The 72,089-nt window shown below is 42.9% G+C and overlaps 1 long non-coding RNA gene across 1 annotated transcript; it reads left to right on the top strand.

Moving 5' to 3' along the window:
* Positions 1 to 42,099: 42,099 nt before the first annotated feature.
* Positions 42,100 to 67,941, top strand: LOC144584470 (uncharacterized). Its single transcript, XR_013538735.1, has 2 exons — positions 42,100 to 61,533; positions 65,397 to 67,941. It is a non-coding gene; the product is annotated as an uncharacterized LOC144584470 (long non-coding RNA).
* The last annotated feature ends 4,148 nt before the right edge of the window (positions 67,942 to 72,089 follow it).

Below are 72,089 nucleotides of genomic sequence, written 5' to 3'. Positions count from 1 at the left end.
TGGAAGGCAGTTCTCAAGTCAAAAAGTTCTCAGGTCAAATCTGCATTTCCCATAGGAATGCATTGAGAACCATTTGATCCGTATCTGCTCTTTTCCGTCCTGAGAAACTAATGGGAAGCTGCTATTCCGCCTTCGACCACTAGTGGGGGATATTTTGTTTCTTTTTTTCTTAGGTCAAGAAAGGTTCAGGGAAGGCAGGGAAAATACAGTCCAGGCAGTACAGTACCAGGCAGTCCGAAGACTGTCTCCCAATCCACTCTCTAAACCCTGGGAGGAGTGAGGAAGCAGACAGGCACCCTTTTCACTGGCCAACAGTTAACTGAAAGTTCACATTTTGCACTTTCCCTGCCTCCCACATGGGTTTTTTTCAGTTTGTAACTCAAATCTAAGTACTTAAGTCAAGTCAATATTTTCCTATGAGAGCGGTTCTTAAGTCAAAATGTTCTTAACTCGGGCCGTTCTTAAGTCAAGACCCCACTGTAGTTAATATCTTTCTTTTCAATAAATGCACAAAATGCATGCCTATTTGCAAACCACTAGGCAATTTCACTAGCTGAAATTTTCAAGGTAAAGCACGTGGGAAAGAAATTGGTGAAAGAGGACTTGTCAGCTGAAGAAGATGGTTTAGATTCCACACAAAATCACTGTTAAAGTTGAAGCATCCAAATCTATGATAGTCATAGCGAAGTCCAATCTCAAGTAGGAAAGGAAGCATAACAAGCTGGATTATTTCATATGTTCTTATATTCTGATAAAGACAGTCATATAATTCAAATTAGGACTATCACTACCCTATGCTATGAAGGTTTAAAGGGACTGCCACCTTCAAAGCGCGCAAACATCTTTATACCACTCCTGTCCTGCTTGTAAGCTACTTATGTAAATCTTGTTGGCCACTGTCATTCTTTGGAACAAGATGGCTATAATTTCAATAAAATAAATATTTCAGATGCTTACATAGCAGATGAACTCCTGTTGTATAGCTGAAATGATGTCAGCAGCAGCAGCAGCAAATTGCCACTGATTAAAGGTTTCCTTTACTGATTTTGGGGAGTACATGACTCATATACAATGCAACAAAGTAACCCGTTCACCCAAATCACCAAAGGAAGTTTTTATGCATAGTAATTGGCATGAGGAGCTCTGCATATGAAATCAGCTCTCTACTTTACAAATTATTCAAAGTAATTCACAAGAACAGAATCATACAAATTTTACAATCCCACCTGTATAAAGCTGTTTATTAACATTAGCATGGGAAATAACCAGTTCATCCAAAAGCCTGTTGGAAGAGAAAATAGTGGCCAGAATTCTAATGAGGTTTGTATAACACTTGTGCAACTTTCCATGATTAAATTGCAGCCATTTCATGAGGTTGTTAGGGTGCCTCTTGATCATTGTTTGGGTAACTGAGGTGTAACTCAAAAAATAGTTCCTCTTGGCCTGCGTTGTCTCTAGAAACATATTCTGTATTTAGGCCTCTGATGATTGTGAAGCCATCTGCTCTTCGGGGTTCTAAAGACACATGTTTCACTTTCAGCATTAACAAACCATCTTGAAGAGTCTCGTATAGTTTCACGTACAGCACCATGCAGTAGTCTTTCTTTGTCCAATAAGCAACTAAACCAATCAAAATGACAGAAGGTATATATTAGACAATGGTTCTGCCACTGAGGGAAAGCTATTGAACTAACAAGATCCAGCTGTTGGACCAAACTGATGCTTATCTTCATTTGAAATCTCCAAATGGTGTCTGATACGTTGTGTTTCATATAAAATGATTGCTTAATTTGCAAAATGCTTGCTTTTCTAGCAATATGATTGGAGGGGGAGGGCTATGAGCACCTGTGAAGAAAACCTGTTTTTCAAATCACGGAAATGACATCTGTGTTGTGTCAGAGAAATATAAAACTCATTATGAACATGACAAATACTTATCTTTGGAGTTGTACTATTCACCCCTCCTTCTTTCAGAAAAGTACTGGAAAGAGAGCTAAATAGATTGATGACTATTGTAAATGTTTGTTAATTTGAGTAAGTGAACAAATAAGAAAGTGGCTAGCTCTCTCAAGCTAGCCGCTTGCTTGGCGTGCTCTGGTCTATGGGGGCACGAAGAGTCATGTCAGGTTTCTTAGCGGAAAAATCACGATTTAGCACAGTATTTGGTGGTTCAGGCAGTCCAGGAATAATTCACATGCAGTCCAGCAGCATTTCTTTCAGCATAGTGTATTTACATCAATATATACAGCAGTCTGGCAGCATAGCAGGCATTGCCACCCCAACCCCGGAATAAAGACACGAGACATCAGTTTGGGTTAATGGGGGCCACACTTTTATTCAACTTAGTAATTCAAATAACCTGCCTTTCGGCCAACCAAATATATGGGGGCCTGCTGTAGTGCGGAAAACCGTTAAACTGGGGTATAATCATACCCCTAGATGATCAAATGGGCGAGTCCCCGGCCGCCAAGCTCCTTCGGTCGAATAACCGTCGGATCCTGTCTGGCCGCTAATAAACACCCCAGACCTCAAGACATCTTTAACTGATGCCTGTTGGTCTGTGAGTGGCCCAGCGCATCCTCCCCCCACAGGCACCGTGATCGCACGATCCGCAATGCCGGAAGGTCAGATGTGCTGTTAGCTTACTAGATTTATCCATTGGGACACTCCGAAATACCGGTTATTTCCGCACTACCCGCCACAGCATGCGCACTAGCTCAGCTATGTCGCATGCCCGCCACAGAGCCCCTGGAGCTCACGAAGCAGGCCCCCTTTTATATCATCCAAGAACAACTCCAAACCCGCGTCCGATAGGTGTACCCCATCACTGCGGAATAATTCCAAACGTGACACCTGGATACGCTGATGCTGTATCACTGCTCCGAGGCCGCCGCCGCAGACACCTCTACGCACTTCCTTATTCACGCCCCGCCGGGCCTTATTTATCGCATCAGTCCTCCCTGAGCCTTGCCAGGCCAACCGAGGAGTGATATTAGACCATAAAATCCGCAGTGACGGATACTTGCTCTTCAGCCACCTCAGGTCCCGCAGAATATCTAATATCAATGCCTTACCGGCAACTCTGGCTAAATCATTGCCGCCTAGATGCACCACCAATACATCCGGCGGTGAAGTGCTGAAGGCCGTCGTCCTGTTAAATTGTATCCACTGCATTCCGCGGATTCCTCTCCAAGTAACTTGCGCCCGGGCGCTTAAACCTAAATCTCTCCCCCACGAGGAGGCGGCAGCATACCGTTCTGCCCAATAAATGTAACTATTACCGATGATCCAAACGTCCTTCCGCCGGCCATGAACTGTAACACCTGCAAAATACAAACACACCCTACCTATGCATTAGACAAGCTCCTAACGTAATTCCGGTAACTATTTGACGACCAGCGGCCCAGGCGCTTAATCTCCTCAGGGCTGTAACCCAAGGCCGCAGCCGTAGAGGCCGCCCCAATCCGAAATGAATGCGTGCCAAAGCGTAATCCTTGCACTCCCACATTTCGCAGCGCCAAGTCCGTCATCCTCCAAAATTGGTACTTCGTTAAAGGTGAGTTATCGACATGCATCAGGAAGTACCCCTCCTCTTGTCCACGCTGCTCCATGTACACCTGTGCAGCTCTTACAGGGCAAAGATTTTCTACGCTGCATCGCCTCAAAACCAAACGTCTTCCTTTACCCACCTGGTCGGTTTTTGAACGCCTAATAAACACTTCCAGGCTATCCTCTCCTAGAAAGACATCCCTTCGTTGCAGGGCCACCCTTGACTTGTCCTCCTTACCTGTTGCCACCAACTCGCTAACACGAAGGGCACCAAAGAATGCCAGTAACGATGCCACCTTAAACAAAGCCCACTCATATTCACTTCTGCACAAACTCGCCCATTGCTCGCTTAACTGCTGCAGTAGCGCCGGAGAAATGGGCGACCTAGAATCCTGCACCTTCCCTCTCTTCCTTGTCCACCCCTCGAGCATCTTCCTAATCCTATAATCCTTTGAATAGTCCCTATACCCTTGAACTCTCGAATAAAAGGCCAATGCGGACAATTTTCCCTGAATGGTCCCTGGCATCAACCCTTTCCTATGCAAATGAACCATAAATTGCTGCAAGTGTTCCACTGGCAGGGGCCAAACTTGCTCCAGGTTTACCTTATGTCTAAAATCTACGAATTCTTTACTCACAGCCACGTACCCCTTCCGTGTCCTCTCCGCCAAAGCCAAACCTATCGCTTCAGCTGCGTCATGACGCCAATTTGCCAAACCTCTTGGGGCAGACTCTCTGGCAACTCCCTGGCCTCCGATGCCAATTGCCGGAACCGATCCATCTGCCGACGTGATAAAGCATCGGCAATGCTGTTGTCCAGACCTGGGATGTGCTTAGCATGTACTAATATGTTGTACTGGAGCGCCCTTAATGTAAATGCCCTGACTAACCTCATGACGCGCTCTGATTGTGAAGTGAGGCAATTGATGATACACACCACCGCCTCGTTGTCACACCAGAAACGCACAACCGAGTTAGCCCACTCTTCGGCCCATAACCACAAAGCCCCGACTATGGGAAAAAACTCTAAAAAAGTAAGATCTCTCGTAATGCCTTCTTCCTGCCAGGCCTCCGGCCAAGAGCCTGCACACCACTTTCCTCGATGATAGATGCCAAATCCGTGCGCACCAGAAGCATCGGAGTGCACCTGAAACTCTACCTGGACACTCCTCTCCGATCTCCAAAAAGAGATCCCATTAAATCCTGACAAGAACTGCATCCAAACTCCAAGGTCCTCTTTCATACCTTGAGTTATCCTTGTCCGGTGCAACGGGCGTTTAAGACCTGTCATGGCCGCGCAAAGGCGCCTAACAAAAGCCTGTCCAGGGGCCACTACTCTACAAGAAAAATTGAGGTGCCCAACTATCTCCTGTAATTCCTTAAGTGTCGACTTTGACTTTCCCAGCAATGCTCCTATTTTGGCTCTCAAAATTCTCAACTTCTCATCTGGTAGCCTCGACGTTTGCTGCTCCGTATCTATCTCTATACCTAAGAAGGTCAGGACCGTAGTTGGTCCTTCAGTCTTCTCTTCCGCTAAAGGCAAAGCCAACTCGCGTGCCAATTCCTTGAACGTTTCTAGTATAAACCGGCACTTACCTGAATTCCGCTCACCACAAAAAAGAAAATCGTCGAGATAATGGGCCGTCGAGGAACACCGCGATACTTGCCTAACTTTCCACTCTAAAAACGTGCTAAACTTCTCAAAAGCCGCGCATGACACGGAACAACCCATGGGCAGCGCTCTGTCTACATAATATAATTCCTCAAATTGAAACCCCAGCAAACAAAAATCCTGCGGGTGGACTGGCAAAATCCGGAAGGCCGATTTTACGTCACATTTCGCCAGCTCGGCCCCTACTCCGCATTTTTTTACCATATTGACGGCTTCGTCAAATGACGTATACCTAACCGTACACAACTCCGGTGGGATAGCATCATTAACTGAATCCCCTTCAGGAAAAGAGAGATGGTGAATTAAACGAAACTCACCCTGTGTCTTTTTTGGAACAATGCCCAACGGAGAAACCCTAAGGTTCCCAATGGGCGGATCCTTAAAGGGGCCTAACACTCGCCCTTCCTGGACCTCCTTATCTATTTTCCTCCTCACAATACTCTCCATTCCTTTAATTGATCGTAGGTTCTGCGCAAAATAACTTTTACGCTCTCCCGCTGCCGGTATCCGAAAGCCATTTCTAAATCCCTCCATTAAATATATAGCCTCCGCACGCCTAGGATACCACTGCAGCCATAAATCCAAAATTTCCAGCTTAATTGGGCTGGGCCCCTTTTCCAGGAGCGCCTCCGCCTCCTTGCTTCCTAACACCACCTGCTCCTCTGTCCTGCCTCGCTTTAAAACAACTGATGCTTGGGTGTTGGCCTCCGCATGTGAGGCACTCATGTCGGAATCTGCAGGGTTTCCTCGCACAAGACCCCCTGGCATTATATTGAAAGCACAACAAGCGGGGTTGAACCGCCTGACCCGCCCAAGGGCGGGCAAACTGCGCCTGCCTTGTCCGTCTATTCAAATGTCCACTGTCAAACCTATCCCCCATGTTTGATTTGGCTGGCGTCATGTGCTGCAGCCATAGGCGTGGATGAGGCTCGTCCCACCGAAGATTGGGCTGAATGGCGCTCCGCATGCGGAACGCTTCTTCATATCTCAGCCATGCCAGCCCCTCAAAATCAGTGGAAGCCCTGATCATTGTGTCCAGATATTGGAAAAGCGCTGGGGCCCTCTAGGGCTGCATTTTTATCAACACCCCGGCATAAATCACAAATCCTGGCAGCCAGTTCGTCCAATTCCTATCTGGCTTTTTCCTCCTGCGCTTTTCCTTTTCCCTTTCGTCTTCCTTATCCCAATCCTTTTTCTCACAGTCCCTATTAAGCAATTCAAAAAAGTCCACGAATTCGCCACGCCAAATTTTCTCTTTCGTGGCCACCGTCAGATGATCTCCCACGGGCGTCGCATAATCTGCATACGGCAAAGCTGCCGCCGGGACCGAATTGTAGCCCGTGCTAGGTACTGATGGATGCCAACCCCCTGCAACTTCCGAACTAACTGGCTGATGTGGCGGAGGTGTGGCTCCCCATGGTGCACCCCATGGACCCCACTGTGGTCCCATGTAGGGCCAGGGTGCGTTAGGGCACCCTCTGTCTAGCGGTGTCTGTGCTGCCATTCCAGGTGGTGTACCTATGGCACCGCCCGCCCAAGGCCAGACCATCCCCAGAGACTGCAGCTGTGGTGCAATAATACACTCACCGTCCGAAGTTGAAGCTACACAGGTCTCCAGTGGGGAGTCCGCCATAATCTCCCCTTCCTCTAGCTCCTCTCGGGCTTCTTGCCTTGCCGCTGACGCGCTGCCGTCCTTAGGAATAGTCGTTGTCTCCTTGTCCTTGCCCCGTGATCCGGAACGGACTGGTGACCTGTGAGCATCCGGCCGATTGTCCATTACCTGTGCAGACTCAAAAGCGGTAAAGTGAGCCATCAAATCTTGCGCTATCACCTTCAGCCTGGATTTCTTGAGCCCCCTTGACTCCCTAACTGATCTACGTGGCTGCTCCCCCCTTGTCAACGCCTGCTGCGCGGCCAACCTCTGCGCCTCCATAGCAGACATTTTATCCTGCAACGCCTGCCATATCGGCCAAGAATCCTCATCTGAAGACGACTGAGGCGGAGACAACTGCGGTACCGCTTGTCGCTTAGCGGGCTGCTTGCCCTTCGATGTACCCCTTCCTTTACGCGACGACATTCTCCAACCCTGCTTATCAGCCCCTTATGTTCTATTTCTTTGCCCAACTAGCATCTCGCCCTGTACCCACGATTACCTCCACTGCAGGCAAACACGATGCTGCCCGAACTTAACAAAACCCGTAATCACGCCGCCTAACGCCCGTTGGGCAATGCAGCCGGCCTGACTCAGCTGCCCCAATCCGTCAAAGATTACCCTTTCCAAGAACACCACAAGAAAATACAACCTTGCGCCCAATGCGTTCTTGCCACCGCTGTCGTCAGCTGCCCTAAAATAAAGCGATATCAAAATGATTATTGTTATGCTTGTGAAACCCCAGCCTGGTGAGCCACCACAGTTGCCACCCACCAGCGGCACCACTCCCGCCTAGAGCGACCCTTCGGGAGCTCCCAAAACCAACTATGACCCTGCATGTACCACTCCAGAACTCCTGCCCACTGTGGCCCTTGTGCCAGCCTCAATCCGCTCTTCTCTCCCTCTTTTTTTTTTTGATGTATTATTTCTTTTATTCTATTTTTTTTATCTATTTATTTATTTATTATTATTATTTATTTATTTCCCTTTTTTTTTTTTGGACATCACCATATTATTGCCTTATATCCTCCTGACTGCAGCTCCATGAAAACCCCACCTGCTTCCATACCTAAACCCATCTACACATTAGTATTTTTATTAACCATAATAATTTTTTACTTTCCTCTTTTTTTTCTTTCTATATACACCTGTATGTATTCTCTCTCTCTCTCTCTCTCTCTCCTCTTTTTTTTTTACATATATATATATAGAGAGAGAGAGCCTCCGAAAACCCCCCTCCCTTGGACTAAAACAAAATGGCGGCCAGATACAAAATGGCCGCCGCACATGGCAGCCGGCTCTCCTCGTGCCCAAGGCCATTTAGCCGGCCCGTCCATGCAGGGAGGAGGGGGAGGGCGGAGGGTTTGGGAGGGGAAGAAACCCAATTGCGCGGGGAGTGGGAAACCCCGGGCCGGGAAACCGGCCCCGTGGACCCCACCGTGTTCCCCTCTTGGCCCCCCCGTGACCATTCCAAGCACGCCCCACACCCCAAGCACTCTAACTTGAGGCCGGGGATGCTGCCGCGGGCGATCCGCCGCCCCGACGTGCGCCACGGCCGCATCGTACCGGGCTGCTTGCCGCCGGACGGAGGGAAGAGGAAACCATGGGGAAGAAGGGGTAGGTAGGCGACCGTGGGTAATGCGGGGCGGGAGGGGCCTTGTATTCCCCCACCGCCTGCTCCAATTGCTCCCCGGGAACCATCCGAACCCCCTCTGCAACAACTCCGGCTCGGCTGGACGAGCCCAACCGCCCGGCTCCCACTTCCCACCGTTTCTTCCCGGACGCCTCCTTCGCTCAGTCAAGAGCCTCGCGGTGACGCAGCTCCAAGCGCTGGTCACAGCGAAGCTACCCCTGGCCTGCCCGGAAGCGAAAGAGGCCGATGCGGGTGGAGAGCCCCCTTATAAAGCCTGCTCTCCACCCCGGCCAAGCCCGATCGCGCGATGTCTCGCGCCCTTCCGGGGTGGGTGGCAAACCCCGCCCACCAGCTCCAAGTCCGCGGACTTAGCGGCAGGCTCACTCGATGTGATCTTCAAGCAGGTGAAGATATAACTAATTGTACAGCCATACATATATACATACACAGGACCAATCAGGTTACACATTACCTCATCACATTACCTCATCCCATTACTTCATCTCTGGGTTGCATCAGCCCTGGGTTACATCATCTCTGCTGAGTCATCCTGACTCAGTTTCACCACACCTGGTAGTTATGGCTTCTCATTAAACCACTCTATTCTGTTCAGGCCTGCAATTTTCCTTGACAATTCAGACACAATTTAACAACTCAACAACAAGCGTTCTCAAATCCAGTACCCTCCTGATGGTTTGGACTACCTCTCCCACAATCCCAAAGGCAAACTAATCCCTGGAGATGAATAGTAGTTATTGCTGAACTCCATAGCAACTCCACCTGTTATGTATGAAAACCTAACATGTGTTTACTTGTTCTTAAGCAACCAATCAACAGCTCTCTTTCCTTTGTGCCATTAAGGGGTTTAACTGTCTTTACTTTGAGGTAGTTTTTTTGTCAGTTAGTATCAGTTTTAACAGATGTTATATAGAATTTTCTCCTCAGTGATGATTTTAACAAACTAAATGATTCTTCTTTTTAATACTAAGAACACCATGTCTTCATGTCAAGTTTTTAGCACATAATTTTGTATGTAAATATTGTTTTTTGTCTTTTTCTTACTGTCTGACTAAATAGCTAGTCGACTTATATAAGGGAAATTCTTGGGGAACTTGCATATAATTCTATGCCTATAACTGTCCTGCCTTTTGTTGTGCACAAAGTTCAACAGTTATAGGCCAACACATCTGGAGGCTCATTATGGAGGAAGCTGTCCTGTACTTTACTTCTATAATTTTAAAGATAAAACACATGTAGTATATCAGGTTGACATGTGACACTTTCTTTTTACAATACCTTAACACACAAAGTGATCATCACTGCCCTTTCCATACACATACCAGTGGAGGTTGTTGAGTCTAGTTTTGAGGGGTGGAGATGAATCCTCTCCGTGAGTTTCATGGTTGAATGGATGCTAGCTGCATATGGGTGGCTTGTGCAGGAAACAGGATGTTGGACTGAATCTAGATGAACTTTAGGTCTGCTGATTTATCAAGGCTCTTAATAGTCTCAGCCTCAGTTCTTAAATCAAGAACTGTAATTGGGGGCAATGTACTTCAGCAGTTTACTTGGATGCCAGGAACTGGGGGGTGCATATCATGTCATCCAGGGTTAACTGACTTCATTCTTGTGTGGCTGCCTACCCACTCACTTACAAAAGCAACACTACAATTTCCGGAGGACCATTTCCAAACCAAAGTAATATGCAGCATGAGTCATTATATATTGGGTGTCTGTGCGTATCTTCTTGCACCTTGAAATATTTTACTTGATACGACCATTCACTGAATGTGAATATCATCTTTGGGCCTCCAAACATCCAAGGAATGTACATCCCAAATTGTCACACTGTTAGCTTTGCTGGCAAATGCTGATGAGGCCGGATGGGTGCAGTTGTCTCTCTCTGCTGCAGAGAGATAAGCACAGATGGATGCAAGCAGCAAACAACTACTGAGGCCCTTATTGTTGCTGCCTCTGTACCTTCTCTTGAGCGAGTCATCTTCTCAGTGATGCTGGCACAGTTGAATTCAGGGAATAAGTCTTGTCAGAGCTTTCCTTTAGGGGCATTGGAGTAAAACTTAAATTTATATTTACATTCCTCTTCCTCTGTTGCCTTCTAAGAAGCCCATGTTGCCTGCAATGTGCCATGTAAATTTATAGCATATATTTTAAAGAAAAACTTCATTCAGTAAATAAAGAAAAAAAGTCATTTTATTTGAAGTATCTATATTCTGGCTAAAAAACCAAAATCGGTTTATCTTTAGGTCTGAGCCCCACCATCTCAACCTAAGCTCCCAGGACTGCTTGAATTTGAGTTTATTACATTAGGGGAGTGGGGTATAAGGAAAGGAAGGGCAGAAGTCACACTCCATTCTGCCAATCTGCTGGGAGTTGAGATAACTCCACTAGCCCCTAATCACGTCCAGTCTTCCTGAGTTTCCATTATTGGGGTTGGACTGACTGAAATATATTGGTAGGTTGGGTCTTCAGTACTGCCCCAAGACACCCTTCACCCTTATACTGCAGGGCTTAGACTGCAGGCTGCTCACCTCTGGATGGAGGTCACTGTCCCCTCCTGCTGTTTCCTCTAGAGTTCTTTTTTAATTTTTGTACCTCCAATGCCTTTGGGTGGAGCCCTTGGCCGCGCCTGGGTCATCAAAGACTCCACAGACCACAGAGGCAACAATGACAGTGGGCTGAAGACTGGCATCTTCACCCTGTGTCTTCTCCCCATGGTGACAGGGTCCACTACTCAGATGCCTCATCCAGGGATTCTGCACATAGGTATAGTCCACATTCTCAGCAGCACGAAAGATGGGATCTAGCTCCTCTTCTGCCTCTTCCCACTCTTTCTCCTCATATTCTGTTGAGTCATTCAGGCCAGTCTCCTCCTCCTCTTACTTCTTCACCTCCTTTTATCCCTGCCTTGGGGAGCTAACCCCACCTTCTTGCTTAGGCACAGCATATCACTCTCCTCCACCTCTTCTCCACCTGCAGCCTCTTGACCTATGTTGGTGCCCTTCTGGAGCCTAGAAGTCGATATGGGCATTAAATTTTTTAATGAATGACCAAATTCATTCAAAAATCACTAATTCATCAATTTGTATTTGTACAAATAAATGCCCGCAACAAATATGAATCAACAATTTTTTAGAGATTTTTGATTCATCAATTCATTTGGTTATAAAATGGGTCACCAGACACCTAGAGACAGCAAAATTGCAAGGGAACTTCCGCTGACTCTCCTCTACAATCTTTCCAAGTTTGGTGAAGTTTAGGTTTCCCCATGTCAGCTGCTAAAGGGCACTTTCCTGGGGGTACCCAATTTGTGGCTGCGTAATTTGGAGGTCAGAAATCCAATTTTCACCAAACCTGGAGAGATTGTAGAGGAGAGTCAGTAGGAGTGTCTCTGTGATTTTGGTATCGATAGGTGCCTGGAGGAAACTTTCCTGGTGCTCCCTTCTTTTTGGTGTATAATTCAGATGTCTGAAACCCAAATTTCACCAATCTTGCATAGCTTGTCGAAGAGAGTCCGGGTAAGCCTCCTTGGCCATTTGGTGTGTCCAGACACTTTGAGTGGGGCATTATATAGTGTTTTAAAGTAAAAATGAATTGACAAATGGATTCATTGATTTGTCAGAAAAAATCATAAATTCACAATTCATTATTTATTGAACTTGACAAATCATGAATCAAAACAAATCACCATTTTTCTGATTCGTGCCAATCTCTACCTAGGAGTCACAGTTTCCTCCATGCCCACTGGGGGCATGGGTTATAGGTAAATGGCCTGCTAGAGATGTCAGGAGCAGAGCAACCCCATCACATTAAAATGAAGCAGGGGAAGAATATAGTCTGTGGTATCTGAAAAGTTAAAAATTTCATCTGATTTCAGGTTTTATGAAATGCAGTTGAACCAAATTAGAAATCTTGGAGGATTATGTTTGTTTTATTATATAAAGCTCAGAGACAGATTAGGAGAAGAGGAACCCTTCAATGTGAACACTTGGAAGCATTGTGCTCCACTCTTGAGCACAGCAGAACTCTTATCATGAGTAACAGTAAAGGGCAACAGGAGTATAACCTGAAAGGTTAAAAGTGTGTGTGGATGTTTCTCCCCATACGCATCCTGCGCCACTTCACACCTTTGCTTTGCCACCTTATTAAACTAACAAAAACCCTTTGAAGTATTTTGGCAAAGAAGGACCACAGTCACATCTCATTTCTTCTTGGTTCTCCTCCTGCTCTAATTCTGGGTAATTCTTCATGAGGGACGATGTTGTCAAATGTTATGTGTAACATATGTATACTTAAATTTTTCCATTTCTTATAAAACCCATTGTCAGGATCTGGCCCACACCAACCTAGGAGCTGCAGGATCAGGGCCAACCTGAGCCAGGAGTGGTCTGGTGTTTGCAGGCTCCAGCCCTGGCTTGTGTAGCAGCTGCTGGGCCACTGATGAGGCTCACCTGGAGACCTGGAGGGAACTCCCAGAACTTGCCTCAGCAACAAAGATCTTTTGGCTGTGTGTCACCTTCCCAGGGGTTTCAACAGCAGAGTCCGATAAGCCAGTCCAATGTCAGAAGTTCAAAGAATGCAGAGCCAATATCAAAATGCCAAAGCCAAATCACAAACCGTAATCCGAGGTCAGGGTCCAAAGCCAAATCACACAACGTAGTCCAGGGTCAGAGTCCAAAGCCAAGGGTCCAGAGAACAAGGTTCAAGGTAGTCAGGAGAATGGATGCGAACCAGAGATTTGACTTGTTGCTTCCACAAGCTTGCCAGCATCTGGGTGCAGATTTTATAGCAACAGCAGCCATCTAAACACTTCAGCCTTCTAAAACTCAGGGCTGGTCGACCTGATGTTCCTATGGGAAGCATTCATGTGGGCTTCGGATCTCCGTGTCATGAGTCCTTGCTGAAGCTTGTCCCTTACTCTGGCTACTGGGGGAGGAGAATCTGGTGGTGATTCAGCTGCCTGTGATTCTGATTGCCCATCATTCTCCTCAGCTGTAATTAACCCCTCAGATTCCAGATCTTCTTTGACAGAACTCATGACACTGTGCTGTGTTTACTGCCTTGTTGCTCCTGAGCACCAATGTTCCTGCTCCTATATCTCGGCACCTGGTTCCTGCTCTGTGTTCTCAGCCTTGTGCTCCCACTTCTGCTTTGTCATGACCAACTGCACAGTGAGTGCCGTGGGACTTGATACTCTATGTCAGGGGTTTTAAACTCAATTTACCAACTAGAGACAGAGTGAGGCTGGGTTGCATCAGATTTTCCGCCAAGCAGAGCAAGAGCCCGAGGAAGCTGCCAGGAGTTTCCTTAGCTGACAGACAGGTGGGCGGGCTGGTAGGCTGCAGTTCTGGATGGAGGGTGCAAGAGGTGCTGTCTTGGGAGAGAGCCGGCAAGCGAGGCAAGGCTTTCTTTTAACTCTTGACAGCAGAGGATGTGTGGGCGCTTTGGGGGGCAGGCAAGGCGAGGGCCACAAACTATCATCTGGGGGGCTGCAAATGGCCCCCGGGCCACATGTTTGAGACCCCTGCTCTATGTGGTGGACTAGGTCCTGGGGCCCTTGCCCCTGGTGCGGGACTGTCTGGGATATCCTGGACTGTGACACCCACAGTCTTGGGCCTGATACTCTTTAATATTTTTATTAATGACTGGAATGAGAGGTGCAGGAAATGCTTATCAAATTTGCAGATGACACAGAATTGAGTAGAATATCTAATATCCTGGAAGACAGGGGGGGGGGAAGATCTTGATAGGCTGAAAACAACAGAATGAAATTTGAGAGGGATAAGTACAAAGTTCTACTCCTAGGGAAAATATAGCAAATAAACAGTTGCTAGATGGTTCAGCATGCCAGAAGGATCTTGGAATTTTTGTAGGCCAGAAGTTGAATGTGAGCCAACAGTGTGATATGCAGCTGCAAAAAAGCCAAAGGCTACTTCAGCTGCATTAACAGAAATAGAGTCTCCAACTCCAATCAAGGATTAGTTCCGCTCTATTGAGCACGTCCTAGCCCTCATCTTGAGTAAATACCATTTCAAAATGGTAACTGACAAAGTGGAATAAGTTCAGAGGATGATCAGGGGACTAGAAACCAAGTCCTATGAGGAAAGATGAAAAGATTTGTCATCTTTCACCTTGAGAAAAAAAAAGATTGAGGGCATCTATGATACACTTGAAATATTTGAAAATGGCCATACAGAGAAGGGCCAGGATATGCTCTCAGTCATCCCGGAGTGGAGAACACATAATAATGGGCCAAATTACAGGAAGCCAGATTTAATTTGAATATCAGGAAGAATTTAGCTATTAGAGTAGTAAGACAATAGAATAATTTATTTCAGGAGGTGGTGAGCATCCCAATACTGGAGGGATTTAAAAAAAAGACAACTATCTGTCAATATACTTCGATTTGGATTCCTATATGGCCTTATAGTCCCCTTCCTACTCCATGATTCCATGTCTCTATTATTCTATGAAACTTCTGGTTGAAAAAATTTATGGAAAAATAGCCATGACAACTACTTCCTGTTCGGGTGAGAACTGATTAACTGATGAAAAAAGAAGTCAGATCCTGGGATGTTCCCCTGATTGATGCAACTTGGGGAATGGCAGTGAGCACAAGAGGGTACCTGTAGACCAACTTGACTGCTGTCATAGATATCATCAACTAGCCTTTACTGTGTGAAGATTTGTATCCTTTTTTTGTGCTCACAATAAGGACATGATATTGCAAGGCAATGTTGGGCCATTTCTTTTCATGTCGTCATGGATACAGAAGCAATATCCCACATTCATAAACCAGATTTTTTTTCTTTTGAAAGACTGAGTTTTTAATGCATAACTTTTAGTTCAAGGCACCTGCATGTAATTGTGCTTCCCATATACAAAACAGAGGCATTGTCTCTCATTTTCTCTATACGCCATACAAAAAAAATGAGAGGCAGAAAGAGTGGGATGCTGTCTGGAAACATTCAGATAGTCAGACAATGATGAGGGCTAGATGAAATCCCACCATGAAGAACATCTACTCTTCTGAGCAGGACTTCCTTTCCTCTAGCTGTACAATGACCAAACATATGCCCGCATCATTTTTCATTCTACAGTGGCATTCATGTACAACAGCAATTGTACACAATAAGAAGCCTTCACAGTACGATCCTGCATTGCATCAACCTTCTGTAATGCCTGTAAAATCAATTATTTAACATGCTTGTGTTTTCTTGTGGGTTAACAGGGTAATGGAAAGCTGCCTTCCCTTATTTTATCATGGAAATGTAGTCAGATCCACTAACAACAATTACTTTAAATAATGCATTTTTACAATACTTTCTCTTCGTTCATTAAAACCACAATAGCTTTATCTTGTTGTGTGACCCATCTACAACACAGGGTGTGCAATTTTTATATTAGCGAGAGCAAGAAGTATTTTCATCTCCTTGCTGCTTTCGCCCTTCGTGGCAGATACTCCCACTCTAAAGAAACAGCAATGTGCCTCTTAAAAAAAACATGTACAAAAATAGGCACTTTGGCAATTATTATATAGAAAGAATCTCAGCTACAGTTGAAACAAGAAGAGAAAAATATCCTCTTTCAAGAAGACAGGGTTGAAAAAAGTTGTCAAAGATGAATCATGTTGTCTATATCAATTTAAATGTTGTTGTTTCTAAGATGTTTCTCAATCCTCCTTGAACAGGAGCACCACTGTATCCATTTTACAGGTTTCGGACGGAGCCCTGCATAAGAGGACCCTCCTTAACTATTGAAGCTGTGCCTTCACTAAATTTAAGTCCTGGACCAGACTCAAGATTCTGTGCTAAATTACATGCAGAAATTGCACTTGGATCCCACTGAAAACAATACAAAAATCTGATGTGCAATGTGACGTTTTTCATCTTTATTTTGTTTCAGGTTCTTTCAGGGAGTGTCTCTTTTATATTTGAATTTTTTGTGCACTGGTTCTTTTTCTTTGCAGGAAATGGAATGTCTCTTCTGGAGTCCTTTTTATTAGGCTTACAGGGACACCAAAATCACTGAAGAAGCCTTTAAAATCCTTAAAGATTACTCCAAAACAGCAGAAAGGCAAGGCAACACAGAATCAATCTACTCCAAGCACATACAACATGACACGGCAACTTAAAATCCTTTTAAGGTAAAGGTGAAGGTAAAGGTTCCCCTTGACAATTTTTGTCCAGTCGTGTTCGACTCTAGGGGGCAGTGCTCATCCCCGTTTCCAAGCCGTAGAGCCAGCATTTGTCCGAAGACAATTTTCCATGGTCACATGACCAGTGCAACTTGAGAATGCTGTTACCTTCCCACCGAGGTGGTCCCTATTTATCTACTCGCATTTGCCTGCTTTCGAACTGCTAGGTTGGCGGGAGCTGGGACAAGCGATGTGCGCTCACTCCATCACATGGATTCGATCTTACAGCTGAAGATCTACAGACCTTAAAGCACAGAGGCTTCTGCAGTTTAACCCACAGCGCCACTACATCCCTCTAAAATCCTTTTAAACAGTCACTCAAATAACAAAGCAAAACTGCTAGAATATGGGGAGGATATTCTTGAAAGGACCTAGACATAGTAATAAAAAAGCACCATCAGAGGTACAAAAAGCAGCAGTATTAGGAACAGTATACATATTGTGCCAATAGTTAACAGATTGGTTGTTGTGGGTTTTTTGGGCTCTTTGGCCGTGTTCTGAAGGTTGTTCTTCCTAACGTTTCGCCAGTCTCTGTGGCCGGCATCTTCAGAGGACAGTTTGCTGCCGGCCACAGAGACTGGCGAAACGTTAGGAAGAACAACCTTCAGAACACGGCCAAAGAGCCCGAAAAGCCCACAACAACCATTAGATCCCGGCCGTGAAAGCCTTCGTGAATACAGTTAGCAGATTGTATTTGTCTTCAGTGTGGAAGGGATGGTCACTCTCGAATTGGCCTTCTCAGCCACACTAGACGCTGTTCCAAGTCCTCCATATAGAGCACATTGCCATAGTCTCTCGAGACTGAAGGATGCCTAATCTAGTTAACAGATAGTTAGAGTTTTAGTTAAAACTTGTGTATCTGTTATATAAAAACAGTCAATGTTTTTATAATTTTGATTGACTGTGCCTGGTATTTTTGAATAACAGTAGAAAAATGCCCAAAGGAATTAGGATCAGGAGGAGGAGGAAACTATTTCAAGGAGAAATGCTGGCACAGGCAAGCTATCTGGCAAAAACAAATTAATCAAAAAGAAAAGAAAAGAAAAAAGAAAGAAAGAAAGAAAACAGAAAATATCCCCCAAACCAAGAGACAGATAATTTACAGAACAAGAATAAAACCACCAATATGTGATTTCACTTCAAATACAAGGTTTCAGAGTTTACCTGCACATTAGTTTTCATCACAGTAATGGTGGAACTATTCACCACTAGCATTCCATTTATTAAAGCAAAGATATCATGTTATAGTGCAGACCAACCATTTTGGTTCAATTGACAAACTGATGAAAAAAATGAGTGATATTATAGCCGCACAAAAGTGCAGTTGTGATGGTGTGCAGCAGAGCATCCTATAAGGCAATTCTAAAAATGGGGCGAGGCCAAATAAAAAATTATGACTTTTAAACCGGACTTCAAATCAACAGTAAATTTGGTTCATTTGCGGAAGATAGTCTGCTTCTGCTTTGTACCAAAGTTAAAGAAGTTTTGGATAAAGGATTTTCAATTTATGATTTTTTAAAAATTAAAACTGTTCCCCCCCCCCATTCAGAAACAGATAATCCCAGATTCAATGTGGTTCACATAAATTGAAAAAGACCAATTTTGCTTATCCTGAAAAAGAATTGTTGGTCCCATTCCCTTTTCTTACAGTTTTATAAGGCATATTCAAAGTATTTCCATTAAGGTAAGACTTTGCCACTGTTACCTTTAATAAATTTACAGAGGAATACAACAGTAATGCTTTGTCTTGTGCTTTCAATAAACAATATCTCAGGATGTCTCAGACCAAACAGTCTGCTAATATAAGTTCTTAAAGAGAAAATCAGCTCCACTCTGGGGCAACCTGAATTTTTAAATTCAGGACCAATTAGCTGACTTTCAGGAGGAGAACCTTTTAGCTCCTTCCTTTCTGACTAAACAGGCTGTTCAGGATTCATGCTTGTAATGGGATTCTGTGTCTGGTTATAAAAATAAAGACAGACAATATTTAAAAATGTTGTTGTATAGTCTTTAAGTTGTCTCTGACTCTTTGTGACCCCATGGACCAGAGCACGCCAGGCCCTCCTGTCTTCCACTGCCTCCCAGAGTTTGGTCAAATTCATGTTGGTCGCTTCAATGACACTGTCCAACCATCTCATCCTCCGTCATCCCCTTCTCCTCTTACCTTCACACCTTCCCAACATCAGGGTCTTTTCCAGGGAGTCTTCTCTTCTCATGAGATGGCCAAAGAACAGAGAACAAATATTCAGAAGCTCACATGTTTAAGATATGAAATTACTTTTTTATTTTTGCTTTGTGCCTGGGAATGATCTTACTCAGTGTTAGCAGAGCTTTTGTGCCTATGTCCTGTCATAGTCTCCAGTTGGTAATTGGATATCTTCACTATTTCAGCTCACTTGTCACTATTGGTAATTTAAACAAACTCCAAAGATGTTATATGCCACCAAGACTCTTCTGATGTGTGGTGTCTATATGAGTTAATTACCCCAAAATCTCCTATCATTAGTAGCTCTGCTCAGGTCTTGCAAAGCAATAGCATCTCTTGTTAAGTCATTCATTCTTTCTACTCTCCCCTCCTTCCTAGCAACATTATATTTTCCAGTTAGTTCTGTTCAAGCCTTGTGAACAGATGTGGATCCTTTTTTGAGTCAATCTCATTTTAGCTGTTCTTCTCTTCTCACCACTCACTACCACCTCTTGTTCCAGAAATAATGTCTTTTCTGGTGAGTTCTCTACTCTCATGACATGTCCATGGTAGCATGGTCTCAGTTTACTCACTTTTGCTCTAATAAGAGCTCAGTCTTGAATTGATTGAATGCCCACTTATTTGCCTTTTTGGTGGTCTCTCGCATTTGTAAGGTTCTCCTCCAAGGCCACATTTCAAATTACTTGATTTTTCCCCCCTGCCTTTCTTCACTGTCCATCTTTCACACATTAAAAGGAAGATTTGGACTTTGGTTTCAAGTGACAAACATTTCTAGATCCTAACCTCCCCTCCCCTTTCTATATTTCAAAAGGTAATAAGACATATTTTAGAAAACATGAGTCAACATGTTTGTTGAGCAAGGGTTTAGAAATTGGAAGGCAGTTTTCTAGTCTTCATTCTCCGGAGTGGCAAAAAAAGAAAAATTACTTTATGTGAGAGAATAAAGGGTGTTTCTCTGTTGTATGTGTTGGACTCACTCACATCTTTGCTTCACCATTTCGTGAGATCCAAAAGAGACTTTCAAAAGACTTGGACCCAGAGGGACTGAACCATGTCCCAGCTGTTCTTGGTAATACTCTTTCCAGGTGACCATAGTACAGATCATGAGATCACCTTCTGGAATCCTCTATTACTTGGTAATTCCACTTGAAGGAATTTTCCATTGGAATTCATGTGAAGCATATACATACTTAACCTTCTGTTATACAAAAAATTCAGGAGATACAATTCTGAAAAAAAATTCAGTATCTACAATTCAGAATGCCAGGAAGTGGTCCAATACTGCTGCAAAATATTATAACTGTCTTGACAGCAGGAAAAAGGATGTCAAGCTTTAGATAGCAATCGGCAGCCCGAATGTTGACAACACCCATGTCAGCAAACAGAATGGTCAACAACACCCTTTTGTGCTCACTGTCATTCACAAAGTGACACAATGCAAGGGGAAATCCCAGAAGCTGACTCCTTTTTGTATCAGTTATCCAATTCCCGCCCAAACATAAAGCAATTGCCATGGCTCTTTTTCAACAAGTGTGAATAGTAGTGAGCATGAGAGGGTATCCAATAGACCATCTTGACTGCTGCCATAGGTGTTGTCAACATTCAGGCCCCCTTTGCCATGTAAAGCTTGGCATCCTTTTCCTGTTGGCAACATAGGAACAATATAATCCCAAAGACACAGCCCATCAAATGGCTTATTTAATCCATTTCACTCTTTTCCCAAGGGTAAGGTAAATCCCAAGTAAGTATTATTTTGCCAAGAAGGAGCCATACTGCACACTGTTGAGGTTGATTTAATATGACATAGGTTGAAATGAGAATCCACATCTTTTATTTAGCCTTCTCTGAAAACTTGGAAGTATTGTGCTCTACTTTTGAGCACAGGATAACTTTTTCCCTGAAGGAACAGGGCTGAAAGTGCCATGCCTCGGGTTGCATGGGGGAAAAGCATTCTGAAGCCATGTAAATTTCTTGCTGATTAACAATACAGCACCCTCCAGCTGGACAGACATGCACTTGGGAGTACACAGTTAATCTGAAAGACACATTTCTTCTAGGCATTTTTGTTTCCTTTGTACCTAAAAAACTATTTGGAAAACAGCCCTGACAATTGCTCTGTGTTTCCACACGAAGTGTCTAACTGATTTTTTTTTTTTAAAGGAATCAGATTTGGGGATTTAGGGAAACACTGATGGCACGTGAGCTGGAATTTGAGCCCCCTTGCCTTTTCTCAAAGTCAAAACTCAGCAGAAAATATTACAGTCCTACCCCAGCCTCCCATATCATACTTCAAATGTTGTGGCTGTACCTAACAACATATCAACCACTGGCCCACCCAATGAATAAAACCTAGGTGGGTCCTTCTGCATTATTATGGCATCTCTGTCTGTAAATAAATCATTCAGATGAAGACAGTTTTTTATTATTTCATTCTTATCTTCTGCAATCATGTATATCTAAAAATAACATCAAAAACCAGTTGTTTAGCTCTTTGATCTTCAAATGTAGAACAAACATGTTTCACCACAAGGAGTTTATTGTTAAGAATAATTACACCTCTTGTGAAATCAGGTGAAATGACATCCTTTTAAAAAATGTTGCAGCAAACAAATCCTGCATATCAGGGGAAAGAAAGCTATCTAGACAAGTGACAATAATGCAGAATAATGAGATTATCTTTTGAGAAAGGGAGAAAAGACTGATCTGTTTTGCTTAGGTAAGTGTTATAAACAATAGGAGAGGCTAATTGAAAACATCACACACTGTCTAAAGAAAAAAAAAGATTGCTACATAATTCTTTGGTGGAATTGAATCAGAAATCTAAAGACATTTCCAACCATGCTCTTCAATTTCAGCTTTACACAAAGTTTGTACAGAATATTTTTAATTTCCAAAAAGGAAAAAAAGAGATATTGGATGCTTTGGATTTGGAAGGAAGGAAGGAAGGAAGGAAGGAAGGAAGGAAGGAAGGAAGGAAGGAAGGAAGGAAGGAAGGAAGGAAGGAGCTAATACTACAACCCAAAGAAGTGGAAAACAAATATTTTACATTCATGAAGATTCCACCTTTACATGAGGGAAGGAGCCATATATCAGCCATAGGCACCATGATAATCAAACATGGTCCCAAATTTAGTCTATTCAATCTCTCAGTAAGATTGGAGAAACCCCACATGTCCAAAACTTTGGGATACATTTATCCACTCAAATTCCATGTCTTTCCTTTAGAGGCTTATTTGATGCCTTTATTTCCTTTATTTCATCGCTAAATTAAAACCTACCCATTGTCCTGAGCACTCTGGAGAACATGATTTGGTTTTCATGCTATCATTTTGTGTGTGTTTGATTTCATTCAAATCGTTGAAATCATTTGCTGTTGTTTCAGATAATTCCATGGATTGCTATACACACTGAGATTTATTGATAGAAAAAAACCTGATTAAATAAACAAATAAACACCATCTTGAGCTAGGTAAATCTATGGACAAACTTGATATAAGCATCCTCCTAGGTGATCTGGATTGCCAGTGTGGTGTAGGGGATAGAGTGTCTAACTAGGACTCAGGAGATCTGGGTCCAAATCTTGGCTGAGTCATGGGAAGTCACAGGGAGAGTGGAAATGGTAAAACCACTCCTTGAATACCTCACTTAATTTGTGAGCCCTATTGGGGTTGCTCTATGTCATTTCCAACTTCACGGCACATATAACAATAACCTTTGTGATCTACAGCTCTTCCCTCAAAACAGACGGGGTTTGTGTATGCATATGTATATGAGAGACAGAGGTTAATCTTCTCTTGTCTAGCACATGAGGAAGAGACATAACATTATTATCCCGAGCCTATGACCAGAAATTGTAATTTGTGGCGCTCTTGATGAGAAAGGAACAGATTATTCTCCTCACAAATTAAGTAAAAATTGTACAGATAATGCAGCAATGTAATATAATCAGAACAAAAAGACAATTGTGGCTGCTTTGCTGCATGGGTTTTTAAGGATTAGAAACATCAGAAAGGTTCAAGTCATTGTGTACTTGGAGCATATATGTGCTTTGCTTCACAAAAGAAAAATGTGTTAATTTTGTTCAGAAACAGTTTACAAAAGCATGGAGCCTGTGACAAGAATAAGTAATGTTTGTTCTCTCATTCTTGCCTAAAGACAAGGAATTGTGCAGGGCCTCAAAACTCCTCATTGAAGTGTTTCATTGAGTTGAGACAACCTAAATCAACAGGAATGAAGAATTTGTTGAGTATTCTTTACACTTCCAGTGCTGCGGTAGAAATTTTTTAATGTGTTTCTTTTTATTTAATACATAAGAAGACTTGACATATATTTTTCACAAAAGTTTATTTGAACAAGTTTTTTTAAAAGCATTCTATTCAAGCGGCTAGTAACCTTATAAAAATAAAATGACAGATCAACTAGAAAACTTTCATCAGCCGTTTAATCTCTCAAATGCTCTTGATGGCATTTTTGGACTGACAAGTCCATTAAAATGTGAATCAACTGCATACATCTGTAATTCCACCCTACTGCTTCTCTTGAGAGAGAAAAAAACACCACTCTCCTCCACCAACATGAAGTCAAGGGACACCTCATGTTTTTTTCCGTCATATCAAGTTAACCCACAAAGATTCAGACATCCTTTCTGCTGGTCAAATAATTTTTTCATTGGCAGACTTTAAATGCACCTGGAGACACTGGACAGAACATCCCAAAGAAAATTGATGATATTTCTGCTTCTTCAGAACGTTTGTCAACAAGGAAGATTGTTGGGCAATAGAAGCTCTCGAATGACAGAATGATTCCAGCTTTTTAGACAATATCTCTTGTCAACAAGACAGAGAAAAGACTTGTCAAAATAATATGTTTCTGTGAGAGAAGAGCTTCAGCTCTCTTCTCCTGCATAAAAATGCGAAGCTTCACACAACAGAAGGACAAAGGGATTCTTCAACTTTTTCCAAACCTTTCTCTTTTAGTCAAATGTAAAAGAAAATACTAAGCAGAGCAAAACAAAAACTGGTTTTAAAAACTGTTTATTTTGTTTAACAGCATAATCATATGCATGTTTATTTGGAAATACTTCCCACTGTCTTCAGTGGAACTTATCTTCTTTGAAATGTGCTTTTGGATTGTTGCTAAAAGCATTGATACGCCACCCTTTCTGCAACTGCTGGCCACCAACGAGGCCTATAAATACATTAAAAAGATGCAAAATAATAAGTAAGATGAGAAAAATGCAGCAAATCATTATCATCCTCATCAGTATCAACATTATTAGCATAAAATTAAAAGCCATCCAAGGCCAGGCTGAATGAAAAGCTTTTAGTAAGTGGGTTGGGCAAATAGAAGCAGTCTTCTCAAAGAGTGGGAAAGCATGGTCAGTACACTCGGGCATCCGCTAGACCAGTGATGGCGAACCTATGGCACGCGTGCCGCAGCTGGCACGCGAAGCCCTTTCTTCTGGCAGATGACAAATCTTTTGAAGTGGCTGCAGCTGGGATTCCCCCTTTCTCTTTCTGTTCTGGGTCCTTTAACTTCCTGTCTGTCCCCATGATTCCCCCTTTAACTTCCTGTCCATCCCCATGATTCCCCCTGAAACTGCCACTTCCTGTTCCGGTTCTGGTCTTCAGGGCGAGGCCTTCACGGCATCCACTGGTTTCTTCCCCACCCCCTCAATTTGGGCACTCGAGCTGAAAAAGGTTTGCCTCCACTGCGCTAGACAATGGCATGGAGCTGGCAAATCCTTCACGTCCAGAAGCATTGCACTGGAACAGCACCAAATCCACAGTGGTTGCACCACTGAATGATGGCTGAAGTTGAGGAAAGTTTTCTGCACACATTTTAAGCTCAGCCCACTTCTGGTCTAAAATAGTTTGCCTTGACATTTTAATTGGGGTTTTTGGCCTATTTTTCATATGTTTCCATTATTTTGAATCCCAGAATGCTTTGACACAAATAACAAAAGGAAAAAAAATCAGTAACGTAGAAGCCTGATGATGATATAATGCTTTGCAGGAATGCAAATCAAAGGATATCTGCTAGGTGGTTGTCTAAATTTCTCTTGAATGCCTCCAGTGTGGGAGCACTCATCACCTTCTCATCATTGCCTTATAGCAACCTAGGGTCTGTTTGTTTTCTTCTGAGGTTTCTTGAAGTTACAGCCAATTCTCATACAAACGTAGATGTGAGCAAGGAATGCTATGTGAGGATGTGTGTCATCCTCACATAGATATTAAAGTTATCTGCAGAAGCCATTTCTCATGCACACAAGCATAGATGATCTGATTTGACCTGATCTAAAACGTATTTAAAAATGCTTTTTCTTATGCATTCTTTGAGATGACAGATTTGGAGAGGGAATTGGTTTTTAAGGAAATGTCAGGTCTTCTGACTCCCAAAAAACCGGGCCACAGGACATTTTGTGTCATGATCAAGCTGCTTCTAGAATGCATCATTTAAAGGGAAGGAAGAGATCCCCACTGCTAATCTCCCCTATAGAATAGGGTTATAACATTCTCACTAAAATCTTTTTGAAACATGTTAAAATATTAAAGAAATAAATGTTATGGCAGAGAGCTAGGTCTGTATGTCAGTTTTCTGTGTTTTCAGTGGTCCCTGGAGGAGTCTTAAGTGGCATTTGAGCTGCTTGTGTTTTTAAAAGCCCCAAGGATGCCAGAATTTCAAATCAAAAGATCTTTTACAGAATAACAGGGGCTCATCATTCTTAATGTATAAAAAATGTTCTAAAACATAAAAAGAAACATTTTTACCAGCTGTTTTTTTTCTCTCCCTCCTCTCAATATACATCTCTGTCTCTTCCAAATCCCGTGAGGAAGCTCATCTTTGACACAGCCTACAGCTACTCTAACTGTAGGAAGTTAAGTAAAGAATGGTGTTCAGCCTGCTGGGTAGTAGCTTAGGAAGTGGAATGGGTTGAAGAGCAGAAAGCTACACTGAACATAAATATGTGTCTATTAAAAATAAATAAGTGCATAGCTGGTTTTCCCTTGGAGACAACAACAAACAAAGAAAAAGAGCCACTAAAATGAATATGCTAACTTTGATTTCTGTTTTCATCCCCAATGCACCATAGGAGCTTGTCAAATGAATACACCACCGATGTTATTTGGAAAGGGTTTATAGCCAGGTTACTCCATTGTGTTGAAAACAACAAAGACTCCTGTAGCATCTTAAAGACAAAGGGTAGAATCCTGTTGGATCTATGTAACGTAAATTGGCAATCACAGAAGTAGTGTACACCACTGGTTCTTAACCTTGGGTTACTCAGGAGTTTTGGACTGCAACCCCCAGAAGCCTTCACCACCAGCTGTCCTAACTGGGGTTTCTGGGAGTTGCAGTTCAAAAGCATCCGAGTAACAAAGGTTAAGAACCACTGGTGTACACAACCTGACAATTCATTGTGCATGTGGGTAAATGGCAAGGACCAGCAAGATTTGTAAGCCATTCACAAGGCTATTCTTAAGTGGTTAAGTTTTTATTCTCAGTTTTAATAATTCATAAAATGTTATATTAAGACAACCACCTGACTCAAGTTTTATAATGTCAATATAACAACTTACTTATTCTGCATATCTTGTATTATATTTTTACCTTTGAATTCTATGACCGTATAATAAAACTTAAGCTGTTCTTAGAATGTAGGAGGATTTTCACAAGAGAATTGTGGCCTAACAAGATGGGCTTAGTCGCTGATAGAACAGGTCACAATTAGAGATGGGGACAATTTTTTTAAAAAATGGTGATTCATTTTGATTTGTGATTCGTCAAAGTTAACAACTCAATGAATACAAATTTACAAATAATCATCAATGAATTGATTTGTCAATTCATCTTTGTTTTAAAAGGCTGTAAAACTGCTCCCAAGAACCTAGAGACACAAAATTGGCAGGAAAGCTTCCTCAGATGGTTTTCTACAACTCCAGAAAATTTGGTGAACATTGGGTAATAGAGTTATATAGTCACAAGGAGGACACACCCAGGAAAGCTCCCCCCCCCCAGGTACTTAGAGAATCCGGAATCACACCGAAGCTTCCTCAGTGCCAAGTTTGGTGAAGACTGGATATCAGACATCCAAGTTATTCAGCCACAAATTGGGTCCCCCCCAGGATAGTTTACCATGTGTCAAAGAAGCCCATGGCATTGAGGGAGTTATATTTGGCTGCAGCAGAATGAAATATCTTTGGCACTGAGGTAGCTTTGTTTGTCTCTGGCAGGCACACAGAGGCATGAGGCATTGAGTTTGTCTTCAGCAACATCACATTTGCCAGTGAAGAAGAGTTTGCCCCCAGGAGGCAATGAGGTATTTAGCAGCAAAACAGGCTTTTTAGCCCCATCAGAAACTGAGGCACTTAACAGCAAAGTAGACCATGGCCCCATCACGCACTGAGGCAGTTGGCAGCAAAGCAGGCTTTTTGGCCCCACTGGGCAATGAGGCACATGGTGGCAACGTAGACTGTGGTGTTGCGGGTTAAACTGCTGAGCTGCTGGGCTTGTCTATCAGAAGATCAGCACTTCGAATCTGTGTGATGGAGTGAGCTATGTCCTGTTGCTTGTCCCGGCTTCTGCCAACCCACTGAGGTTGTTGTTTAGTCGTTAAGTCATGTCTGACTCTTCGTGACCCCATGGACCAGAGCACGCCAGGCCCTCCTGTCTTCCACTGCCTCCTGGTGTTTGGTCAAATTCATGTTGGTTGCTTCAATGACACTGTCCAACCATCTCACCCTCTGTCGTCCCCTTCTCCCCTTGCCTTCACACTTTCCCAACATCAGTGTCTTTTCCAGGGAGTCTTCTCTTCTCATGAGATGGCCAAAGTATTGGAGCCTCAGTTTCAGGATCTGTCCTTCCAGTGAGCACTCAGGGTTGATTTCCTTTAGAATGGATAGGTTTGTTCTCCTTGCAGTCCAGGGAGAAGGGTAGGAGGCTGGAATAAACAGGCAGGAATTTTGGAATGAAGCCCAAGGAGGCTGGAATCATCAAGCAGCATTTGAGAATTAGCCCAAGGAAGCTGGAAGGGGCTACAGGACTTGAGAACATGGCGCAAGGAGGTTACTGGATCAGCATGAGGAGGACTTGGGGTAGGAGAGCCCCTGCCATGGCAATTCTTGAAAACACACTATGGAAATACATATAAATACATATTTCTGAGATTTTTCAGAATAAATGAATCAATGGATATTGATCCTGCGGATAGGGAGGGACTTGACATGCAGGCAGGCAGGAGGTGGTCAGACCTTGGCCGCATGAAGCGACTGGACTCAACAGGCAGGCAGACAGGCATGAGGTGACTGGAAACACCAGCAGGCAGAAGTTGGTCAGAACGATGAGCCAACTTGACTGAGCAGGAAGGACTTTGCCCAAGGAGGTGACTGGACTCAACAGCAGGCAGGATTTCTTCAGAACTTGGCCCGATGAGGCGAGTGGAATTGGCAGCTGGACTTCTAACTGAGTGGCAGGTTTATAGCCTGGCAGGCAAGTAGACAAGTCTTTTTTTTTTTTCAGGAGGACTGGCAAGTGAGCAGGTGGGCAGGCAGGCAGGCGGGCAGAGAGGCAGGCACAGGTATGCAGGTGGTGTGTTATGAGAGAGATTATCATTGGAACCATACCTCTTTGGGTTCAGTGAGGGGAAGCCCAACAAGGGAAGGTTCACCTTGATGAATGACAGTCTCTCCACAGTAACGGGATCCAAATACGAGCAGCGTGTTCAGAGTATGAGAAAACACGCGCTCGCTCTGGATGCTGGTGGGGGGGATGGAAAGGAGGTCAATGGCCACATTGGACATCTTTGGCCATATGACCACTTTCCTAGCCCAGAAATAGAGGGGATCTGACTTGGGGAGCGCGGGGGGGGGGACTCAGCCAAATATTCCCGCACCATTATCTCTGCTGAATCCTCCTCAGCCGGCTGTCTTTCCTCTGGGGCAACTGCCAAGGTCAGCACAGAGCTCCAGTAATGGTGGTGACTAGAGCCTTCAGCAAGTGAAGTCCTTCCCTTTGGCTCGGGCAAACCACTTTGCCCCTCGTGGCCTGATGTTCCCATCCCCCATGCAAGCATTGTGCCCCTAACGCCCTGCAGACCTCAGTGGAGAGCTCTGTTTTCCACTCCTCGATGTCTGAGGTGCATCCTGCCAAGCCCCCCTGATGCCCACCTCTCTGCCCTGGGCAGAATGGGCCTGGAGGACATCATGTCCTCCAAAACAGCCTTCTGCTCCACCAGGCAGGACACCATCTTGTAGGTGGAGTTCCACCTAGTGGGTAGGTTTGCAAGGAGAGTGTGGGTCTCTTGACCCAACTCATCCTGCCTCTCACGCAGCCCATGGGCAGCTTTCAGGCTGCAGGACAAGTTGCCCATCAGTTGGAGGCATTGCTCCAAGAGTGCCCACATCTCCCAGGTGCCTGCTGAGGCCAAGGGCATCGTGCACCACAAGGTGTAATTTGTGTGCCATGCATACGATGCCCTCAAAGCCTGCCGTGTTCAATGCCGCCAACATGTTCCACCCAGCATCCATGACCATGGGGCCATAGATGATATCCCCCTCCAGTGCCCACTCCTGCAGCATGGACAGGAATTCAGTGGCAATGTTCCTCCCTGTCACCTGAGCTTCCATGTGCTGCATCTGCTGCAGAACAGACCTGTAGCCTGGGGGCAGGGCAATGGCCTCCCCCTGTGGCCATGTCACTGATGCCCTCCCACTCCTCAGTTCTCTGGCTGCCACCAGTGAGCTATGAGCGAGAAGTAGCCATGCTGACATCAGCAGTTTGCCACTAGTAAATATGCACTCCAGGTGTCAAAAAGGTCAGCAAGGGTGTCTGTAATCTGCCTCATATTTCAGTGGGAAGCTGTCAAGGATTCTTCTACTTACTAGCCATGCTGAGGGTCATGGTGGAGCCAACGGGTGCCACTTCATGGAGTGTGGCCTGCCTCATGCTCCCAGCCCCAAACCCCCCATGACTGCCGTTTTGGAAGGAGGCACTTCCTTCTGCCTCCCCACATCTCCCCCTGGAGCTGCTCTCTTCCCTTCCCCCAGACGGCACTGACAAGGTGCCTTGCCCAGACAGGAACTGTGGGTTGTGCCTCTGCAGGTGTTGGCAGAGGGCAGTGTAGGACAGATCCCTGGGGTCTCACCCCCTCTGGACCACCACAAGCCAAGTATTGCAGCATGCCAGCTGTGGGACATTGCTGACCACTGTGAAATGATCCCACATGGCCCCTCTGCCATGGTGGCCCAAACGATGACCCCCTGACTGCTGGCCTGGGAAGAACTCTGTGTCCCGGGTGCTGCTGGTCTGATAGGAGGGAAGATATCACTCTGGGGATGGGGGGGGGGTTTGTGAAGCCGGCCCTGCCATTACTGGTTCCAAATCAGACTGGGGATCTTCAGAAACCAGTAACTCCTCCGGGTCCTCTAAGAAGAGGAGTGACAGTTCTTTTGACACTTCTGGAAGATTTGCTTCCACACCTGCCTGCAAGTGCACTGGAGGAGGAACAGTGATGGTGGTGGTGGTGGTGGTGGTGGTGGTGCCGCCACTGCCTAACCTACGTAGCTTCACAGCCTTCTTCCCCTTTCATTCCCCCTGGTGGAGAACGCCATTCATTTTCTACGGCCTTCCAAACCAACTAAACAAATAATAAAGCAATGGGGAAGGAAACTAACGGAGGGTCAGAGAGAGTGTGCAAATTTTATTTTTTAAATGATGATGAGGAGTGGTGGATTGTTTTACTAAAATGTGACCTGCCTAAACAAAGCCCTCCCCAGTGTAATGTAAATTAGGAAAAGGGATTCCAATTCACACGCACAAAATCCCCCACCCACCCACTGTGGCTAAACACAAGCCAAAAATAAACTCCAAAAAGAATTAGGTTTTTAAAGCTTAAAGCCCTGCCAGCTAAGTCTCCGTCAGACACACACAGACACAGACACAGATGACACAGACACAGACACAGACACAGACACAGACACAGACACAGACACACACACACACACACACACACACACACACACACACACAAATCAGTTTTAGGGGAAAGGAAAAGGGATTCCAGTCACACACCAGATTCCCCCCCTCACTGTGCCTGAGAGATATACAAGCCTCCAAAAATAAAGTTTTAAAAACTTTAAACCATTCCCAAGAAGTAACCTAAGCTATCTGAAATCCCTCCCCAAATTCCCAGTGAAGTTGATGTGATGATGATAATGAAATAAATGAAAAAGAAAAAATATACGTGTTTGCTTTGCTGTCACAAAAATTAAACCACAAGAGCACCAGCAAGCAACTGTTCTCACTCTGGAGAGAATGAAGAGAAGTGTGGAAAGGCTGGAGGGGAAAAGCTTATGAAACTTCAGGTAAAAATTAGTTACTCCTTGCAGCAGCGCTATTGGTTGCTGGACATGCCAATCCAGGATCTCTGTCCTGATGGGCCAGAGCTTCTAATTGGCACCAGCAAACTCAGAGAGGCCCCAAAAAGAGTAACAAATATTAACAAATCGATGGATTCACGAATAAAACCAAGAAAATATTTGTCAATCCGTGTTTGTCATGATTTATAATTTGACAAATATGGATCAACAAATATGACAAATAGGCTATATTCGTAAAAACAATAATCTATTTTTATATTCATCCCCATCTCTAGTCATAATGAATCTAAATAACATAAGGACTTTTTTGTGTTTCTTAGAGCTTGTTTACAGTAGGAATAAGGATGATATTTGAATCAGGTTTAGCATGTTACAAATCGAATTTTTAAAAGGTGACTACACAATCCACATGGGAGCACAATTTTTTTAAACCAAGGAATCACAGTTTCTCAATTGGAAGTGATACATCTATGTACTGAACCAGCAGAGGGTTGTTTATTTTCAGGCAGATGTAAAATTTATTTACTTTTTAATCATTTTGGCATATGTAAATGCCTCTGTCGGTGTAAATTGTATCTGTTGGTTTGTGCTGGATGCCTCCTACAGCCACTCCCACTCCTGCTGTATGTAATTGTCTTTCTCTCTTTCCAAGTGGGATAGTGATAATTTGATATGACGGGGCAAAAACAGATTTGAATAAGACACTGCAGGACTGGCAAGAGAAGAAGTGACTGGAAATTTATGAGCCACCAGACAGAGAAATAGGTAGCAGAAATCATTTCCTCCTTCACAAAGTGAAACTGAACAAGATCAGGAGCTTCTATGCTTGCACCATAAGCAGGAAGCAACTTGTTGGCACATAACAAAAGCAGCTTCTCTATGCCTTTTTAAAGCCTTCTGCACCCTCTTCCATCATGTCCTTTCCAGACTAGTCCAACTTTCATGGGAAAGAAGCAAGGAATTGTAAATCTCCAATTGGCTCGCCCTGCTGCCCACCACCTCCACTGCCACCATACACATTGGCAGCATATAAACACCCTGTGTGTCTTCCTCACCTATGTAGCAGCTTAGATAGAGAGCACCAATTTCTTTTCTTCGTCTCACACCTGCATTCAATGGCTGGAAAGAGAAACAGAGAATCAGGGGAGGGGGGTGACAGCTGGTGGGTGGTTTATGCTTGGCCTGCAGAATTTCATTTTATTTGGTGTGGTCTTTTCAGCTAGGCTGAACTTTACTCCCTGATCTCATGGTCTGATAGGGTGGGGTTTGGCTTTAAATTAGTGCCAGCAGAAGTTCTAAGCCCCTTTCCTGAAGAGGAAGCTCAGGCAGGAGGGAGCTGCACTTGGGGGGCATTTTATTTGGTGAGGTCTCTTTATCAAGGCTGAACTTTGTGCTCCCTGATCTCATGGTCCGAGGGGGTGGGGGTTTGGCTTTAAATTAGTGCCAGCAGAAGTTCTAAGCCCCTTTCCTGAAGAGGAAGCTCAGGCAGGAGGGAGCAGTGCTTGGGGGGCATTTTATTTGGTGAGGTCTCTTTATCAAGGCTGAACTTTGTACTCCCTGATCTCATGGTCTGAGGGGGCAGGGGTTTGACTTTAAATTAGTGCCAGCAGAAGCGCGCACCTAACACATTGGTTCTATTTTTGACTCTAATCTGCTAAATAGAAAAGCCAAATACAGTGGTGCTGGATTAATCGTCGCTATGCAAAAACATTGCTAAACAGGATGGAAAAAGCCATAGGAACACATTAAACTTCGTTTAATGCGTTCCTATGGCTCCCAAACTCACCGTTCAGCGAAGATCCTTCATAGCGCCGCCATTTTTGTGCCCTCGGTAAGCGAGGGCAGGGCGCAAAAACACTTGCGGTGGCCATTTTGGGCACCCGGTGGCCATTTTGGAACCACCAATGAGCTGTTCTAGGAACATCGCAATGCAAAGATCGGTAAGCGAAATGCTTACCGATCATCGCAATGTGATTTTCGGCCATAGAAAACATTGTAATGCGATCGTAAAAAGATCGCAAAATCCGCATCGCTATGTGGATTTGTTGTTAAACAGTGCGCTCATTAAGCGAGGCACCACTGTAGCATTGCCTACATCTGGGGGGCAGAAATGTTTTAGGAGTAGGATCATACTTCCACACTATTAGGGAGCAGGGCGGGTAGGTGGCGCTTGTCAGCCCTGGAAGGCAGCCCATCTAGGAGAAGGAAAACTCCAATTTCAAACCTCCACTGCCTTGTGGCTATATCCACTGATGGAAAAGGCTTCAGGAGATAACCTAAAGGCAAAATCTGGAGCCGGAGTCCCAGAGGCAGTTTGTATCATTCTGGCAACTCCTGTGACGTTGCTGGAACCAGTTGTTTTGGCTCTTCCCTTTCCATTGGACTATTGCAGTGATGTGGAGAGGATTTGCTGCTTGGGTAACAGCCTATCCTCCATATGATTTTACCCAGGCTTCAAGTTCTGGAGAGGACACTCCAGCTTTGCATACAGTGTCAGTGCAGAAGAGGGGAATTTCTTCTCAGACTTGGGCAGAGCAGCCCAGGTCCCTTCTTCAAGGGAAACAGTGATGCATCCCCTACTTACTCAGTTGCCCTCCCAAGGAAGAGGGGAAAACACTCCCTCTTCTCTGCAAGCATCGAATCTTCCAATCTTGTAAATTCTTATGGTAAATTTCACTTTGTGAAGGAGAGAACCATTTTCCTCACCAAATCTCTGTGTGTGTGTGTGTGTGTGTGTGTGTGTCTGTCTGTCTGTCTTGTGCAAGTGTGTTGAGCTCCAGTCTGTTTTTTTCCCATGTCATGTCAAACTATCGCTAGCCCACTTGAAACTATTTGATAGCCACAGATTCCTATTCACTTTAAAATGATATTCATGTGGGTTAAATATTTAAATTTAAACTGATGGTTGTGCGCCCTTTGTGTGGCGAAAAGACATATACTAATAAAGAAACAGTAACATAATCATCCATTGTTTGATGTATTTATTTATTTATTTATTTATTTATTTATTTATTTAGTTAGTTAGTTAGTTAGTTAGTTAGTTAGTTAGTTAGTTAGTTAGTTAGTTAGTTAGTTAGTTAGTTAGTTAGTTAGTTAGTTAGTTAGTTTAAAGAAAATATTAATTTGAACTCCATGTAATTTCTAGTTCTTCCCACCATGGTAGCTTACCTTCTACTTTACCATGTGCAGGTTTCATCTCCTTAAACCAAGGCCACAGTGAACACATCAGGCTCACCCTATTCTGGAAAGTAGCCAGGGTTAGGCTAGGTACTATTGTCTGGAGATCAGGGAATGAACCAACCGGCTTGATCTTCTCAAACTTCTCAGTTCCCTCTGAACTTTGCAGAATTCTGCATGGTACTGGGGTATAAAATGGCATTTCCCTACTGCCTCATACTGAAGTAAACCAATATAATCCAAAACATTTTGAGGTGAATTGGTTTACAAAAGACAAATAAGCCTGGCTCAGTTTACAATCAACTTTTACCTTGTGACTCTTGATCAGCACTAATTGAGATAAAGGGGGGATATTCTCATGAAGAAGAGCTGTGGGAACTTTTATAATAAGCACCTGGACTTTCAACATTTACCACCACACCATAGACTGCAGTGAGACCTGCCCGTTGCTTTCATCTTCTCTTGATTTTTGGTCATGTCAAGGGGAAGAATGAAATTCTCACAGTGATGGAGAAAACTCAAGGAGCAGTGATACACCTTCATGCTATTTGATGTGAACTCAGAACACGAGCTGCTTCTTTCACTCAAGAGACAGCAATGACAAGTTATTTTTTCCCAGCCTATTTTTCTCTGACAGTGTTTCGGAGCTGGACACTTGCATTAGTTCTGCATGTCTGGAACCTGACAAGTCTTATTTGTTTGTGCAGATAATTGTTAACTGTTTTATTTTAGTCCCACCCCACCCCATGAATGATGTAGTTGATCATAAAACTGCAATGGTTGTTTAGCCTATTTTAAAAGATGTGTTCTTCAAGCTAGAAAGAGCAGTGAAAAAAGGAAAGAGTGATAGCTGCTCAGCCAAACTACCAAAGCACGAATATGTCATGTTGGATGAATAGACTTGCTTGCTGAAGGCTTCCTGTTTACTCAGCAGAGTTCCACAAGCAGAACCATGTAGAAGAGATATGGATTGTGAAAACAGTTTTTGAGCACCTTATGGTACATATTTGAGCCAGTTTTACACATGCAGCAGCCAAGTTGCTAGTTGTGAGGTGGCATATTATAACAGAATAGCTCAAATGGCAGATGGTATGTGTGAGAGAAACATTTTTATGTAAGTATATATTTCTGTGTTGAATTTGACCCAAAGAGACTCAAAAGTGGGGGGGAAGACACAGTTCAAATCAATTAGTAATTTTCACTCTCTCAGACACTCTCCCTGTTTCTCTGCTTCACATCGTAAGTACTGTATTTTCCATGTATAAGACTATACTTTTGTCTAAAATCTTTAGACTAAAAATTGAGGGTTGCCTTATACACGGAAGTAAGCTGAGGAGAGAACCAAAAAAAGTGGAGGGGAAAGCAGGGATCAAAGCGATCCTGCAGCGCTTTGATCCCTTTCCCCCTACACTTGCTAAGCCCCACTTAGATTTCTTAATTTTGGATTAGAAAAGTGAGGGGTGTCTTATACATGGAGGTGTCTTATACATGGAAAAATATGGTATTTTGGATCTAACCTTCCTAAACAGCTTGAGCCCAAGGAATCTCAAGGACCACATCTCCCTTTATGAGCCTGCTTGAGTGTTAAAATTATCAGGAGAGGCCCTCCTCTCAGTCCCAGTTTGGTGGAGACACAGAAGAGGGCCTTCTCTGTTGCTGCTCCCAGACTTTGGAACTCCCTCACACAAGAAGCCACAATGGCCCCATCTTTACTGTCCTTCCACAAGCAGACACTGTCCTTTCTCCTCAAGGAAGCTTTCTTTGAGTGAATGGTGGCCTGAGTGGTGTTTTTTTTTTAATGGCCTGTTGCACCTTACTGCACTGAATGTGTTTTGTTGTTGCTTATGTTTTCTGGTACTGGATTCATTGATCCTTTTAGTCTTTTATATTCACTGTTATTAGCTGAAATGCTGTATTTTAATTGTTGTAAGCCACTTTGGGTTCTTTTTTAAAAAGATGGATTAATTTTTTAAAATAATAATAATAACATCACTTTAGAGTCATAGAGTCATAGAATTGGAAGAGACCACTGAGGCCATCCAGTCCAACCCCCCGCCATGTGGGAACATCCATCAAAGTACTCCCAACAGATGGTCATCCAGCCTCTGCTTAAAAACCTCCGAAGAAGGAGACTCCACCACCCTTTGAGGCAGCCTATTCCACTGCTGGACTGCTTTGACCGTCAGGAAGTTCTTCCTAATGTTCAGGTGGAATCTCTTTTCCTGTAGATTGAAACCATTGCTCCATGTCCTAGTCTTTAGAGCCCTAGAAATCAAACCTGTCCCCTCTTCAACATGACATCCTTTCAAATATTTAAACATGGCTATCATGTCCCATCTCAACCTTCTTTTTGTAAGGCTAAACATTCCCAACTCCCTAAGGTGCTCCTGGTAGGACATTACTTCCAGACCTTTAACCATTTTAGTCACCCTCCTCTGGACATGTTCCAGGTTGTCAACATCCTTTTTGAATTGGGGTGCCCAGAACTGGACACAATCCTCCAGGTGAGAGCTGACCAAAGCAGAATAGATCACTTCCCTTGATCTAGACTGTTGTTGTTTAGTGGTTAAGTCATGTCCGACTCTTCATGACCCCATGGACCAGAGCACGCCAGGCCTTCCTGTCTTCCACTGCCTCCCAGAGTTTGGTCAAATTCATTTTGGTAGTTTTGATGACATTGTCCAACCATCTCATCCTCTGTCATCCCCTTCTCCTCTTGCCCTCACACTTTCCCAACATCAGGGTCTTTTCTTTTTTGATCTAGACACTATATTCCTATTGATACAACCAAGATTCACATTGGCTTTCTTGGCAGCCGCATCACACTGTTGACACATGTTAAGCTTGCAGTCTACCAAGACTCCTAGATCCCTTTCACAGGTACTGTTGTTTAGCCAGGTGTCTTCCATCCTATATCTGTGCAGTTCATTTTTTCTGCCAAGCTGTAGGACCCTACATTTCTCCCTGTTCAAATTCATATCGTTAGTTTTGGCCCAGGACTCTAATCTGTCAAGGTCATTTTGAATTTAAATTCTGTCCTCTGGGGAATTAGCAACCCCTGCCAATTTGGTATGATCTGCAAATTTAATCAACATACTCTCTATTCTTTTATCCAATTCATTGATAAAGATGCTGAATAACACAGGATCCAGAACAGAACCCTGGTGCACCCCACTGGTCACCTCTTTCCAGGACAAAAAGGAGCCATTTGTGATCACCCTTTGGGTTCAGTTGGTCAACCAATTACAAATCCACCTAACAGTAGCACTATCTATCCCACATTCTACTACAGTAGCTTCTTTGCAAGAATATTGTGAGGAACCTTGTCAAAGGCCTTACTGAAATCAAGATATGCTACATCTACAATGTTTCCTTCATCCACCAGGCCTGTAACTCTATCAAAAAAAGGAGATCAAATTAGTCTGGCATGACTTGTTTTTGAGAAACCCGTGTTCATTTCTAGTAATGACAGCATTGCTTTCTAAGTAATTACAAACTCTCTGTTTAATTATCTTCTCTAGAATCTTTCACATCACAAGAAAAGTGACATAAACAGATTACATTAAGCACAAGAATTTGGAGGTTATGCATTACTCTAAATACGTACAGCAGGTAGTAGAGGAGGAAAACAGAAGCCAAAATGATTACAAGTAGAGAAAAATTACTTGATTAAATTTAATTACTTAAAATTTCTTAAGGAGGTGAAAATGTAGAATATTTTGAAAAGAACAGAAGCAAAGGCTCAGTCTAAGAAACCACAATTTTGAAAATAAATTACATTTGGAAAAAATAAACCACTGCTTGGACAACGCTTACATGGACAATATTGATGGAAAGCATGATAATATTTCAACATGGGTATGGCTAAAACGGGGGACTATTAAGAAAGAAATGGAAGGCTTAATTTTGACTGTACAAGAACAAGCCCTCCAAACCAAGGTGATGAAAGGATTCCAAGAATTAGTGCTAACGGCAAGAAAAAGATGAAACAGTGTCACATCTTATCTGCAAATATCCAAAGATTGCACAAACAGATTATAAAATTAGACATGATAGGGAGACACAATTAGTGCACTGCTTATTATGCAAACAAACAAACAAACAAACAAACTTGCCACCCTCCAGACACCTTGAACATAATACACCGGACATAACGCACCAGATAGAATGAAGAAATATCTGGATCACTGATATTGTAATTCCAGGGGATTCCAGACTTGAAAATAAAGAATTGGAAAACTGAACTACAGAGACCTGGCAATCAAAACATCTCGCTTGTGGATGAAACACATTTCACTGGTCCCCATAGTCATTTGGGCTTTGGGAATAATATCAAGAAATTTCACACAATACTATGAGCAGTTGCAGATCTCACAAATAATATCATCAGAGCTACAAAGACGGCAGTATTATGAACAGCGTGCATACTGTGCTGATACTCAACAGATACTTAGGTTTCTGGTTAAAACTTGTATCTGTTATATAATACCAGTCAATGTTTTTTATAATTCTGATTGACCGTGTTTGGTATTTTTAAAGAAGAAGAAAAAATGACATTAGAGCTACAAAAATGGACAATATTGGGAGTAGCATTCATATTGCACAAATATATAACAGATTCTTAGGTTTTAGGCTAAGACTTGTATTTGATATATATTACCAGTCAATGTTTTTAAAATTTTGATTGACTGTGTCTGGTATTTATGAATAATAATTAGAGATGGGCGTAAATTAAAAAACAGATATTCAAATTCATTCAAAAATCCCTAATTTGTCAATTCATATTTGTACAAATCAATGCCCATCGATAAATATGAATCATTGAATCTTTAGCCATTTTTGATTTGTCAGTTTGTTTGGCTATAAAAGGGCCCCCAAGGCACCTAGAGACACCAAGATTGCAGGGAAGCTTCCTCTGACCCACCTCTATAAAATCCATCCCAGTTTGGTAAAGATTGGATTTTAGATACCTGTGTTATGCACCCACAAAGAGGGGCCCCCAGGAAAATTCTCCCCAGATACCTCGAGACATCAACATCACAGAGAAGCTTCCCATGTCTCTCCTCTACAAGATCTCCCCGTTTGGTGAAGACTGGGTTTCTTCCAGCCAGCTGCTAAAGGGCACTATCCTGGCAGGAACTAATTTGTGGGTGTATAACTTGGATGTCTGAAATCCAAAATTCACCAATCTTGTTGGGATTGTAGAGAAGATTCAGGAGAAGCTTCTCTGTGATTTGGGGGGGAACTTTGCTGGAGGGCCCTACTTGTGGAGGTATAACTCAGATGGCTGAAACCCAAATTTCACCAACCTTGCAGGGATTGTGGAGGAGAGTCATAGGAAGCTTCCCTTCAAATCTGGTGTTTCTAGGAACTTGGGGGCAGCTTTGTAGGGTTTTAAATTAAAACATGAATTGACAAATCAATTTGAGTTATCAGGGGGGGAATCAAAAATTTGTGATTCATCGACCTCCATGAATCACCATTTTTCTGATTCAGCCAAACCCCTTCTTGGGTGTCCCCATGGAACTCACCAAAGCCCTTACCCTTGCACTACCCGCCACAGCATGGGGCAATCTATGTACCCCAAGCCCACCACCACAACCAAACATTTCAGCCCTTGGAAATCCCGCAGACAATCAGACAAGTGGACACCACCAGGAATTTGTCTGTCGGTATGTTCGGGAAGCTGGGTTCTAAAATGGCTTAAGAGCCCTTCAGTTGCCCTGACATACTGGATTAAAGTATGTTAGGATTCAAGGTTGGAGGACCATGGGAGATTCCATTTTCCCATGGACTGATATTAGTAGTAGCAGGAATTTCAAGCATGTCAAAACAAATCATGCAGAGCACATACGCTATGTGTTAGAAGACACAGGCCTACCATTTTTTTATAGCTAGGATTCCTATATAGCTAGGACTCCTGTTTACCAAACTGCCTTAGCATCCTCTCCTTTCTCACCATATTCCCTGTGTACCAATCCAACACCATTTCTGCTCCGCTACACTGAAATAAAAGAGCCATGTTTGTCAATCTTCTACTACTGATGCTTAAGACTAAATGAAACTCTCTGATATTCCAGTGGTGTTAGGGAACAATGTCAACAATACCCAACAATTAGTTTCCACAGGCTTATAGACTGCAGTACCTCATGGCCATTCAGTCTGGAATCCTATGTGTTCTTAGCTGTCACCCTGGAAACAGCACACTGATCTTCAGAGCAACTGAAGAGGTCAGAAGTTGAAATTTCTTGCTGTAATATGTTATTTTCTTTTAGTCTGCTAATTATATACACACACAAAAACCCATTCCCACACCCACAAAACACAATAGCATTGTCATTGTACCTGTTATTGTGAGGAAGTCTCCAGCCTGAAATGAATTTACTTTTAACTATTAATGAAACTTTCCTCCATCCCCAGAAGCAACATCGGCTTGATTGAGCAAAGAGATAACATGATCTCAAAATTCTGATACATCAGCAGTTTTCACAAGTGCTCTTTGCTGCCACTAGTAAATATACACTCCGGGTGTAAACAAGGTCAGCAGGGGTGTCTGTAATCTGCCTCATATTTCAGTGGGAAGCTGTCAAGGATTCTTCTACTTACTAGCCTTACTTCTGAAAAGCAAGGCAAGATACAATATTTCTAAAGCTTCCTGCAAGCTCTCAGTGTCAGGCCTGACAGTCATCCTGGCTGCCAGCAATGTACACACCACCTGTAAATTAAGAAAAGGAGCAGATGATACAATATGGGGTAAAGAATAAGAGGATTCCAGCATGCAATTTGGAAACCTGGATTAGTGTTGGCCTAGAGCCTCCCACTCTTCAGAAAAATGAATAAAATTACCTGCTGAAGACATTTTTAATTCAATTTGGAGATGATGCTTTGGGACTTAGAGCATCTCTCTCTCTCTCTCTCTCTCTCTCTCTCACTCACTCACACACACACACACACACACACACACACACACACACACACACACACACACACACACACACACACACACACACACACACATTGTGTGTATGTGTTATATATATAATTTTTATTCTTTTCAATAGGGGTAGGATTTTGGGTAAGGGGATTTAGGGTTGGGGGTATGTATGGACAGGGAAAGGGTAACATTCCAGAACGGCCTCTCTACAAGGTGCACAGCTACCAAAGTGGGGCTGCTTTGCCCGCCCGGCTGGAAGAGACAAGGCATCGCAAGTCTTCGGGTGAGTGGGCAGGAACAGAAGCCAGCCCTGTGTCACACTCTTTGTCATTGACAAGTTGGAAAGGAAGGTGGTGTGGTACAGACTATGGCAGTTTCAGTTTTGACTACACGACCGTGTGGTGAGGAATGAATAGGAACTGGGGGCTGGACATTGGCTCAGCCCCATGATTAGGAAGTTTGAGTGCAGGGAGAGCCTTTGCAGGCTTATCTCGCCTGGCTTTTAAAAAAAAAGAAAAGAAGAACACACACACACACAACAGAATGAGGGTTGGAATAGCAAGTTGCAGGGGTGATATAATTAATAGTGGCAAGTATAAAGGCATTGCTGGAATAAGGGGGTTGTGAGGGGGTGTTAGGGGATAGAGGAGGACTCTGATTGGTATCCCCCCCCCGGCCTGGGTCCCTGGGAGGGCTCTGGGTGGTTTTGGGGGAGGCATTTGCCTGAGCTGTGGGACACTTAACAAGAGTCATATTTGGCTGGGGTGGTCAAAGTAATAATTTCGGAACAACATAAGCAATTCTCCAAAATTGGATTTTTTAAAAAAATTAGTTGATTAATCGATTGACTAATGAATTGATTGGTTGATTGATTCATTAATTAATTTATCAAAAAAGGATAAATTAATAGAATGCTATTGGTGGCAACACTAGTAACAAGATTGATAACTAAGGTGAATAAGTTCAAGATAGACAGCGCCATGGGTCCTAAGAAGAATCAAAGTGGAGAGAAGGGGAAACAGCCTGATAAACACAACACCACCACCCATATGCTCACCTCCACCCATTTCCTCATCAGATGATGAGGAATAGCCTGATTATAGGATAATCTGGGAGAAGTTAAGTATGTTAGAAAGGGAACTAGCACAGAGATGATGATGGTATGCCAGCAATGCGTAGGTCCCGGAGGGGGTCTAAATCATAAAAAAGAGCTGAACTCAAGAGAATGGGTGATCTCATGCTCCTACGCATTGCTGTTTTAGAAGGGGAGCGATCTAGGCCTTTGGGTGCATCATCAACAGTGGGTACTCCGGTAATGCAGCAAAGAGTAGCACGGGTCATAGAGCAGCGGTGCAGCAGGCAAAGGTTGGCATCATCCAGCCCCCAAATGATGAAGAAGCGCAGAGTGGTTCATCTTCCAAAGCCATGACAGTTCAGCGTGGACTGAGTGCAGACACCAGATCATGCATGGCCACAAAGGATGAACCAGCATCCAGTAGTGCACTCTCTGTGCTGCCGGGAGGGTCATAACCAGGTGAGGGTACTGTTACACCAGGCATTACACAGTCTGCAAGTGTTTGACCATGGAGTACTGGGAGCCACACGGTGCCGGTCCCTTCAGCCTTGCCTCAGCAGGGAATGGTGTTAGGACCTCACACACCAACTGGGGTCAGTATGAGTGCAGCCCCAAATCAGTTTTATGTACAGTATGCTGGTGTGGCTGCAGGAATAAGGGAGACAGCAAATCCAGCAGTGGTAGATACAAGATACAATTCAGTGGCAAGGTGTGCCCTCCCTGAAGGAGACCAGTCGTTAACATTGGGAGATCATTTATTACTGGCCACTGTGGGGAATAATTGAAAAGGCAAATATGTAGACGTGGTTGAATTTCTGAATAGAAAAACTGAGGAGAAGATGGATAAGAAGGAAGAAAGAGAAAGGGAGAAGCTGCATAGGCATAAACCAGATCATTGTTGGGCAAATTGGTTGCCAGGGTTTTTCATTTATGCAGGAATAGTGGTTTGAGCTCATTCAGAGAGGGCTTTAGCGTTGATTCAGCATATGGACCTGATCTGACCCTAACCCTATGTGGATTTCCTGGGGCATGTGTAGCTCCTTTATGATGAGGGGTTCTGTATATACACAGCTTGCGCCCCAACATGTCCTGGGACATCCCACATGATGCTCTGTGACTCAGGTTGATGATCCCATCCTACCTGCTGTTAGACGACAGGTTTGATAGTGGGCATTTGGTGCAAAGGTCAAAAGCCAGTAATTACCTCATGGCAGCGGGACAGGTGGTTCAACTCTGCCTGTTTTGCTGGGAATTCAATGCCCAAGGATCATACAATAGGCAACCTTGCAAGTTTCGACACCACTGTTCTATCTATAGTGGCCCACATGCCTCAGTGGCATGTACCAAAGGTAGGATGGGCAGGAATGTGGGTGGAGACTCTGGGGATGGTTACAAGCCACCTGCCACCCCATTTACTGTGTAAAAAAGGGTCCTAGTCCAATTAAAGTTCTGATTTTGGAACAGTGGCTTAGAATCTACCCCGACAAGGTGGCAGGTAAGTTTCTGTTGGACAGGTTTAGGTTTGGTTTTCACATGGATGCATTTCAGGAGTTAGCCAGGGACTTAGGAGTTCCTCTGGCAGATGAATAAACAGAGGGACCCAGCCAAAAATTGATATTCCTGGGAATTGAGTTGGATACTGTTCTTCAGTCCAGTCAATTGCCAGAGGAGAAATTGGCAGACCTGCAGGCACAGCTGCAGGGAATGTTGGCGCCACACAAAGCCACATTAAGACAGCTGCAGCAAATTGTAGGACACCTCAACTTATTTGATTTCTTCTCTTCTCATTTCTCATCTGCTTTTTTCTCCCTTTTTTCTGCACAGCCACTTCTCTTTTGTTTTCATAAAATCTTTTGCCTTCATTTTTTAGCTAATATAATAACTCTGCTCCTGGAATTCAAAGAGGACACCTTCAGGCACCAACCACTTATACATAATTGAGTTTGAGAGTTTGATCTCAGGAAAATTGTCAACTCCACATATTGTCTCCTTTTCTGTCATATTTGCCAAAGAATATGTTTCAAGATCTTAATTTCTGTATATTTTCTATTAAGCTCCTTGCCTTGTATATTTCTTAGAACTTTGTCTCAAAAGATCTTTCTTATAAATTTAACATGAATTTCTCTGGGGAGATTTTTATTCCTGATGTATGCTATATTAATTCTTTGTGCTGTGTCTATATTTTGTTGAACATCCTCTGGTCGCATCTCCGTGAGTGATGTTAAACAGGTAGTAATCACTTGCACTGTATCTTCTCCTTTGTGTTCCGGTAGATTCTGGAATCTAAGCACGGCATTAGCTCTTTCTATTTGTAGATTTAACAGGTAATTTCATCTTGCTTTATTTCCTGTTTTAGGTCTCCCACCTCTGTATACAAGGTCTGCAGTCTTGCTTCCATTCTTTTTGATGTCTCATCTATTCTATTTGTTTTTTATTTTCTGTAATTTGATTTTTAATATCAGTCATTTGCATCCCTAAATCTTTCATTTGTACACATAGCTGAGCCATCCCTCCTTGTAGTTGCTGTAGCCCTGTAGATATCATATCCTGAATATTCTGTTGCTAGTTCTCAAATGATTCTTGCTTCAATATCCCACTGAGATTCTGTTCCTGTACCGGTGATCTTCCTTGAGTTCTCTTTTTTTCCCACCTTTTGTCACCATATTGATCCCCCATCCCTTTTAAGTTAAATAAATAGGGGGTGCTGTTTAAGTCTTCTGTCAGCAGCTGTTTTATTTTTCTTTAAGGAGTACTGTTTAAGTCTTCTGTTAGCAGATGATACTGTAATCTTACTTTCCTTTTCAGTCTTATTTACATGTCCAATCCAAGCGGGGGTGGGGCTTTCCCTCTGGGTAGAAAGTTCGCACAGGCGCTTAGTCACAACAATAAAAATTTAAAGGATCCACAGTGTTTTGAAGTAGGGTTTAAAATTGATATTTCAAATAGTCACAGGAGCGAGGCTTTTATCTTAAATTGCTCTACTTCCATGGCAAGGTAGTTTCCCCCCCTTCTCCCTTTCTCTCTCCTCTCCTCTTGTTCTCCCAATCCCAACTGGGGGCCATAGAGGCTCACTTCTACTGTAAGATTTTTTAAAACCATTTTGCTAACTCTTTATATCTCTTTTCTGTGTAGATTTTTGGGCCCATGGAGATTTTCCTTGCATAAATAGATATTTTAACTTACTCAGAATCTCTGGTTGAGATATCTTCACCATATCTCAACTTACTCGGAGTCTCTGGTTGAGATATCTTCACCATATCTCAACTTACTCAGAGTCTCTGGTTGAGATATCATCACCATCCTTTTGCACTCTCCCACTCTCTACTTGGGGTGTTCCTAGCTCTTTGCCAATATGGCTTCCTCCTCAATCTGTGCACTCAGATGCAACTTCGGAGGGGGAACCAGCCTATGCCAATCCCATTCCCCCCTTTTGTCATATTTACTGCTTCAGATGACACATCTCCTAGTGGCATCTTTTCTCACCCCCCTGGTTTGGGGGAGATTGTAACAAAGGGGTACTGGTCAGTTTCAATAGTTTGCCTGAAACCCTACCAGAACCCCTGGGTTTTGGCCATGACAAAACTCCGCCTTCTACAAATTATATTCTTAAAAGTAAATTTTCAGTCTCTGAGTTGGAATGGGTCCAAGATGGTAAAGAATGCTTTTAAAAATGTCTCATGATTCTCAGTTGCCTTCAGGCCAACCTTGCTGGCTTCTTCATATAACAGATCTTGAGTGGCAGGAAAGGATGAGGAAATCTTTGTTCTTTTACAACTTTTGTTGTTTGCAGAGGAGTCTATATACCTTACCACAGCTAATGGTGGCTTATTGATGAGGTGCTTGGATGCATCTCATTCAGGCACCTGGTCACACAGTCGATTACACAGTTGAGATTTCTCCTGCACCTTATAAATTGTCATTAACCATGATAAGTTACACAAACCTTCTGCGAACATTAGTAGGGTTCTGCCAATATTTTTTAAGACTGTGCTTGTGTTACCAGAAAGGAAGAGAGATGCTTCTAAGCTGTTCTGCCCCAAAAGCCAAAATAATATGACTTAAATCTTAACTTTGGGGGTGGGAAAATGATACTGGCAGACATTGCTGTGTGCGAAATGTTGTGGATCAATTATGTAGACATAGCATATATGACATATTATTTAAAAAATTCCATAAGTAGAAACATGTTAAGGTAGGTTGAATGTGATAAATATTTGCCTTATCTCCAAGATACTCAAAATACCCCCTTCCCCCTTTACCATAAGATATTGAGATGGTGAGAGGGATGAAGAGTCAGTGTTTAAATAGTGCTAACAACTTCAATAAAAATTATGAATTGTCATGTGTGCCTCTTTCTCAAAGGCAATGGAATAAAAAAATTGCAAGAGGAGAATTTTTCACACTATTGTGCCCTACTGAAATACCAAAAGAAACTATATTTCCCTCCCAACTAAAGACTTGTATGGTTTATGTACTCAAAATGAACGTCTCCTTCACCTCCTTCCATAGATAATGGGACCAGGGCAGGAATGAAGCAAGATGATACTACATAGAATTGTTGTAGGGTTGGAAGGGACTTTGGAGGTCTTCTAGTCCAACCCCTTGACCAAGGCAGGAGAACTCATCCCATCCTGGATCTGATACCATCCCAGACAGATGGTTGTCCAATCTTTTCTTGAAAACCTCCAACAATGGGGAACCCACAACATCGGGAGGCAAGCTGTTCCACTGCTTAATGGTTCCCACCATCAGGAAATTCTTCCAGGTTGGATCGCCCTCTGACAAGTTTCCACCCATTGGTTCTTCTCCTACCCTCAGGCATAATGGATAATAAACCGATGTCCTCTTCCATGTGGCAACTCTTCAGATATTGGAAGACTGCTATTATGTCTCCCCTCAGTCTTTTCTTCGTTAAGCTAAACATACCTAGTTCTTTTAGTCATTCTTCATAGGGCGTCTTCATTCTAAGGTCAGATTAATTAAAGAAACAATGTAGTTGCTGCACTGTTGGCCTACAACTCTAACTTAGTACACAAAGATTGTGTACAAACATTTCTCTGACTTTGGAAAGCATTTACATTGAGGGTGAAGATTTCTGATTTTGGGCAAATGTCTTTAATCAAAAACAGCCTGCAATAAGATGTAAATAACTTTTTATCTATGCTATGAATATTTTTGGCTGCAGTAAGGAGAAACATCATTGCTTTCTGGTATGCTATCATGTTTTTACCTTTAAGGCTTTGTTTTTATTTGTTATTCTAACAAGCAGGCTAATTAATACTATATATACACAACTGCTGTGTATCTGGAGGAGAAAGAAAAGTTTCATTGGGCTGGTTGCAAACTCCTGTGATGAATTAATTGTCATCCTACTTGGTAGGAGTGGAGTCAGCAATTATGTGCAAATTGCTGTTTTGAAGATCAGGAGATTCACTAAAACAGATGTAATTAAATGCACTTGATAATTACCATTATACCGGTACTTAATATTAATAGGACCATGGGGTCCCGATTTTCTCTGAGAAATGAGAATAGTTTTGAAGGAGAAAAGGGAAAGTAGAATCCATTAAGAGACAGAGGGAGAGCTGCCATAAGTATAGTTTAATTAGTATGTGTGAAACTGTCTAAGGGAATTTTTTGAGGAATGTCCTGGCATTGAAGTTCAGCTGAGAGAATTAATTACCAGACCCCTTCCTTTCTGCTCAAGAGACCAAGTTCTAGTTCCCATCTTGTTCATCACTAGCTCCAGTAATGAGAAATACAGACGACTTAGTCAAGGTTGTGTGGAGACCAGCCTGTGTCTGTGCTTGAATAAGTTCCTTGAGCTGAAAAAGCAGGGCGTAGTGATGCACTGCACTGCAGTGGTTAGAATGTGAAAGGGGGGAGGCTTTGGGAGATTCAGGTTCAAGTCTCTGCTGGGTTTGAGTGGGTGATCCCCCCAAAAGGCAGGGAGGGGAAATGCGCTCCTGAGGATGAGTGGGCAATTGTCCCAAAGAGGGGGACACAACAAGTCAATATGTGGGGAATTTTTACACCCCCTTAAAAGACATCAGCTTTATTGTAAGGCTGAGATCGTCAAGACTTCCTGGTGGGTTGTTGTTTTTTTTAGTAGATTCTGCAATGAACATAAAATATAATTTGCATGAACTCCTGATTCGGAGCAAGACACACAAAATAAGCACAGAGTAATTGATCAAAAACACAGAAGACAACTCACCCAATGGTTTTACCTTGATTCTAGCATCACAATTCACTTCTGGGTTAGCCACCCTGTCATCTCTTGCTTGAGTTGTTCTCTCCTTCCATGGGGTGAGGGACACATTTGTGAAACACACACAGATCACATTTGTTTCCATGTAATATACTGTGTCCTTTCTCACAACAGAAAAAAAGTAATTATCTCATTTTACAAACAGAATATGGAAATTGTCCAAAATCCTAACAGTTGCCAAGAAGGGAGACTTGACCCTCAAACTTCGAATACTAACTTGGTACATGCTCTTCACTGCAACTTAGACCTCCTTAGTAATTTGAGTAACTAATTTTGTTTAAGGTTTTGTTTTTGTTTTTGTTTTTATTTATTTATATATTTATTTTATTTTTTGCTCTCCCTCCCCCCCCCCCTCTGGACCTCACAATGCAATACAGATATTTCGTGGAATTGCCTTGTCTTACCTTCTCTCAATGGAGATCCTGCCAACTATGGTTATAACTCCCCTGGTAGTACATATGTTCAGTGTTCTGCAAAGCATCTTGCTTCCTTTTCAAAGTCTTCAGGCTGTTGCAAATGTGCCACAATTGTCAAGAGGTGGTGGTGGAAATCACCTACATCCCCCTGATACATCATACTCAATGAAGCAATAAACTATTACCCAAGGGCAAAGAAATCAGTCACAGTACCAGGAAAAAAAGTCCTTTATAGCAAATTCCTTGACTAACACCATTTCCTGTTTTGCAAGCAGAGTCCCACGGAAATTGTCCTTATGTGGATTTTAAAATAATTTGACAGAGTCTTGCATCCAATGCTCAATGCTCCCAAAAGGAGTTTGCTAAGAGTCCCCACATTTTATAAGGTTGTATTCTACATGTCCTGCTGATACGTTGCTGAATGCCAGTAATCACAGTTAGGAGTGGTACCTCCTTAGATGAATCATCAGAATTATTGAAAGGAATAGCAAACAAATTTCGATCCGACTTGCGACAGTTTTCACATGCAGTTTTAAAGACATATTTGGGTATGTACACATTGTCCAAAATTCTATTCCTTAGTGTAGTAAAATGCCCTGTAGTAGGCCCATTTACTCAATGGGTGTTTGGCAAGTTAACTCCTCAATAAGTTCAATTGATTCAAATGGACCTATGCTAATTGTGACTTATGTATGAATGTCACAGTTAGAATAGGCCCATTTGAATGAATTGAACTTATGGAGGATCTGACTCATTAAACTACCATTGATTCAGTGGGCCTAATCTAGTAGTATTTACTACACTAAGCAACAGAATTTTGGACGTTTTCTTGCTGTATAACCTAGACTTTGTCATTCAAAAACATCATTAGAATTTTTCTCTTAGGTCAATCGGTAGAAACATAGTTCCATTCCATAGCAGTATATTGACCGATACCATGGAATTAAACTGTCACTATGGGTGAGGTTTCTTCTTTTGCAGGCTACGGGTTTGTGGCAGTGGGTAGATAAAAAGAGCACTGGATATTGTTATGTTACATTTCCATAGGAAATTCTAGTTGATGCTCCTATAAAACACTTGTTGAAAATCCTGAAGGCATTATTCAGTTTATCTAATAATTTCTCCTTAAGCATCCATCTCTCTTTGCTTTTTAAGTTCTGTTTTGCCATGAATGTAGAGTAAAAGTATGTAAAGATGTATTTTCAGGGACATTTGCTGTAAAGTATAGAACATATGATGTGCAGGATGTGAAACACAAAAAGGAAAAAATAATAATGCTAAAGCAAATTATGTATGTAACACTCTTTCTTTTTCCCCCCAAATAAACCTTTGGCATTCAAACAGAGACATCTGCCAAGAAGTTATTTCTTTCCTGCTATCACACAGGAGAATGACATCTTTCTTTCTCTTGTTATTTCAAAGAGCTCTTGTCACTTACTTGCCTTCTTATTTTCAGATAATTGTCATTCCTGAGCCCAGATACTAACAGATCACTTTCCATTTCTTTCTCTCTGTGTCAATATTCTGAAATGGATGTTGTGTTGTGTCTGAACTTTCTGCCAACAGTGAAGAACAGCAGGGCAGGTGTTTCGCAGATATTTCAAGACTACCAACAGCCCTCCAGGGAGTACAGGGGCGGGGGAGGGAGGGAGGTAATAATCAATGGCTTACAAAGAAAAGGGCTGCAGAAGATTATTAACATGTTCCAAGAAATAGGAACAGAAAAACCGAATGCATTATTTGCACAGGATAGAAAAAAAGGGGTGGGGCAAGCAACTTTGACCACAGGCATGATTACAAGACATAAATGAAATGTTTAAAGGTTCTGGTTAACTTATATACTGTACTTCCCGCACTTTATGCTGTATTTTAGCCTTGTCCAGACTTCCTGCATTAATGACTGATTACTGATAAATATATACAGATACAGGCATAAAACCATAAATACTAAATACAGAAATAAGTCATGCATTATTCATGTTTTATGGTGATATGTTTGAGAGGTGGGGCCACCAGAGATGTTAAAAGGGGGAGCCAGAGAGGAGGAGTTTAGTTTACAGTCTGGATCTGAGTTTGAAGGGAAAGAGAGAGAGAGATAGTCTGGGAGTCTAAGGAGTGATTAGTCTGAGGAGTGAATAGTAACCTGTAAGATAATATAGAAGATTGTTATAGATGTTTGATGAACCTGAAGAATTATTATAGAAACATCTGTAATCAATAAACCTGTTTTATTCAAAAAACAGTGATGAATTTTGTTTCTCCTAAGTAATGTATGCTGATAAAGAAATCAACGGGAGGCAGCATGTGAAAAGGTGTTTTTTTGTTTTGTTTTTTGTGACCCCTGTTTTGGGGAGACAAACAGGGGCCACAAAGGGGCAAACATCACAAGCAGCAAAAGGTGGGTACCTAATTTTGGACTGAAGCGCCCATAATGCTTCTTCATTAACAAGGCTGGACAGGGCCGATAGGACTTGAATCTCAACAACATCTGGAGGACTACACATTGTCTACACATTTAATTCAAATTTCAAATGTAGCAAATGTGTTCCCAATCTCTGAGAAGGCCCTACACTACTTGAGGAATACATACATATTCCTAGAGCCTAGGCACATGTTCACCTCTGAAGATGTGTCTGTATTCCAGTAATCTAACAGTAATACAAACACGCATACACACAAACATACACCTGTAGAGATATCCTTTGAGTTCTCCGGCTGAGCCAGCCGGCACAAGAGCTGTTGACAAGTAGGACTGAAACAATAAATCCCGCTCTTTTCATAAACTCTCCAAAATCACTTGGACAGGAAATATGGGCTGTGTTCACACAGAAGGACTTTCACACCTGGGAAGAAGATGAACCGTTGCCCAAAAGCTGATTTATTCTAGCAAGTACTTGGGGAAAACAGTAGTAGTTGTTATCAACAGTTTTCTTATATGTGCAGATCCTACAGAACAATAAAAACCCAAGCACTGTCATTAAATAGATCTGTCACTTCTCAGTCAAAGAAAGCTTCAAGGGTATGTTCCAGCGCCCCTCACTACCTAGTTGCTGCCTTGATAGCGCTTCTTGACAGATCTTCTTGGATGCATTCAGAATAATGAGAAAAGAAATAAGGCACATGAAAAAACATGTTTTTTCACTGAGTCTTGTTTCCTGCATCCTTTGTTGTTAGTGTATGAAAGTGTTTTTAAAAAAATCATTTTAAAACTCCTTCAATTTTGCAAACCCAGTTTGCTCCATTCTCTCAAAGTGTCCTTATCTCAGTGCAGTATCAGGCTTGTCTGATGACACTAATATACCTTCTCATAAATCCATGCAAGTTTTATGAGCCTCTTATAAGATATCCCAGCATCCTTCATAGATACACAGTTTTTTGATAGTAGCTACGGCTGATGATGCTTCTTAATCTTGACCAGCAGTGTTGCTTTAGTGACTAAACAGTTGAAATAAATTGGCAAATTCCATGGCAACCCAATAGCAGCCCAAGTTTAGATGGTAACCTGCTACAATCAACCATGAAAACCCACAAATATTCTCTCTTGCTATTAGTTAACACTCATCAGCTGATTTAGACCTAATGAGCTCTAATTAAATATCTCAGTGTATCTATAGCACACATCTACAGCTATTTGGTCCATTCATAATATGAAGGAACTTTGATAAATTGATGAACTGAGGTTCTCCTCAACCATCCCCAGTTCTTTACAAGATGCCTTCTAGTTGGAAGGAAAGACACCATCTTCCATCATCTTGACAAATTGTAAATATGAGAATAATAGCCTTACCAGTTTGGGCCAACAAATGTGTTTCCAGTACCACCTAGAAGCTGACAAAGAGGAAATTTAGGCAGTGATCTCATGCTTCTTTATCCTTAATATCTGATATAAAGTGTTATGAGCTGTCAAATCACAAAAAAAACAGAAACCATAATATGGCATAGACTTGTGACTCAAATGGGCCCTTCAAAGATGGGATATTTAATGAGCTATGTAAGGAATATTTCACTCTTTGAATTCAAGCAGAGACCCATTTCTATGCAGTATTCTCTCCTCTTTTTTTCATCAGTTGGTATCATTTGTTTGCTGTTGAGTCGCTCAGTTGGTTGCTAGGTATATGTGCAGCAAGGAAAGCAGCATGCATAAGTCTATAATTTCAAACATCTGTAAGTAAAGGTTTTAATTCTTTCTCCTACAAATTTCTTAGAGTGAGTTATTGAGACCTTAAGTGCCAATCAATAAGAAAAAGGTGGACTCTGGTGAACTTGTAGTTACATTCTCCTATGGATCTCTGTACTTCTCTTATGTAGCAAAAGGAATATTGTTGTTTAGTTGTTTAGTTGTGTCTGACTCTTCGTGACCCCATGGACCAGAGCACGCCAGGCCCTCCAGTCTTTCACTGCCTCCCGGAGTTGGATCAAATTCATGTTGGTCGCTTCAGTGACCCTGTCCAGCCATCTCGTCCTCTGTCGTCCCCTTCTCCTCCTGACTTCACACTTTCCTAACATCAGCGTCTTTTCCAGGGAGTCTTCTCTTCTCATGAATCAAAAGGAATATTACCAGAATTCAAAACTTTCCAATATAAACATGCCAACTTCCCTTAATCTTAATATCCTTAAACTGTGTCATCCAGTACTGGACATCGTACCTAGATGGCATCTGATGAAAACAGAACAGAGTGATTCTCTTGATCAGGAAACTATACTTCTGTCGACATACACTTGTATAGCATTCACTTCTTTGCTGCTGCATCACACTGTTAGTTCTTGTTTAGCTTGTGACCTGCTAAAAGCCCTAGATCCTTGTCACATGCTAAGCCAGCTTTCTTTCATTTGTGTGTCTGATTTTAATGGCCTAAGGATACTACTTTATATTTTTCCTATTCAAACGCATTTTGTTTATATTAGCCTAGTTCTCTAGTCTGTCAAGATCATTTTGAATCATTTTTCAAAATCATCTAAATCTCATGGCCATCACACAAGTAATAATGAACCCCATAACTAATTAAGCATGACAATGTAGAATTTTCTTCAACAATCTTAAGTCTACTGTTAATCACAGAATACAGGAAATAGAATTTGGAGTTTAACCAGAAGTCCATCTAACTCAGTATTTCATTTTCTACCATGACAATCAGATACTATAGTGAGCAGTGAATGCCTCTGAATTTTGCCTTTGAATACCTGAAATTCAGTACTACTAGAGCAGACCCAGAATCAAAGAAAATTATGGTGGAGTTGACTCACCGAATCCTCACTAGTTCAATGGGCTTTCTCTAGTCGCAACTTACTACTGGATTTCAGCCACTGTTTCTTTCTAATTATTCTTACTAAAGAAGTCTAATTCTACTTCAGTAGCAGCTATCTAGTGAGTCAAAATTCAGATGATGAAACATGACATGGAAGCTGTCCAACAAAGAGATGCAGAGGGTGCAACTAGATTAGGTACCGCTTCAGCGCTGGTTAGTTTTCGGAAAGGTATTTCTATCCTCCCTCTTCCTGGCCTGTCAGTCTCTGTACATAAGGAGTCCATAGCACAGTCAACCACTAGCTCTCAAGTGGTGTGTGTGTGTGTGTGTTAGGGAGGAGTTGTTCCCGAGTTACTACATCCAGGACTATGTGTTGTTAATCGCAATTGTGTTAGACCTGTTGGACTACTGGGACCTGGAGAAGTCAACACTTCATTCAGTAACTCTACTGTACTTGAGATTGGATAAGGGGATCTAGCCCAAAGCCACCAGCTATTCAAACATGCTAGCACTTTTAATCCTCTGATTCAATGGATATCTTGACTGTGGTATCTTCTTCTTAGATGGTAGCCTTAGGGGAATTATTGGTCTCTGCAAATGTCTGTGAAATCCCACTAATCTTGTTTGCTTTTTGTTTTTCTCTGAGGTCCTACGGAGTTCATGGCATTTCCTGCCAAGGATGGGGACATAACATTCCTCCCATATCCCAAAGGTCAGCAAACAGAATTGCAACATGGGAGAGGGAGTTTAGCTGAACCCTAACATTCTGCAGAATGATTGTGGCTTGTAAGGATTTATTCTCAGCCTTGGAAATTGGTATAAGAAACAGGAAACTGTTCCACTTAATTTGTGCCTCTGGGGGGAAAAGGCAACAAAAACAGGTTGGGTGCTTGCTTGATTTTGCATGCCAGCTTATGAATGCATAAATTGCCCAACATCTGTGTAAATCCTGAAAGGGCACGGCAGGTTTAACAGATCTGAAATTTATATCTCCAGGAAAATACATGGGTTTGCATTTTGAACACTGAACGGAGTGCATAGTTTATGGCTCTAATCCTGCTGGGTTTTGGCTAAAATTAATTGCATTGCTGATTTTTACTCCTGTTTGTCTATTAATCCTTCCAACCCCATGTAGTGTCTGTTTCTTGTGAGACTGAAGGGGGAGGACTCATTTTCTTGTATATAGTTAAACAGACAAATAGATAGATAGCCACCCAATTGACTAGATTAGGTTTACATTAACAAGCAAAGAAGTAAACACACCCCTCCTTCAAGAAGCTCAAGGCAATGTATTTATTCATTTAAGAAATTTTATTCTCCCGCCAATCTAGTGGTTCGAAAGCATGCAAAATGCAAGTAGATAAATAGGGACCACTTCGGTGGGAAGGTAACAGCGTTCTGTGTCTAAGTCGCACTGGCCATGTGACCACGGATAATTGTCTTCAGACAAAACGCTGGCTCTATGGCTTGGAAACAGGGATGAGCACCGCCCCCTAGAGTCGAACACGACTGGACAAAAATTGTCAAGGGGAACCTTTACCTTTACCTTTATTCTTCTGTCCCTTCAAAAAAAGAGAGAGAGAATTGATCAAAGTGGTGTACCAAAAGAAAAAAATAAACTCAAAATCTCCTTTATCATCAAAATGCATTGCATGTAAGAACACAAGGTGGCTTATGATGGATCAGATCAAAGCCTACTTTCTATCTACAGTGTTCAGTCAGGTGCCTATAGGAAGCCTACCAGCTGCAATGCAACTGCACTTTTCAATGTTCATTTCACAGCAACTGATGCTGGTTATGGAACTCACCTCCATGAATGTATCTAATCCTTTTTAAAAGCTGACTAGGTTAGCAACCTTCAGTACTTCTTGCAGCAGTAGATTTCTCAGCTGAAATGTCTACTGTGTGAAGAAGTAGTTCCTTTAAATTGTCCTGAAACTCCCATAATGTGGCTTTAGTGGATGACTCAGTTCTAATGTCATTAAAGAAGGAGAAAATCTATCAATCTTATCTCCATTACACATACCTTATATCATATCTCCCATTATTCATTTCTTATATCAGCTAAATCCCTCCACCTTTTTCTAATAGGGAAATGTCTCCAGTCCTTGATGGATTTACTCCTTCTCCTCATCATAGAATCATAGAATCATAGAAAAGTGAAGTCTTCTTCTTCCTAACTGGTTATTGTCCCATATTCTCTCTGTATGACAATATTAGGTCAAGCTGAGTGGTCCAAAAGGAGAAGCAGCAAATATTGGCTTGAGTAGGAATTTGAACCTGGAGTCCTTCCACCAACATCCAGAGCTCTACGTGGTGAAATACAATGACTCCTTATTTCTAAATCATGCCCTGGATCAATCACCTGCATTGGAGCAGGCATTGGAGCTTCTTGCTAAAGCCTCTGGCCCACCATGTTGTTTATTGCAAACCACCGGAACACCCATAGCATATATATGCCTATCTGATTTGTTATGGTTAACTGTCCAGTTGTCTTCTTTAAGAGAGCTAGAAATAACAGAAGCTAGAAACAGAGCAGCAGTTACTCCTTGTGGCATGCAAGAGAATTTTAAATGGATTAGAACCACAGGAAGAACAGGCTATCTCACTGTGAGGTAGTTGGCTACCTCACAGGAACATAAATGGCAGGCACAGAAATGACTGCCAAAACTGGACTTTCAGTTCAACTCAGAAAGGGATCAACAGGAAGGGCAGGCCGTTTTAATTGATCTGACTTATATTGTAACATTCAGCAGAGAGGCATAACTTTCCTGTAATTATTCTGACCATGGTGGCTAATACTGAGCATATTTAGAGACTGCTTGGAAAGATTTTTTGGGTTTTGTTCTTGTTTTTCTTTTCTGTTTTGTTTTGTTTTCGGTTCTGTGCTGGGCTGCCTGTTATATTGTTTTATTAGGCATGCAAATTTTTATATTATGGAGTTTTTCCTCTTCCGATGGAGAGAATTGTGTGTTGAAGATGGTTCATCCGTTTCTAACACTGAAGTCTGTAAATTTCCAAAAATACGTGCCTTGCCAGAAAATGTAATGATTGTTGCTGTTTTGCATGAAGTAACAAATGCAGTAGCTTTGGATGTGTTTCTTGTAGCTTTATGATCAATCAGCCTGTTCCTTCCTCTCTCTCTCTCTCTCTCTCTCTCTCTCTCTCTCTCTCTCTCTCTCTCTCTCTCTGTGTGTGTGTGTGTGTTTAAGAAAAAAACTGCTTTGTGGTATAGCAGATGGGGCAAATTGTGGAACAAACGATGAAAAAACTTTCCTTGTTGACTTGTTACCATTCAGGAGACAAAAACTGTCTTTTGATTTGGGAACAAGAAATTTAAAAACATATTGATGAAATGACTTCACATTGCCTGGTTATAATTTCCCACTGTCCCTGCTTTTTTTATTCTTCCCTCCCCCCCCCCAAAAAAAAAAAAATCATAGTTCAGAGAGAGCTGTAGAAATCCTGTTCAATTTTTTTTAGGAGATCTAGAGCCATTGGCTAAGCCTCGGGAAACTCCGTTACATTCACAAGAAGAACACAATGACAAAACCTACCCACCTCTCATCCAACAGATACCTACGGCCTATAATGGCAAAATATATGATTCAGGGAGAATCAGGGAGGCTGGTGGCTGTGATGTCAAAGGGGTAGTGAATCTGCTCCAGGCTTCAATTCAAGCTTCAGAGAAGCTACCCAGTGTGCTGAACCTAGTTTGGAAATAAGGCTTAATACCTTGTAGAGCTTCTGTATAGTTCAGTAGAGTTCAGACTGTCTAGTTCTGTACAGTTCAAACTAAATCCTTGAACAGATTCACCATCTCACTGACTTTTGAGCCACCAGCTTCCACTGGATAGAATAAAGAATGCAAGGCATAAGGAAGATTCGTTTTACGGTAGCTTGTCCCCTTGCTCCAGTTTCTTCCAGTGAATACCCTGTTGCAATATTTATGCTTGTTTGGTTCCAAACTGTGGCTTTAGCAGTGCTTTTACCCCTTCCAGAGAGACTATTACAGTGATTATGTAAGGATAAATTACTTCATTAATTGAGTATATGTTTTAAGAAGACTAAATTTTGAGTATGTTTTCTTTTCCCACCAGCATTTGCTACTTTCTAATTATGATGTATTCCCACAATACATGTACAGCTCAGTCACAAATCCAGCTGAAAGTCATAGTGGCTGAATATGACCACTCTGGGACGATTCTGCCTGCAATCCTCTCTTTGCCTCGTACAAAGCATTATTCAACTGTATATGTTGATGGCATTCACTGAAAAAACACTTCTATGTATGTCCTATGCAAGCCTTCCAAAAAGCTGAAGGATATCACTGGGAATCCTATACAGGCACAGCTCCAGAGCTGAGGCATTATCTACAAAGTCCTTCTGATGTCTTCTCATATAATGGTCAGCCCTATAAGATCCATAAGATCTTTGATACTTTGCTTGGTGAGCATGATAATTCCACAGGCAGTGGCCATTTTTGTTTTCCATAAAACCTTGAATGCCAACTTGTTGAAAGAAAAGAAATGCTAGTGGCAAGCTTTTGTGGTATTGCCCACCTCCTCAGCCCCACCTCTTAAAATCCAGAAAAGCTTATTTGTCTTCCAGGATATCAAACAATAACAACAAGGATGACAACCACTCAGAGTCCTTAACAAATTCAGAGTACCATGACAGATACGTTCAAAAAGTTTGGTTGGAACTGTGAAAAAAATCTCACAGCAGGTGAGATTTGGGATGAGAGAGTACCATCTCAAAAGAGTGATATAGAGGATTCACTGTAGCTTTGCAATATGTTTTTTTCTCCAATGTGAGATGATGCACATTTTTCTTGTCTTTCCTCCTACTATTTCTGTTTCTTCCCAAAGACAATCACCATTGGATGTCTTTCCTCTGCTGTGCTCTTGAACTCACCCAGGATGTCCCTTGTTGCAAATGATGAGTGTTATGTCTGGGTAGCTAGTTTACAAAAAAGGAAAGAAGTGGGGATGTCAGCATCAAAAGCCTGGTATCACCAAAGCTTGGCTACGTGAAAGCTCCTGCCTTGCACATGCACCTTCTGAATCAATGTATGAATGTTAGTGGTTCTGCTCTAGCCAAAGCCAATGCACAGATCTGCTTGGAGAAGAGACCTCCCTGGCTGAGGGCAAGCCTCCAATGAAGCCTTTAAAACAGAAACTCCATAGCATTGATATAGGTGGTTTGCCATTAAATGTAGCGTCCCTGGCTTCTTTCAGTACCAAACCGAGGCTAGCCAAACTGTGAAAAATCCAATGCTCCAGCTTACACCCACTTTTAAGTGCTCAAACTAGGGAAGATGGTTACTCCTGCTCATGTCCTGCTTCTCCTGACCCAAACTTACCTTGCAGTCAAAGCAGTTCAAATGTGTTTAAGCATCAGGTTGTCTAATCCTCAGCCACTGAACAAGCTGAAACACATGATTGTCCAGTCCCCAAAAACAGTGGAAGGGAAGAAAGAATCATTTAATGTCATACAAATAATTGGAAGCCAGTTCTACTCCCCAGTGAGTTTGCATGGCTGAGCAAGGATTTGAACCCTGTTTTCCAGAGTCCTAATCAATCACTCTTTCCATTATACCACACTGGGAATCACCTTTGTTGTTGTTTAGTCATTAAGTCATTTCCGACTCTTCGTTACCCCATGGACCAGAGCACACCAGGCCCTCTTGTCTTCCACTGCCTCCCTGAGTTGGGTTAAAGTCATGTTGGCCGCTTCGATGACACTGTCCTCTGTTGTCCCTTCTCTTCTTGTCTTCACACTTTCCTAACATCAGGGTCTTTTCCAGGGAGTCTTCTCTTCTCATCAGACCACCAAAGTATTGGAGCCTCAGCTTCAGGATCTGTCCTTCCAGTGAGCACTCAGGGTTGATTTCCTTCAAAATGGATAGGTTTGTTCTTTTTGCAGTCCAGGTGACTCTGAAGAGTCTCCTCCAGCACCACAGTTCAAAAGCACCAATCCTTCAGCGGTCAGCCTTCTTTATGGTCCAGCTCTCACTCCTATACATCGTTACAGGAAAAACCATAACTTTGACTATGCAGACCTTTGTTGGCAAGGTGATGTCTCTGCTTTTTTAGATGCTGTCTAGGTTTGTCATCACTTTCCTCCCAAGCAGCAGGCGCCTTTTAATGTTGTGGCTGCTTTCACCATCTGCAGTGATCATGGAGCCCAAGAAAGTAAAATCTGTTACTACCTCCATATCTTCCCCTTCTATTTGCTAGGAGGTGATGGGACCAGTGGCCATGATCTTAGTTTTTTTTTATGTTGAGCTTCAGATCTTTTTTTTTTTTGCACTCTCCTCTTTCACAATTGATAGAAGTGAAGGTTTGACTTATTCAAATGAGGCAATTGCCTCATAAAAGATTGTTCTTACTTGAAAAAGAAAAACAAGCTGTTTGTGTGTGTATTCAGAAGAGATTATCCAGCCTTGTAAAAACAGGCTCCTCGACCCCCCTTCTCCTTGCTTTCTTTCTTCATAACTCAAGGCTAAAAGCTAGATAAGCATGGAATGTTGAGACAAGGGGCCCTTTAGGGAAAGTGATTGTTCTGCGCATGTCTAAAATGTGTTTTCACTAATCCAATGAATTGTTGCTAACTAACTTAATGACCTCAAAGGCCCACCCCTCTCGCCCTGAGGGGACAGCTATAAGACTGTACCAATTCCTTTGTTCTTTGAAGAAACCCTAATCACCCACAAATTAAGGTGAAATGGTGTTCCTTCCCGCCAAACTGCAGTGGCGTTCTGTTTTTGTTTTTCCTTTTTATGTAAATAAAATGAACTTCAATAGAAAAGCCTTCGTGTCTCAATCTTTTGTTTAAGGTAAATTGTTTGGCATAACAATTTGGGGGCTCGTCCGGGATGCTCTAAACGCCCCGATTGGGGCTGGATTTTGATCCAGTTGAGGTCAGGCAGAACAGGCGGTGGTGAAGTGAATCGGAAAGGCGCCCCTGCCTTCTTTTAAGGCAGCCGCTTCTTTGCCGACGCTTTGGCTGCTTGGCATCAAGAACTCGGAAAGAGGCACGAACGCGAGAGTTTTTTTTTTAAGCCGGCCGGCCAACGAATCAACAAACCAGCAGATCAACGGACCTGGTAAGTCGTAGTGAGAAACTCTGAAAGGGTTGGTTGTTGTTGTGTGAATGAAGAGTGAGTGACCTTGCGGTTCCCAGAGGTGGCCGTTGAAGTAGTCCGGGACCCTGGGCCAAGGTGTGCGACTGTTGTCTGTACCCTCCTTGTGTCTGCGTCAGAGAGACCCCTTACTCTCTACGCAACCTCCCTATCCTTGTGTCTTTGTCTCCCGCGGGATGGGAATACAGACTTCCAAAAGGGCCCGCGGGGGTCCAGAAGGTCCGGTGGGGACCATAGGAATTCCGAGGGGGACGCCCCGACTCCAGGCCCTTGTGGGGGGGTGGTAATGAGTTAGGAATTCCTGGCAACAGTGCGGTGGGCAAGCTGTTGCTGCATTGGGAGTCTGTAAAAAGGTACAGGAGTTTCAGGCAGAGAAGGAAATGGTCCGTGTGCTCTGGAGTTTAGACACAATTTGATATTTGTTCTAAAGGGCCAAAATTTGGCCCATCCGCCCTGTGTCCCTTATGTAGATTTTTGGATATGGTACCTAATCAAATTTGGAGAAGAAATAAAACTGGCAGTAAGTAGAGACTTGATAGGCTCTAAGTTACAAGGTGAGGAAATGACAAAATTGGAGTTTGTAAATTGGACTGCTCCACCTCAGTAAAAGAAAAGGAGGGGGATGGCGAAAATAAAGACGGGACGCTGTCCAAGGGACCAGTGACCCGTTCTCAGGCACGGCAGATGAAAGAGCAGGGAGTTAGTGCCCAGTATCCACTCAGAGAAGTCTCAGAGATGCTTTAGGGACTATGATTTACAAGCCCACAGAGCTGCTGCACATTTGTAAGCAGCTGGCCGGAGTCACCTAGGAGACTCTGGCAATTGCCGCTCGAACAGAACAGGCGGCCGGGGAATCCCTTCCAGGAGTAACCCCTGGAGATTGGGATTTTCAGGATGAAAATATCAGAGGGCGAAGTGCAGAAATGAAAGAGTTCTTGTTGAAAGGGTTGGAGGCAACAGTCCCTAAGACTGTTAGCATGAAATTGGCTTTTTGGTCAACCGTAGGTTCAGTTGAATATCTGGAAAGGCTAAAACGCAATATGCGAAGGAACACTGGGCTGGACCCAGAAGATTCAGGAAAAAGTGGTAGCAAGAAGAGAAAACTGGAGGAGTTTTTCTCTGCCCTACCCGCTCAGAAGAGAAGGGAAAGAGAAAGGAGGGGCAAGGGGCCCTGACTGTGTTCACTTTTAAGGTGGCTCAGGAAATACTTAGGTGAAGCTAGGCAAAGAAAGAGAGAGAGAGTATGTTGTAAAGAAGGCAAGGAAAGTTGTTGCAAGATCAGATAAAGAGTTTTGAGGGGAAATGGGAAAGGAAAGGCTAGAAAATGCAGCTAGAGGAGGAAGGAGATTCAGGAAAGGAGTCCTTAATAGTGCATGCCAGCTCGGACAGCAGAACTGTTTGCTCTAAGCTGAGCACTACAGTTAGCTGACAGGAAAAAGGATTAAAAAGAGAAGAAGGAACGTAACTTTCTCAAAGTTCATGAAAAACACAGAGAATGTTCCAAAAGTGTATATGAAATGGAATCCTCAGGAGGAGTCCTAAGAGAAATAGGAGCGAATGGAGAACAGGGAGTGAGAAAAAGCTCTTTTGGCTTGTTAAACTTACTGGGGTATAAAGGGTTAAGAGTAGGCACAGAGTAGGAGAAAAAAAAAAAAATCGCCTGGTGTTGAGGGAGGGAGATCCCGGCCAGCGTTAGGACTGTATAAACACATGCAGATCTGTAAAATTTGTAGTTAGAAAATGGGGAAAATCACACACACACACACAAAAGACACTAGGGGAATTGTTGACTATGGAATCCCACAGAAAAACATGCAGGAAAATGACAGATGCAGTATGTGGATTGATTGGCAGAAGTACGTGTTTAAAAAGCCTGAATTGAAAAGGAATAAATAAAATGCAAGGGAAGAGAATTTGGAGACAGGAGAAAGAAATAGGTTAGTAGATAAGAGATAGCAAGCAGAATTGCTGGGAATGTTCAGATCACCCTCCTTGCTGCTCCAGATGCACAAAGTGGGAGTTGGAGAGACAAGGGGGGTTGATTTCACACCAGGAATGGTTTGCCTGTTTTACATAGGCACTTTCTGTGGGAATTCCTTAGAAGTCACTTTTGCATTCAGGGGTCACTACCAGTTTTAAGAGATTAAAATGTGTGGTATTTTTATTGAGAGTGAATTATCTAGAAGCCACAGAGGATCTAATCATTGGCATGGATGCCTTGCAAACTATGGGTTATGGTTTAATTCCTATAACAAACAACTACATCGAGCCTAAATCCGGAAATCGTTAGGAGAAAATATATTCCAGTTTTAAGGTGAAGAATGTGAGAACAGGAGTAAATGCAACATAGGAAGCGATTGTCCTGCATTCTTCACACCAGCATAGGACTATCCTTGGCGGTGGATGATGGTCAGTAGGCTGCTACAGATCGAGGCTATTCTCCTTGAAAAACTCGATCTAATACTGAGGGTTTATCAGAAACTGTCAGGAAGGAACTGTGTAATGAACATGATGGTATTGCCCTGACTGGTCTACAGATAAAGTTTAGGGAAGACCTACAGGAAGAGGCAATAGAGGGAACATGGAACCTGTACACTGACGGTTCCTCTAGAGTAGTGAATGGGAAAAGAATAACGGGATATGCAGTGGTAGAGAGGATGGGGGGTTCGAAGTTGAATCTGGACCCCTTCCCCCGTCCATGTCAGCTTAGACAGCAGAATTATATGCCCTAAAAGAGCTCTAGACATAAGCACAGGAAAATCTGTAAATATCTGGACAGACTCTAAGTATGCATGTGTAGTAGTCCACGTTTTTGGAAAAATTTGGAGTGAAAGAGGACTACTTACATCCCAGGGAAAGAATTTGGCCCACCATCAGTTGGTACTGGACACCCTGGAAGCGTTGAGCCTCCCGTCCGAGGTAGCTATTATCCACATTCCAGGGCACCAGAAGGGAAACTCCCCGGAGGTAGTAGGAAACCGGCTGGCTGACGAAGTGGCAAGAAAGGCGGCAGGAAAAGAATTGAATCCCGCCCTCTCAGCAGCCCTTATTCCTACCAGTAAAGAGATCACTGCCCCTTTGGTGTATTCACAAAGGAGCTTGAATTGACAGAGGAGCAGGGAGCTACAATGGTGAATGGCACGCTAAAGTTGAGAGATGGAAGACAATGGCTGCCCGAGGGGGTGGTCAGGGAAGTCCTCAAGGCATTGTATGAGGGAGGACACTGGGGAGTTAAGGCTCTGGTCTCAGCCTTTCTGCAAAAATATACAGGGAAGAAAAGTGTGGTCACACGCCAACACCATTTTAGCCCACTGCATTCCTTGCCAGAGAGTAAATAAGAATAACCCGAGAAAAACAGAAATGGGAGGACGACTTCTGGCCATCCACCCCTTTGAACATTTGCAATGTAATTTTATTGATATGCCAAAGTCAGGACTTTGGAATCAGTGTTTGATAATAACTGATCAGCTCACTGGCTGGGTAGAGGCATACCCTACGGCTCGGGCAACGGCAGGGATAGTTTGTAAAATCTTATTGGAATCCAATCAATGGTTAGCAACAGGGGTAAAAACTGAAAGGATGAACCAGACTTTGAAAGAGCAAATTAATAGTTGATGCAACAAGCGCAGTTGCCCTGACCGAAGGGTTTGCCCCTAGCAGCTGCATAGCATTACAGGACTCTCGCCCTTTGAAGCCTGTGCAGAATGGAAATTTGGGATGTTAATGCACAGAGATACACAGAGAGTGAGCCTTAATTTAGATTTGTTCAAGGATGCCTTTATAAGAAAGTATTTGCTGGCCCTATTCTCTATTTTCTCCGATAACAGGGAGCGAGGCATTTCAGTGCAACGGACGCTATTGGAGGTAGCAGTGCATTCCTTCCACCCCGGGGATTGGGCTTATATCAAGGCATAGGAGAATGAACCGCTCGCCCCAAGATGGCTTGGTCCGTTCCAGATACTGTTGACAACAGAGACTGTCATCCAAACTGAGGAAGCTGGTTGGACTCACTATACCAGAGCCAAGCGCGCAGTCGACCCTGAGGGACGGTGAAAAGTTGTGCCTGTGTCCAAGGACGGACTAAAAGACTATTTTTAAACGACATATGTAATGTCCATTAGTCGGTTAGCGCATAAGTATTGTCCTTTCTTTAGTGTGTATATAGAAGTAAGAAAAGTTAATAATCTGGTCCAAATTTGGCAGGTACATTTGAGAATAGACAGGAGTCTTAGGGGACTCTATTTCTTAAGAAGATATTCAATTGGTGATCAAGTAGTGTTGGAGGACGAGGGGACCATTGATTGGGAGGAGGAAAGGAAAATCTTTAAAGATCAAGAACCTTATGAAAGTACTGACACTGATAGTTGCTCTGAAGAAGAAGGGTTTTGAATGAGGATTGTCGGATTTCATTGTCCTACCCAGGTTACCACTATTTGGGTAATTGCTGTCAGAGTAATGTCTATAACTCCCTATATAACAGGTAGAATTTGTCCCTGGTTTTCCTGTTCAATTAGTCGAACACCAAAAGGGGAGGTGGAAGAGTGGAAGGTACAGATACAAACCACTTCCTATTGGGACACTGAATACAAAGGGTTGGCCTGTGGTAACCAATTGATGGTACGCAAAGAGGTACGAGGTAAGGGCCGTGGAACTTTGTATACCAGCACTGAGTTGGCTTCAAGTCTAGAGTTCTGGCATAACCGAGATTGCAAGCAGTGCCCCCTCATTAAAATCAGAGATAGCAACATCAGCCCTGGATCAGAGTCAGACTCCGACTAGGTCATTCCCCGAAGAAAGTGGTCTTTCTACTCTCATACTTTCACCTCCCGGCAGTTTACTCGGAGTATCAGGTGATATCTGAAACTTAAAGACCCCCTGATAGGATTGGATCCTTTTGAGCCTTACTGTTATTTGTATTGCCATTTTTGCCCTCACCATTGGAGTGCCAGAATAACTAAATTTGACGAAAACCCGGCTTTGAGGTGGTATGTGCTTAAGGTGAGATATCCTGAAGGGTTGTGGACTGAAGCTTGTAGGCTGTAAAAACGCCAATTGCAAGCTGTCCGTGGAGAATTCAATCTGATAGCTCGGCGCAGGCAGAGACCAATTCCCAAGGGATGGCTCCGTTACGCATCTTCGGTGCACCACGAAACGTGTTAGAAGTGCAAGAACGCAAGCCCCTGGTCAATGCCCAGTCTAGATTCAGAGGACGAGGAATGGAATTCCCACTACAAGCGGAGGTAAAGCCCACCCCTCTAATGTCTTGGAGAAATATCAGGCAATTGTTTATTGGCAGACCACGGGTTGATGGCAAAATAAGGATAGTGTTAGGGCTCTTCTTGAGCCTTGTGCTACAAGCTACAGGATCCACCTGCCCCTGTGTAATAACGACAAGGCAGGGAAGCAGGGAACAGCAGACCTTAACCTATAAGTCCATCTTCAATTGTGTTGATAATATTGCCTCCTGTGCATTTGACAAGGTAGAGTACAAAATTTGTCAGGACTCCCTTGGAACTCAAACTTGTTATGACCCTAGAGAAAATCCCGAGAGAATTTGGATTGAATTCCGTGTTACAGTAATTGGTAATGGAGGCTGGACTAGAATTAAATGTGGTGGAACAGGCTGGGTTCAGCACAACATGGTATGGAGAATAGCAGCAAGTGCAGGTTAGAAACTCACCTGTTTGTTTCTGTATGAAACTGTGTGAAGTTAGTCACCTAATCTACCACGCCCTGCAAGCCTCAGGAAGGTGCCTGTAAAGTTCGATTGTACCTGGGGCTCCTATGAAAATTGTCCAAGTGAAAGACACCTTTGGTTGGTCTGGGGGAGGGGGGAGTTTTCATAATTGTGAATAAGTCAAAAGAAATTATAAAAAGAAAACGGGGGAATTGATAGAAGTGAAGGTTTGACTTATTCAAATGAGGCAATTGCCTCATAAAAGATTGTTCTTACTTGAAAAAGAAAAACAAGCTGTTTGTGTGTGTATTCAGAAGAGATTATCCAGCCTTGTAAAAACAGGCTCCTCGACCCCCCTTCTCCTTGCTTTCTTTCTTCATAACTCAAGGCTAAAAGCTAGATAAGCATGGAATGTTGAGACAAGGGGCCCTTTAGGGAAAGTGATTGTTCTGCGCATGTCTAAAATGTGTTTTCACTAATCCAATGAATTGTTGCTAACTAACTTAATGACCTCAAAGGCCCACCCCTCTCGCCCTGAGGGGACAGCTATAAGACTGTACCAATTCCTTTGTTCTTTGAAGAAACCCTAATCACCCACAAATTAAGGTGAAATGGTGTTCCTTCCCGCCAAACTGCAGTGGCGTTCTGTTTTTGTTTTTCCTTTTTATGTAAATAAAATGAACTTCAATAGAAAAGCCTTCGTGTCTCAATCTTTTGTTTAAGGTAAATTGTTTGGCATAACACCCTCATTACAGTGTTCCTTAATTCCTCCTCCCTTTCTGCCATCAGAGTGGTATCATCTGCATATCTGAGGTTGTTGATATTTCTTCCGGCAGTCTTAATTCCTGCTTGGGATTCATCCAGTCCTGCCTTTCGCATGATGTATTCTGCATATAAGTTAAATAAGCAGGGGGAACAACATACAGACTTCTCATATGCCTTTTCTAGTTTTGAACCAATCAGTTGTTCCATATCCAGTTCTAACTGTTGCTTCCTGTCCCACATAAAGATTTCTCAGGAATCACCTTACATAACCTAAATATGGCTCAAGTGTCAGAAAAATGCTGAAGCTGCAAGGCATTGAGACTTATCTAGGCCTTGCTCTGCCTAGCTTCCTGTTCAGAAAGAAAGCTTCAAGACAGGAACTGAGACAGGAAGTTAGGTAGATCTCCAAGAATAGGAAATTATGGAATGTGTAGCCCAGGAAATCAAAAACTCCCATTCCTAAGCAAGACAAGCAAGAGTTTATAATCCTAGGAGAAAGTTACATCAAAATTTTATTCTTCCCCCTTTTCTTAGAATCACCACTCAGTGTGGTTAGTGTCTCAGAATAATGGAAGTTGCATGTCCAACAATATCTGGGAACTTGAGGGCACAGACAGGTCTAGGGAAAACTGTTAACTTTGTCTTTGTCTTTTTGTGGAGGGATGTGTTTTGATGGAAAAGAGAATAGTGGGAAGAATCACAGAGCAGATACTGAATTTGTTCAGGGCAGGGAGATATATGGTGGAGGACAACACTCATAGCACCATGTGTGAGGGAAGGGGGAAAGGATATGGGCTGCCCCTAAGCTGCCCCCAAACTTGAATAGCTTGGTTACTCTTGGTGACAGGCCCCCTGAGTTGAAAATGCTGCTGCTAAATGTTAGATCGGTCAATGGGAAAACAACAGCCAACTGGGACTTGATCCTGGATGAGCAGGCTGATCTGGTTTGTGTCCCAGAAACGTGATTGGATGAGACTGGGGGAGTCAGTGTCACCCAGCTTTGACCAACAGGGTTCTCTGTGCTGCAGCCGGCGAGATCTGGAGAGAGAGTGGCAATTGCCGTGATGGAGTTGCATTTATACTATACCTCACACTAGATGCCACTTCTCCTAGTTTTCCAGCTTTAATGTGTGTATTTGAAAGTGGAAGCCCAGGACAGAATAGGGATTCTGTTGGGGTACTGACCACCCCACTGCTCAACAGTCTCCCTTCCTGAGCTAGCTGAGCTGGTCTTGTGGGTAGTGTGGGAGACTCCTCAGCTTGTTGTGCTGAGGGACTTCAACATCCATACCAAGGCAGCTTTGTTGGGAGTGGCTCGGGACTTGTTGGACTCCATGACAACCATGGGGCTGTCCCAAATGGTATCTGCTCCCACTCATGCTGCAGGGCACACTTTAGACCTAGTCCTCTGCACAACATCTCTGTAGATGTTGGTGATCTACCTATGGAGAAACTCTCTGTTTTGCCATTGTCATGGGTACATCATGATCTGCTGGGGTTTAGACTCACTGGAAGTCAGAGCCCCTGCAGGTGGGGGGGCAATTAAAATAGTCTGTTCCATGAGGCTGATGGATCCAAGTGGTTTCTTGACAGTTCTTGTGATTCTGTTGATATCTGGGTTGATCTCTGGAATGGGAAAATGGACAGGGCTGTTGACACAATGACCCCTAAGCATCCCCTCCCAGGAAGTAGAGTCAAACTACTACTTTGTATACTGGGGGGCTGATGGTGATGAAATGAATGGGATGGAGACTAGAGCAACAATGGCAGAAAACTCAGAGTGACTCTGATTGAACTGGTCTAGAGCCCATTGGAAGGCCTATTTCATGGCAGTGGTGGCAGCGAAGAAGTCATTCTTCACTGTTACCATTGCGTCTGCACAGAGCCTCCCAGCAAAGTGCCTGTCCTTCTGCAAGCAGGCAAAGACCTTTCTTTTAAGACAGGCGTTTTATTAATGACTGGTGGTCTGAGAGCCGCTTTTAAATGGATTGTTGTGCTCTATTGTTTTTAAACATTTTTAGTATTAATTTTATTTACCATTTTAATATTATACTTGTTTAATTATTTTTTTAAAGAATATTTTTATACTTACTGTTTTAGCTTTTAAATATTGTCTTTTTTTAATGATGTAAGCCCCCCCTGGGTCCTTTTTAAGGAGAAAGGAGGGTTGAAAATATTTTAAATAAATAAAGAAACACTTCTAGAAGACCCTCAAAATGCTTCAAAGTCTCTTGTCTTCATAAACTTACAAAACAGAATATTCCTTCCTTCCTTCATTTGTTCATTCATTTGCTATACACTTCTTCCCTAGTGAAATAGAATCCTTTTATTTTTCCAGTGCCTGCAGAAGCATGTAGGCAAGCAAGCAAGCAAGGAAATGAGTCTTGTCTCCTAAACACAGAGACAGTTATTTTCTCCCCAAAATGTGTTTACAGTTTGAGACTCAACAGAGAGGTATGTTTGGCATGCAAATAGCAGGTGGGAAGGGAGGGAGGGCTGTTTTTGACAGAGGATGTTGGGCACTGCGTCGACATCTGCGGCCTAATGGAGTGACTCTGTAGTCGAGTGAAGTTTCTGATGAAAGGCAACCAAATTAACGATAGGTGGACTTTCCCTTTTCTGTCTCACTCTCAAGCATCTACGGCTGGCGCGGTTCAGAAGGGAATGAAGAAGTGATTAAAATGAAATTGCACTCTAGCTCCTGTGGCAAGTGACATAAATGGACCTGAAAAGGCAAATAAGGTGACACTAATTTTATAGACAGAGCCATTCCCTCACTTGGCCAGGCTAAAAATTGTATGGCTGAAAGCTGGAAGAGGGATTATTCCTGTTTCGATTGCTTCTTGCTAGAAAACAGTGAAGATCCAGTCAGTAGCAGAGGACGGGTGTGAGGTGTACCCTAAAGAGGGGTAACTACCATTCCAAATCTCAAAAGTGCTTCCTTTTCTGGGTGAAACTTGCACAATGAAATATAACATTGTCTGCAGGAAAGTAATGATGCTACGCAGCTTGGCATTCATTCAAGAAAAAAAGGAGCAGTCTATTGTTTATTTCTCTGCACCTCCACACCACTTCCAGCATGAACCGGGCACAGTTATGTTTTCAGTGAGATTTCTTAGCAATCTCATTGCAAACAGAAAAAGGACACTTCTTTCTTTCCTTCCAGTATTTTTGCCAGTAGCAAGAGACTGCAAGGTTCACAACCCTAATAAGAACAGCCACCACCGATGACTTGGGTTCTTTTGTGCCCCTCCTGAAAGCAAACACGCACGCACACACACAAATGCACTGTGATTGGGTTTGTTAAATATCTGCAGCAGTTCCTCCTTTTTGGCAGGAAATGACAACAGAGCCTCTTCATGAACATTTAACTTTTTATTGATATTAACATTAGGAGAATCAACAACTACCTCTATAGGTTCAAACAAATTAACGTCTTGTAACTGCTCACTTCTTGAAAACGTTAACTCTTGATTTGGTCCTTCTTGATTTATTGTGGGGCTGGCCCAAACCGTTCTCTGTCGCTGGGCTTCCTCAAAGGAGCACTCCAGACCAGACTGTGCAAATAGTTCCACAGCAGGGGTGTTGTGTCCAATCCCCCTCTGGGCAAGGACTGTTGTGAATAACTCCTGGTTTGATCACCTTCTTTGAGGGACCTTGTCCCCATGGGAAAACCACAACTGTTCATTCTAAGGGGTCAAGATTTGTCTCACCTTGCCTCGTCTTTGGTGGGTCTGGCAACAGTCCTCCCACTCTCAAGTTTGGGAAGTCCTCCAGTAGTTTATGCGCTTTACCGTATACATCTTCTCCTTTTCACTCCTTTTCCATTTTATCCTTCTCCCAACCTAGTTTTGTGGGTACCGTGAACACCCTACTTTTCCCTCCATCTCCATCTCCTTCCTCCTCCAAGACTGACAGCAGCTCCTCCTCCTCGTCCTTCCCCCTCCTCTCTTTCTTCCACCAGACAAATCTCTATATTCTTTCTCATGCTTGGTTCCGCCTCTGTCTCCCCTTCAACACTTAACTCCTTGCTTCCTCTAGCCTCAACGGGTCCTACTCCCTCTTTTGTCTCTGTCTC

Source organism: Pogona vitticeps, chromosome 11 (genome assembly GCF_051106095.1).
Source record: "Pogona vitticeps strain Pit_001003342236 chromosome 11, PviZW2.1, whole genome shotgun sequence".
In the NCBI taxonomy this organism is placed as follows: domain Eukaryota; kingdom Metazoa; phylum Chordata; class Lepidosauria; order Squamata; family Agamidae; genus Pogona; species Pogona vitticeps.
Note: the sequence above shows the minus strand (reverse complement) of the source record. Positions and strands in the feature narration are given on the sequence as shown.